General features: G+C 41.2%; 2 pseudogenes; one reads left to right on the top strand and one right to left on the bottom strand.

Annotated features, from left to right (window-relative positions):
* Gm2286 (predicted gene 2286) lies at positions 37,174-38,921 on the top strand (annotated as a pseudogene).
* Positions 49,210-51,105, bottom strand: Gm8303 (predicted gene 8303; annotated as a pseudogene).

Below are 72,089 nucleotides of genomic sequence, written 5' to 3'. Positions count from 1 at the left end.
TCTAATCCACACTTATATGCACCATAGCATGCCTTATCACAACTGACTCAATACCAAAAGAATCAATATATGGAAAAATATGTAGACCACCATAATTTATAACAGTAATCCCTCGTGTGTGAAGGCAGAGCTCAGAGAATACCAAGGATGTTGTAGTGGACAACTACCTTGGCCTGACTGCTAAGCCCCAAGTCCCTATGAGAGACTGATCTCAGCAGACATGAGGATGATTCCTGATGAAGAACTGCCAGAGGTACCAGTCAGCCTCCACATGGAAGTAGACAATCCTAACAGCACTACTACAAAACATGTGCAACTGTTCACCTAGTAACAGAAGCACACAGAGATGTAGCCACACCTTCACCATCATACACAGACACACACACAAGAGATTCTGGCAGAGAAGAAAAGAAAAATTAGGTTATTTGCAGTGAGCATGTAATTATTCCTTAACCTTTGGCTCTTGGATCATTTTAGACCTCAAACTGTTTGCTCGTGTTTCTCTAAGCGGCCAGTCAAAGGTACCTAGTAACTGATTTTATCTGTTGCTCAGGAATAGACTACCATGCATTTTATGGAAGGACAACATAGTGAACAACAAACCAGGTGTGGTGGCTGACACTAAAATCTTGCACTGGCAGCAGACCACAGCAATGTAAGACAAACAGGGACAGCCTGTGCTGTTGAAAGACCCCCGAAGGGAGACCCTCACTCAAGCACTCAAGCCCCGGGACAGCCGCGGACCCAAGAGGACACTGAGACCATACATAAAATGTAGAAGGTAAGATTTAATAAAGCAGCAACATGAAAGCACATAGACCAGAGCTCTGGGGTCGAAACTCATACACCTAGTGGTGTAGAGGAGAATCGACGACCAGCCAAATTTTTCACAGGCTTATATAGTAAAACTCAAGGGGGGAGAGCTGGGCAGGGAAAGTACAAGTTTACATCACTAGGGGGTTCTGCCAAGGGACAAGGGGTTCTGCCAAGGGAATCTACGTAACTAAGGGGTCATGTCCTATCATTTGGCATTGTACCCGGTTTATTTTGAGGTTGTTCCAGGAGGCCCTTATCTCAAGAATGTTCTTGGAACAGTCTTTAGTTGGGAGGGTTCGAACTCTAGGGTGAGGAGTTCAGGAATGCATTCTGGGGTGAAGAGTTCAGGAGTGTTACGGGAACAATCTCTAGATGGCAGGGGTCGGGCTCTGGGGTGAAGAAGAGTTCAGTAAAAATTTTTATTCTTCACTGTGTATCCAGAATCTGCCAACATATATAAAAACCACTCTAGGTCTTAACATGCTCAGAAGACAGGAAAGTTACTTTTTCATAGAGTGCTTGACTAGATTGCACCAAAGCACTAAATTGATACCCAGGGCAGCATCTGATTCAGATAGACTGTACCATCCTTGAATTCAAGTTATCCCATGCTTCAAGACCGAAAGGAAGATATCCTGCAGTGAGAACTTGTTAAAAAACAATACCATGGTAAGTAAAAAATTTTAATTTTACTTTAGCCACATGGCTTTGGAGACAAGATTACCTGCTATTTGTCAGACCCTAGTCAGACCTTCTTTTCTCATGCCTGTCCTGATTCTGTTTTCTCTAATATGAATCCTATATACCATTTCTTTTTTAATCTTGTTTTGTTTTAGGAGAAACGGTCTCTGTGTATGACATCTCAGTCTGGTCTCACATTTACAAACATGCGCTTGCCTCTGCCTCACCACTGCTAAGTCTCAAGTCATGTGCTACCATACCCTGCAACTTCTCCCCATTTCTTTCACTACTGTGTCTTCCTGTTTCCAGCTCCTGGTCTAACTGTATTCTTAATTCTGTGCTTCCAGTCACTTACTCCCTTCTAACAAGTGTAAAGACACTGCTGTTCCTGCAGCCTATTTAACTTGTTAAATATTTTATGCCATATTCACATTCATATGCTCACAAACAGACTCACACAGACACAAACACACCCAGATTCACAGTCACACACACTCATAGACACACACACACAGAATGCACAGACACACAGAAACACACACAAACACACACACACTTTCACTGTTTCTTTGTGTCCCCTTTTAATGCTAACAAAGTTCTGCTTAGTGGATTTCCAGGGAGCGTTCAAGGAGTGAAAGTTGGAAATGATTGTGCAGGGAGGGGAACCAGGATTAAGCTGTTGCTTGTGGGACAATTCAAGTCTATATCCAGGCAAGGGACTGTAAGACTCCAAAAATTGGGGAGACCTCAGCTCAAGTCCTGGGACAAGCTGGCTGTCATCCCAATGACTCATGAGAAAACCACACCTGATGCAAACTGCAAGAGGCTTTATTATCACCTAGCTGAGGACAAACTCATTTCTCTCCACAGGGAAAGGGATTTCGGCCAGATTGGTAACAGTAGTGGGCTTTTAAAAGATAGCTGAGGAATTGGGAGTAGTTGGGAGGAGTTGGGTTACCGCTCTTCTCTTTGTCCCTGGTAAAATTACAAGGAATGAGGAGTGGGGAGTGAGTTATAGCTCTTCTTTTTAAAATTTTATCTCTGTGTCCTTGGCACAGGGAGCCAGGCAACAGCCTGGCTATAGAGAAAAAAGAACTTCTTTCTGGCTGTATTTTTAAAGATCAGGCAAAACAAGCTTGGGGAACATCCAGGGGCTTTACCTTTCAGGGAGAAATGCTTTAAGTCTGTGTCTCTCATCCTCCACTCCTTCTAGTGCATAGTTCTAAATCTAGAAGTAGGAAAATTAAACCTCTGGCCCAGTTGTCAAAGAAAGCTAACGTGAGGTTGCAGCTTTAGGATTTGTAACTTTGAGAGCCTCAGTAGCCCCTGGAATGAGACTAAAGAGTCTCTCCCCAGTGGTAGGAGGGAGGGAGGAGTTTCCTGTGCCCACCCGGTGAGTGCAAGCAGGGCTGGGCTAGTGGGCTGTGGAGCAGATGGGATGGGGAGCCAGGAGCTTGCTGGAGGACTGGTGGGACTTGTCAGAAGCACCAGGTAGGGTCCTTTCCATCTTGGTTCAAGTTTGGCGGAGCAGTGGCACCGGACCAGGACAGGATACCCTATTTGAAATTTATGTGGCACCATTGCGGTTCCTGGATTGTACTTTTTTCCCTGCAATTCCCAAGTGTCTTTTCTGACCAGTTCTAGGGCAAGGTAGCAGGGGTTGGGAAAAAGGAACATCAGGGTCAAACATTTCCCCTGCTTCTGTTAAGAGGGGCAGTGTCCCATGGAGGAGTTCAAAAGGTGTAAGTTTAAATTTCAATAGGGTGTTCTGTATTCAGAACAAGGCCAAGGGAAGGAGAGCTCTCCACTCATTTCTGTAGGTCTCAAAATCAATTTAGTTAAGGTTTCTTTTAATGTTCTATTCACCTGCTCTACCTGTACTGAACACTGTGGTCTATAAGCATGATGTAACTTCTAATCGATCCCCAAATGTCTGGCTAAACCTTGGCTTACCTGGGCAACAAAGGAGGGGCCACTGTCCGACGAAAGTACCTTAGGGAGTTCAAATCTTGGGAAAATTTCTTCTAGTATCTTCTTTTCCACGACAGTGGCGGTCTCCTTCTCAGTGGGTAAGGCTTCAATCCACCCTGAAAAAGTGTCTACAAAAACTATTAGATAATTATTACGTTACTTGCCTGGTTTAACTCCAGTAAAATTTACTTCCCTATATGCCACTGGCTGGTCACCTCTTAGCCGCCTTCCAGGGGTGTTCTTGTGGTGCCCAGCATTTGTGAGGGCACATCTTGGCATTTATTTACAATCTCCTGGGAAATGTCAGGCAATTTTATAACATAGTAGTTTGAGCTCTTAACAGTTTCTTCGAGCTTTTTAGTTCCCAAGTACCTGAGCTGGTGTAGACTGGCTACATATTATTGCCCTAATTTAGTGGGCAGGACCGAGTGACCATCTTGGGTCTTAGCCACTCCCTGGGAAGTATACCCACATATCTCAGGTATTTTGTCTATTAGTTCCTGATCTTCTGGAGTGTACTCAATGCCTGCGTCTTTGAGTTCATAATGGTACTTAAGTTGTTTCTTTCTTTCTTTCTTTCTTTCTTTCTTTCTTTCTTTCTTTCTTTCTTTCTTTCTTTATTCCTTCCTCCCTCCCTCTCTCTCTCTCTCTCTCTCTCTCTCTCTCTCTCTCACTCTCTCTCTCTCTCTCTTTCTTTCTTTCTTTTTATCTAGCTATGAGGATCATAGCTCCGTGGGTCGCTTTCTGGTGACAGGGGTAATGTATGATGACCAAATTTTTCGCAAGTATATGGCTTCTAATAGGCTCAAGATTTCTTCTTTATTTTTAATATCTTCCCCAGCAGATGTGAGTAGCCCCCTTTGCCTATAGATCGCCCAATGTATGTGAGCGGTGGCAAAAGCATACCTTCTGTCTGTGTAGATATTGATGTTCTCCTCTTCAGCTAGCTGCAAGCTTGGTTGAGTATGATTAGCTCTGCTCTCTGGGCTGTCTTCCCTTCAGGCAAGCTGCTGGCCAAGATGGTTTGTTTTCCGTTGACCACTACTTTCCCCACTTTTCGCTTTCCTCTAACTAAAAAGCTGTTACCATCTGTGTCCCAGTTGGGGCAGCCTGGCCATGGCTGGTCAGTAAAGTCTTTCCTAGTTCTGGTTTCTTCTTCCAGGATGTCCATACACTGGTACACTGGTAGGGAGTCATGGGATTCCAAGAGCAAGATGGCAGGATTTAGGATAGTAGGGGGTGCAAACTTCAGTCTTTCAGTCAGTAAGAGGCTCTGATAATGGGTAATGTGAGCATTAGTCATCCAGCGATCAGGCGGTGGTTAAGGATGCTTTCTAAGCCATGGGGCACTACTACTATAGTTCTTTGACCTAGAGTCAGTTTTTTAGCATCTTTGAGAAGTAGCCCCACAGCAGTGATAGCTTTTAAGCAAGATGGCCATCCACTGGCCACTGGTTCTAATTTTTTGACAAGTAGGCCACAGGTGTTTTCTATGGCCCCAGAGCTTGGGTCAAAACCCCTCTCGCTATTCCTGTTCTTTCATCTACATAGAGAGTGAAAGGCTTGGTCAGGTCAGGCAGGCCTAGGCCATGTATACTGAGCAAGGCCTTTTTAATCTCTTTAAAGGCCTCCTGGTGTATGGGACACTTGAAAAAGTCCCAGTCTCTTTAGTAAGGTGGTAGAGTGGGGCTGCCAGGCTGGCAAAGCTTGGGATCCAGAGCCTACAAAACCCAGCCATGCCCAGAAATTCCCACACCTTCTTCGAGGTTGTTGGGGTTGGGATTTGAGTCGCAGTCTTTTTCTGCTTCTGGCAGCCACTATTTCCTTCCCCTGAGAGTATAACCCAAATAGGTTACTTCTGCCTGGCAAAGCTGGGCTTTCTTAGCGGATGCCTTGTATCCCAACTCGCTCAATTCTGCCAGTAATTTCTCAGTTCCCAGTCTGGCCTCTTGCTCAGTGGTGGCAGCAAGAAGCAGGTCATCAACATACTGAAGGAGAGAAATTTGGAGGTTTTCTGACCTGAACGGCGCCATGTCCCAGAGGAGGGCCTCATAAAAGAGAGTAGTAGAATTCTTGAATCGTGTAGGCAAAAGTGTCCAAGTTAGTTGTATAGCCTGGCCTGAATCTGGGTTTCTCCACTTGAAAGCAAAGATTACCTGACTCATGGGATGCAGTTTTAGGAAGAAGAATGAATAATTCAAGTCCATTACCATATACCATTGTCTGTCATGGGGGAGAGAAGTGAGTAGATTGTAGGTGTTAGGGACAGTAGGATGAATATCTTGTACTCTTTTGTATATTTCTCTTAAGACTTTGTACTGGCTGATTATCATTAGTGCCTGGCTTTTTAACTAGTAGCAACAGAGTATTCCAGGGAGACTGACAAGGGACCAAAACACCTAGTTCTAAGATCCTTTGAATGTGAGGTCTGATGCCCTCTCGGGCCTCTTTGTTCATGGGGTATTGTCATACACCAATAGGAGTCCCACCAGTTTTCAGCTTCACAATGATGGGGAGCAGCACTCTCTTTGTCTCTCCCATAAGCCGCAGTGTCTGCCCAGGCTTAAAGATATCTCTCTAACCGTGTCCCTTCTAGGACTTTTCTCAATGGGGTTACTACGGTTTTATTGTTTCTCAATTTCGCCATTTGCACTGTCAGGACTAAAAACTCTGCTCCAGTATCAACAACGAAATCTGTGGGGGTCCCCTCCACAGTTAGGGTTACCCTAGGCTCAGGGAGGGGGTCTGAGCCCCGTATCCCCTAGTGATCATCCTGTAGGGTAAGGACCTTGGGCAGTCTGTTATCTGTCATTTTTCTTGGGGCAATCTCTTGCACAGTGTCCCCTTTCTTTACAGTATGCACATTGGTCCTTATCTAGAGGTGGTCGTGAAGTTTCTCCAGAGTTTTGAGGTCTTCTCAGCCCTGTATTGCCCAGGTACCCTGCCTCCCTACTTCCTCCACCTTTTCTATCAACTTCCTTATCACCTGAGAATTTAGCCAAAATCCACCTTAAATTTCTTTCCTGCCTTCTATATCATCTACTTTCTCTTGCCTCCGCCTCTCTCTACACTCTTTCTCTTTTTACTTCTTCAGTCTCACTCTTATGGTACACTTTATCTGCCTCCTTAAACAGATCTTGCAAAGATAATGTTTGCAGACCCTCTAGATGTTGTACCCTTCTCCTAATGTCAGAAGCAGACTGCCAAATGAAAGCCATGGCAACCGCCACCTGCTGTCCCTCTGATGTAGGGTCAAAGGGAGTGTAATGCCTTTGTGCTTCTAAGAGGTGCTCTAAAAACACTGCTGGGGGTTCCTTTCCCTCTTGTAGGATCTCTCTTACCTTGGCCAAATTAGTGGGGCGCCTTCCAGCTCCTCTTAGTCCTGCTACCAGAGGCCAGTGGAAAACTGTCAACTGCTCCCTACCTTCAGGCCTGTTACGATCCCAGTCAGGACATGTCAGAGGGAAGCCTGCATCTATTTCATTTAGGAAATTGTGTCGGTAGTCCTTTGGCCCCCAGCACGTTCTTTCTTACCTCTAGCAGAATCCTCTAATTCTCCTCTGTGCTGAAAAGAACCTGTAAAAGCTGCTGACAGTCATCCCAATTGGGCTGATGAAAGAACATGAGAGAGTACATTAGATTAGTAAGGCTAGAGGGGTTTTCAGAGAAGAGGGCATGATTTGCCTTCCAATTATAGAAATCTGAGGAGGAAAAAGGCCAGTACTGAAGGGGCTGAGTTGTCTGGGGTCCACTGGAGGGTGTCCATAAGTATGTAAAGGCAGCTCGGTGATTGAGTCTGGTACCTCTGGGCTCTGAGCATACAGGCTTCAGGTCCTTGTGTCGCATCTCTAGCGGCACCCTGTTGAGGTATCTGGAAGGGAACTTGTTAGGGATATGGGGGTGGTGTGTTATGCCATTCTGGAGGTTCTTCTATCTCTGGATAGATCTTAGGAGGAGCCGAGGGTTGTTGTTCAGCTCCTGCTGTTTTTATCTTAGTTTGTTTTTCTCTGAGTAGCCGAGAGCTAAGACTCAGGGTCCTGGTTTGTTCTTCTGAATGCAAAGCTTCAAGCAGAATGGGGGATGGGGTTCCTGCGTTAAATTTTCCCAGATGAGAATGTAGGGCACTTGATCTTGTTGAGACCCTGGTCTCTTCTGCAAAAGAACATCTTTATCAGCAGAAATCACAATCAAATCGTGTGCCCTCTGCTGGCCAACCAACATAAAAAGCTGGCCATTCCATAGAGCAGAAAGTTCTCTAAAATCTCTTTCTGACATCTACAGACAGATTGTGAGCCCTAGTCTTAATTTCAGTCCAATGCTCGAGAGTCAGGCCAAGAGGAGTGCTACTAGTCTGTCCCATCTTCTGAGTCACATACGGGGAAACAAACAAGATATACACACACAAAAATTACAATAACCGAGACTAGGACCCAATCACATGGCCTAGTGAGCGCACTCTCACTTGGCACCCAGATGGGAGATCTCCAGGCGTCCCTGGAACTCCCTCAGACCTCCTGGGACATCTCCCAGGGTGGCAGCCAGTTACTTCTGACACGTCTGTCAGTAACCCTGCCCTCCATGCCAGACAGGGAGTTCATTGCTCTCACGAGTTCATAGGACTGCAGACCAAGAATACTGAATTCAAACACAGCTGGCAAACAAAGATATAGACATAGCCAGAGAACGATATTACCTCTAAGCATGGTCTCATAGACTGGTATAGGTCACAAATCCTGGAGGAGTCCATACATTTAAGACCCCAGAAACTGGGGAGACCTCAGCTCAAGTCCCGGTATGAGCTGCCCAGCACCCCAATGACTCGAGAGATAAACCACACCTGATGCAAACTGCAAGAGGTTTATTATCAGCTAACTGAGGATGAAGTCCTTTTACCCCATAGGGCAGGGGAGTTTGACCCTGAGCAGTAACAGTAGGGGGCTTTTAACAGCTAGCTGAGGAATTGGAGGGAGTTGGGAGGAGAGTGGAGAGGAGTTGGACTACAGCTCTTCTCTGGTGGGTGTCCTTGGTAAAATTACAAGGCACGCGGAGGAGAGTGGGGAGTGAGTTATAGCTCTTCTTTGTGAAAGTTTATCTCCATGTCCTTGGCACAGGGAGCCAGGCAACAGCCTGGGTATGGAGAACAAAGAGCTTCTTTCTGGCTGTATTTTTAGAGATCAGGGAAAACAAGCTTGGGGAATGACCAGGGGCTTTACCTTTCCGGGAGAAACACTTTAAAACAGGGTCTCACAGGACAATAGTGATTTACACAAACAATCAAGTAATCCAATCCAACCAATATTCATGCTCAATTTTTCTGGTGTTTTATATGAGGAACCCTAGAATGCTAGCCCTACATCCACGAATGAAGCCCACACCACACCCTCCCTGCCAACCTCACCAACTAAAAAAATTGTGTGGTATATCCTTCCGGCATTCTAATTCCCAGATTCCTAGAAGGCTATCCGTAGGCTACAGCTATGTGATCCTGGAGGTGGGAACTCAGCAAGCCCCTTGACCTCACTCGAAATTAGGGCCATTTTACTGTGGACAATTCCAATAACCATCGATCACCAGGATGTTTAAAGTTTCCCTTCCAGAATAGAGGGGTTGATGGGGTAGAGGAGCACTGCACCAGAAAGGCTAAAAGCCCCTCCTAGAATGAGGAAGACAGGAGAGACAGAGCCTGAGCCCTCTCTGGATATCTCCACACCTCCAGGCGCCATTTTGAGCCGCCTGGGTTATGCAGAGGTCTCCCAGTCAACATCCTTTTCTGACCAGTGGGAACCCTGAGCAGGGAGAGGGGTCATGCCTCTACTCTCAAAATAGAGAGTACTGGTTACCTTCAAGGATTGTCATCATGTTGCCACCTCCTGTGCAACTCCCAGACACCTCAAAGCACAGAGATACACTTGCTGAGGTGTGTCTTCCCCAGACCAGCCTGAGGCTCTCAATAATTCCAAAAAGGCGCCCTCTAATCACTGTGCATCCTGCACTGTTGTAGAGGCTCAGTGACAAGAGTACTACACAGCTGTTAAAAAGAATGAATTTATGAAATTCCTAGGCAAATGGATAGACTTGGAGGGCATCATCCTGAGTGAGGTAACCCAATCACAAAAGAATTCACATAATATGTACTCACCGATAAGTGGATATTAGCCCAGAAACTTAGGATACACAAGATATAAGATACAATTTGCTAAACACATGAAAGTCAAGACACTTTGCTCCTTCTTAGAATTGGGAACAAAACTCCCATGGATGGAGTTACAGAGACATCCTTTGGAGTGGAACGTCTCACTACAGTTGTTGTAGCACTGTGCAGAATTATTTTAAGATTTTTTAAATAGGAACAAAATTGTACTTTTTGTATCATGAGGTTCAACAATCCAATTGCTATATGTGCGTATGGATATTTTTGCATTTTATGCCTTTTCAAATTTCTCCAATGACGATGTATTAATTTTGTACCAGAAGAAATATTTTTGGGCTGAAGATGCAGCTCATTTGGTAGAAAGCTTAGTTGGCATGCATGATACTGTAGCACCTATAATCCCAGCTCTTGGAAGAAGGAGGTAGGAAGCCCAAAATTTCAAAGTTATCCTTGGTGTCATAGCAAAAAGGAGGCCAGCCTGGGATACGTGACACCCACGAAAGGATGGACTATACAGAGACTTCCCAACCCGGGGATCCATCCCATAATCAGTCACTAAACACAGACACTATTGAATATACCAGCAAGATTTTGCTGAAAGGAAACTGATATAGCTGTCTCATATGAGGCTATGCCAGTGCCTGGCAAATACAGAAGTGGATGCTCACAGTCTTCTATAGGATGGAACACATGGCCCCCAATGGAAGAGCTAGAGAAAGCACCAAAGGAGCTGAAGGGGTCTGCAACCCTATAGGTGGAACAACAATATGAACTAACCAGTACCCCCACAGCTCATGTCTCTAGCTGCATATGTAGCAGAAGATGGCCTAGACGGCCATCATTGGGAAGAGAGGCCTCTAGGTCTTGCAAACTTTATATGCCCCAGTACAGGGGAAACACCAGGGCCACAAAGTGGAAGTGGGTGTTTAGGGGAGCAGGGCAGGGGAGGGTATAGGGAAATTTCGGGATAACATTTGAAATAAAAATAAAGTAAATATCTAATAAAATAAAAAAACAAGAAAAGAGAGAAAGAAAGAGAGAGAGAGAGAGAGAGAGAGAGAGAGAGAATGAAATAGAGAAAGAGGGCGAAAACCCTATGTTCCTCCCTTTCTCAAGAGCAGAACAAATAAAAGAGAACACAATGAATGCAAAAAAATTAGAAAATACATAGAAATCTTTCACAATTCAAAATATTTTTTAAAAGGGAGAACAAACATTTGATCTCAAATTAACTGGCCATATAAATGATATTAGGGCAGGGCAGGACAGGGCAGGGCAGGGCAGGGCAGGGCAGAGCCAGGCAATCTATAATCCTTGGATCCGGGAGGCTGAGGCAGAATAAGCACAAATTTAAGGCCAACCTCATTTCTGTACATTATCTATGTAGTAAGGATTAGGTCTTTGCAATTAACATATAGCCAGTGCTTTAGACTTCAAATAAAATGAATGATCGCTTCATTTTTCAGTCCAATAATATAAATAATTGTAATCCACTGTTGTCAATTTTGTTAAGGAAACAGTGCCAATGTATAGACTTGAATTGGTCTTATGTCACCACACTGTATCTACTTTTCCACATAGAAACTACTCAATGTGAGAACAAGACTTCCTTTGTTATTCTTAAAAGTACTGGCCCTTTATTTACATTCATGTCACTGTGCTAAAAAAAGCCCAGATAAAGCTGAGCATGCTGGCTCATGCCTTTAATCTCAGGACTTGGGAGGCAGAGGCAGGCAGATTTCTGAGTTCAAGGTCAGCCTGGTCTACAGAGTGAGTTAAAGGACATCCAGGGCTATACAGAGAAACTCTGTCTTGAAAAAATAGACAAACAAAATAAAACAAACAAACAAAAACAAACAAACAACTCAGATAAAAGCAACTTAGGGAAGAAAGAAAGGGGTATTGTAGTTCACTTTTAAGGTTACAGAGTGTCAGGGTGATGAAATCAGAGCAATGGGAACTTAGGACAGGCATGAAAGCTTGTATTCATGCACTTTATCCTTTTCACACAGTAAAATCACAGCCCAGGGAATGATGCCACCCATACTGAGTAGCTCTTCCTACCTTAATGGACATACACAAGACCATCCTCGAGAAGCACATACCCTCTCCCAGTTGACTCTAGAGCTCATCAATAACTGAGATGAACCATCATACACACCTTCAAAAGAAATAAAATTACAGTGTCACTATTTGGAATGTATAACTGGGGGCTGAGGTCCAAATCATATTTTCATGATTCATCCATGGTAAGATTATTATTACTTTCTCCAAATATTTATAGTCAGGAAAGGAATGGCATTTGTATTTAAATGTTATTTGAGCTGGCAAGAGAGCACAATAGTAAAGAATTACCTGCCATGGTTAAGGCCCTGGTTCTTTATAAATTATATTTATTTTCTTTATTTTTTTTAAATTAGGTATTTTCTTCATTTACATTTCAAATGCTATTAGCTCAGTGGTAGAGTGCTTGCCTAGCAAGAGCAATGCCCTGGGTTCGGTCCTCAGCTCTGGAAACAAAAACAAAAACAAAATTTTAAAAATCCCCCCCCAAAAGCAAGGTAAATTACATTTTCTTTAGTGTTTATGGTGTGTGCACACATGTGTGTGTGTGTGTGTCTATACACATGAAGAATGTTAGAGGACAATTTGTAGGAACCAGTTCTCAGATTTGGTCAGGCTTGGTTTCAGCAGTGTTATCTCACTGCCCCACAGCCCTGCCTGGGCTCCTCCAGTCCTAGCACTGAAACAAAAATAAACAAATAACAATGCTCACAACTCTTTATTGACTTTCATGTGCATGCAAATCCAACAATAAAGGAAGTTACATGTAGAATTCTGACAAAAGTAAGAAAAAATTAAGTTGCTTTTCATGTTACAGTAAAATGGATAAGAAAAAAAAGCTTACTAGTGTAATACTCATACAGTTAAAGTCACTCACAAAGGTTGCTTTTGTGCATAAAACCTTATCACTTGTATGGGTTCCAGAGCTTAAGGATCATGGTAAATTAAACAGTTTCACTAACAGTGAAAAAAAACAAAAAACAAAACATGTGTTTCTGAAAATAGCTGATTTCTTAGAACAACCCCATTGAAACCAGCTTTCTTCTTGCTCATCTCCTTGTTTTTGTTTTTATTTTTAATGCAAACAGTGCTAAACACTTTTTCTTCAAATTGCTTAGTGTGAACAGAATCCTGACATTTAATCCTAAGAAAGTTCATTAACAAGAACAGTCAAAACTCCAACATTATATGAATGTACGTATGCTCTCAAGTGTGGTTCAGTGCAATTATCTAGTAGCCAACACTGGACAGGAAAAGGTAGTTTAGTTTTCAGGACTAGAGAGGGGGCTCAGGAGTTAGGACCTGAGGTTATTTCCAGGCGCTTACATTAGGTAGCTCACATGTGGCTGCAACTGCAGTTTCAGGGATCAGGAAGTCAAGATCAAACACACATGCTCACAGTGTGAGAGGGAGAATGATAGTGTAGATAGATGGATGGATAGACAGGTAGGTCGATATATAGACAGACAAACAAACTGACTGAGAAAGAAACAGAGACAGACTCAGAGATAGATGCACAAAGACAGAGAGGCAGACAAAGATAATCATAAATACACATAAAAGAGGTTGGCTTATTTTCTTTTCTGTCTCTCACAAAGGCAGAGAACAGGAAAAGATTCCATGTGTATTAAAGGGTTCTCATGTTTCCTATATGTAAAAGATAACTTTATTGATTTCAAGTTGACCTAAAATAAACACGGCTTCTTTAATATCTAGTGAGCAAGAAATTCTGCAATTTCATCATAAGTACATGGTTAGTCTGCGCTCCAATATCAAAGTTCAGTCTCACTCCTTTTGGGTGACATGTTAGAGTCTTAATTGTGGTGTATGTACCATCAACAAACTCAGCATCAATTTCAAGTCCCCAGCAACTGTCAATTATGGCACAATAATTAGTAAGTCACTATAGTGGCCTCCTATCAGATAAGCAACTTTGGGGCCTTCAACTTTGTGTCTTAAAGTCTCATTTCTAGAGGTCTAAAAGGAGAAGGTACAGTCAATTATCATCTCTCCTGCCTGTAGAACCCATATTCTGAGTCATGGAGTATGTCTGCAGGCTTTTCTCTGCTGTTGAGAAAACTCAGGCCTCCAATGAATTAACTGTGTGCTTTACCACTGAATTATACTCCTAACCCTAGGTATTATTATCAATTTACTTTACATCTTTAGGTGAGTTTTCACCTGTTAGATAGGAATCCAGTTCTACTCCTTTTTAAGTGTAGTATATTTTGGAACAAAAGTAATCAAAACGTCCATAGGAAGAAAATGGATTTGTGAGTGTCTTGGACTAGGATGCAGAGAACATGGGGCAAGAAAGGTCTGCGTGAGGAGTGTCTCAAAAGGAGCATGGCAATTTGGAGGCCAACAGTGAAAATGTTCAAAAATTACATCAGGATGAAGACTGCACATCTCATAATCTACTAAAAGCCACACAACTGAGTAGTCTAACTATATAATATAAAAATTGTCACTTAGTAAAATTCCTCAAAGCTGTGCCTATAATCTTAGTTCTTAGTAGATAGAGGCAGATTGATCAGGAGCTCATGAATATCCTTAGAAACAGTGTTTGAGGCTATTCTTGGGTATGAGACCCTCTAAAAACAAAACAAAACAAAAAACAAACAAAGAAACAATCATACCAAACAAAACCAAAGAAACAAAGCAGTTGCTTGCTGATATGTATGACTATACCTACCTACTTTTCTGTGTCCTAATGTCAAAAGAGTTAACATTTCCTTTCCTCATTATATTACTTTGTAAATAGTGGTTAAACTCCTAAGCCTGTTCTGACAGTCTGGCCATTCTTATTCTTTCTCTGCATAATTCCCACACAGCTGATAAGTATGTTTGCTTTCTTGGACCCTATGTTAAAAGACAGGAGGACTTCCTCTCTTTTGCTTCTCCATCTCCCTCCTCCCTGCAGCTGCTGATTTTTGCAACTCATCTGCCCTGTCTCTATGTCATTTTTCTAACTCATAAAATGATTCTCAAAGTTAAGCAAAAAGGAAGAAAATTACAAAAATGTTAGCCGTAGGTTTGAGAGTGCAAAGAAATGTTCGAACACTAGCTAGATTGAAACCGGAGTCCCATTCTTTTTATTTTTTTTTTTTTGAGTCCCATTCTTAACACCATAAATATTCCAATTAACATGGGACCAAAACGTCAAAGAGGGAGCATATATCTATAATTCCCTAAGCCTAGAGATTGAGGCATCTTATTATATCGAGACCTAGAGGTCTCTTACCCAATAAAAGACAATGGAAAACAATGTGGTTACACGTACCAAGAATTCCCCAAAACAAGATTTAGGTCAAGAGGATCTTAAATTTGAGGGCAGCCTGGTTATATAGGAATTAGTACAAAAGTCAGTTAGGCTTCCTTTGATATTTGTTGCAAAAGGCCTCATGTATGGCTGCTAGTGGCTCTGGGTTATGCATTCTTATAATAGGGCTTCATGTCAGTAATCAGTACAGAAAAAAAAATTAGACATTGTCTCATGTATCCAAGGCTGGCTTTAATCTCATTGTATACATGAAGATGGCTTTGAACTTTGGATACTCTTGCCTCTACCTCCTGAGTGCTGGGGTTGCAGACATAGACCAGTAAACCTGCTATTATGCATTTCTGGGTAATGAACTAAGAGATTCATACATGTTAGACAGTATAACAACTGGACTATATCACTAGTCTAAGAAGGAAGTTTTTATTGTGTAGGTAAAGAAATCTTAGGGACAAGGTTTATCATATACAGTTTCACTTTGCCATAAAACAACAAATGTCCAAAGGCTGTGTTGCTCTTTTGGTATAATAATTTGAGTTGCTGTAGTGAGTAGTTCTGCATAAGCAAGGTACGTTCTGTAACCACTTTCTGTCTTGTTATAAATACTGTTCCTTTTAGGCTTTGGGTGGACTAAAGAATGTTTGAGGAGGGGATAGGAGTTCAATGTTAGTTCAATGTTAGTAATATTTATCAATTAGATAAATATTACTTTCCTTCCTCCCCTTCCTTTTCCTCTCCCTCCATCCTTGCCTCCCTCCCTATTTTTTCAGTGCTAACCATGGAACTCAGAGCTAGAAAATTCTAGGCAAGCACTCTACTGATTACTTTCATATTAGTTTCCTTATAACAATTTCCCTTCCTTCCTTCCTTCCTTCCTTCCTTCCTTCCTTCCTTCCTTCCTTCCTTCCTTCCTTCCTTCAACAATATACCACCAAGTCGTACTGGTGGTGCATACCTTTAATCCCAGCACATGGGAGGCAGAGACAGGCAGATCTTTGAATTCATGGCCAGTCTGGCCCACAGAGTGGATTCCAGGACAGTCAAGCCTACATAGTGAAACCCTGTCTCAAAACAAAACAAAACAAAACAAAACAAAACAAAACAAAACAAAAAAAACAAAACAAAAAACAAATTAATAACCCACCAATATCTCCCCCCAAATCAAAAACCAAACAAAAACATTACACCAATATATACCTTGGTTAGCCTAATGCAATCAATAGGACAAAGATAGAAATGGAAGCCAGGAAGGACAGTAAGAGGGTTGCAATTTCAGCAGAAATATGTATGGGTTATTTTGAAGACAGAACTGGTGTCTTACAAGAGGGAGAGGGAGGTAGTTCAGGTTTATGTTTTAAGAGAATGGCTCTGACAAGCAGCAAGAAACAAGATTCTTCCAACAGCTAGAATGATGTAGGAAGTAGATACTTCCCCAGAACCTTCTAGCCAGAGGGCACTCCGGGCAAAACTACAATTTCAGGCATGTGGGTCTCTAGCAGATAAGAGCCACCAAACCTGAACATGCAACCTACCAAGCTGGGAGATGATGGATGGGTCCTGTACTAAGGTGTTAAGTGAGGTAATGGTAGATGCCAGGCAGGCATGTTTTGGGGCAAATTCTTATGTGTGGGGGTGGTGAGAGGACTAGTAATGTTTTAACTCTTTAAATAACCCTAGCTTTCAAATATGTTTGCTGACCTACTACTTGAGCTGAAGCCTTTAGAGAAATTTTTACTCTGTTACTCCTTTACTTCAGTTGAATCTGGGAACCCTTTTTATTATTGTACTAAATTCTCCATCTAGAGACATTTTAACAGCATTTTTGTTTTGTATTTTAACATATGATACATCATGATCTTTGAGCATGTGTTCTAATATGCTAGGCTCCAAAAGTCTGAGAATGTTTCTTCTGGAGACCAAGGACATCAGAAGAGATTTATATTTCCTGGTTTCTTAGTATCTCTTAGTCCTGCCTGGAAGCTCTGCAGGAAGAAATGACTTGAGAGTGTGAGGATGTGCCAGACACCTCATATTGGGTGCCCTACTGGACTGACAGTTGTGTTTCCCTCCCTATACCTCACACCAGCTTTTGTCCTAAGTTCTTAAACTAGTCCCCTGCCGCAGACCCTTTTTGTTCCCTGTCTGCATAGAATGGGTCTCTAGTTACGGGGTGACAAGGAGTCAGCGAATGACAGACAAAATCAACAGGAGAGGTTATGTAGAATCTGAATGTATTATCACAAAGTGACCACCAGTCTTATATAATATAGAAAACAAAGAGGTAGGATGTCACAGCAGGTAAAGTACATTGAAGTTACCTGACACAAAACAAAGGAATGACAGCAGGTAAAGTACATTGAAGTTACCTGACACAAAACAAAAGGATTTACAGGAACCATGTCATATTTCAGTAAAGATAAAACAGCTCTGCTTAGGGTCAGCTAATCACAGGTAAGGATTTTACACCCTAATTACAATTTGTGCTACTCCTTTGAGCCTTGTGAAAGCTAGCACCAGGGAGTTCTGCTCTAGCAGACCTTCTCATGAATAATGCAATACCACAAACATCCTATTTCCTAGGCCTTGATAAATTCTTGTATGAGTAAAATTGGATTTTCTCTTAAGTATATGTGGAGAATCTCCAGTTGTCAGAAGAATTCACCAACTTGCTTCTAATATGCAATGTTGCCTGTTATACCTGGCTGTAGTGAAGTTTCCTGTCTCAGTGGGATTCCCTAACTCTTACATGGTAAACCTACCTATTAGCTAGGCCATTGTACATTCCCTTATTTGGGTGAGACTGGCTACTGTCCTAAGTAATCACCCTGCAGACTATCCCTGAGCTATTCTAGCTCTGTTTTTTGTAATGCCTAATTAGTTTCACCATCTCTACTTGAAGTAAATTTGAATATTAATAAATAGATAATATTCTCACTGAATTCCTACTGAATTCCAAGTTTGTCAGCTTCAAGGATTTTCTGGGATGTTGGAACACTGGTGAAGGCTTAGCTATGTCAGAACTCAATCCTTAAAGGCACTTATGATAAAATAGTACTAAAAGAGAGCACATGGATCCATACACCAGACTAACTCCGGGATAGGGTATGAGTATACGGGCTATGAGAATGCCAAGGTTCCAGGAGGTTGAGTTTGCTTGAAACTCTTTGCCTCATGAGTGCTTCCAGTCCTCTCAGCCTGCCAAACAGACTTCACTGGAGTGTGCATAGCAGTCCCCAGAGTATCATTTCAGTGGTCCCCTGTCGCCAGAGACACATCCTTCCTCTGTAGGAACCATGCCTTCTTGTAAGTTGGCCACAATAAAATGCTTCATCCTAACCCTCCCCTGCCACCCCACGGCCCAGGAATTTCATTTTTCAAATCTGCAAGACAAGATCTAGAAATCAACTGTCTTTGGAAGATACTGAGTTTTCTTACCTGTCTAAAGCTGAGTTCACCAAGAACTGAGAAAGGCTGCACTCCCAAAGATACGACAAACATTTCCTCTATAACTTACCTGTCTGAATAATCAACCCCTTTCCACTCTTGCTCCCTGGTTGTGATTATCCTTTTCCTACTCACCAAGACTGAATCCACTGTCTACAGCTATAGAAACTGTTTAAGCAACAAAATGTACTGAGCATTCTAGTATTGTAAGAATCGTACCTTCTCTGTACTTGTAGTTACCCATATATATTTGTAGAAACACAAACTGTGTTTGAATATATCTTCAAGCTTTTATTAATTGTATGTTTTGGGTGAAGTTAAAAGCCAAAACAACACAAAAGAAAACACCCCCTTCCTCGGGTGGTGTAGAGCTCATGCACAGCTCCGTGATATATCATTTCACTCAGTGTGTGCACGTGATGCTACAATTCGTTCCCAGTAGTGCCAGAAACAAGCAACAACCAGCACCAGTTCCTCAGTTTCAATCTATCCTTCTGTAATATGGAAATGGTAGTATCTACCCACAAAGGAATTCTAAGGCTAGATTAAACCATGATATAAAAGTATTTAGAGCTTTCAATTAAATCACAAGTTACCTTTGGTTAGGTATATTTCAAAGGTAGTATAGAAACATATTTCTCATTCCCATTTTTATAAATTCTCCTGGTATCTTTGGTAGAATTTTATAGAGCCATCCCAAAATACCACCGTAGGAGGCCAAAATATACCATCCATAAACTCGCCTTTTATCCCATAACTGAGTTAATCCTTTTGAGAAACACAAGGCACAGGCAGTTGTAGAAACTAAATGAAAAGTAAAAGTCACACTTTTATGACAGCTAGTCACCATTTAGAAGGGTTTTTTTCTTCCTGTCCTATGAAAAGGCAGACAAGCAATAAAGGCAGCCCTTGTTTCCCCCTCTTTTCCTGACCATCTCCCTGAACAGGCCTTTCCCTACATCTTTGTTTGCTTCAGGGAGGGTGGTCTTTAATACAAAATATAATAGTGCATGTTCAACTCTGTTCTTATGGTCTACTTGTGCTGATGACCCTCAGTACCTGCCACCTGTACCTGCTTTTCAATAGCAGCACAGTGTTTTTACTTACTGAGTCTGCTCTCCAGCCTCTTCTAATGTTTCTTTTTCATTCTCCTCTTTTCTTCTCCTGTCCTCTACTATCTTCTCTGTCTGTCTCTGTCTCTGTCTGTCTGTCTCTCTCTCTCTCTCTCTCCCTCTCTCTCTCTACCTCTCTGTCTCTGTCTCCCTCTCTCTGTCTTCCTGTCTCTCTCTGTCTCTGTCTCTCTGTCTCTCTCTCTCTCTCTCTCTCTCTCTCTCTCTCTCTCTCTCTCTCTCTCTCTCTCTGAGATAGGGTTTCTCTGTGTAGCCCTGGCTCTTGTGGAACTCCCTCTGTAGACCAGGCTGGCCTTGATCTCAGAGATTTGCATGCTTCTGCCTCCTGAGATCTGGGATCAAAGTCATTGTGCCACTACCTTGCTTCTACTGAACTTCTTATTACCATTTACGTGATCAGTTCCTCTGAAACTAATTTGACATTTTAATGGTTTGCACCTCATTACAAGATTTCAATTTGCTATGGTGCCCAGATTTGTTTCAAAGTTAAGTGCTCAAATTATCCTTTTAACTTGACTTTCAGATATGGGGATTGCTGGGTGGAATTGATTTTTTTGTTTGTTTGTTTGTTTTGGTTCTGAGGAATCTAAGCTAGAACCTTGTACATGCTAGGAGAGCTCTTTATCACTAGGCTACAATTCTGGTTCTAGAATGCCCTGTATACATGTAAGGTAGCAGGTGAGCAATCTCATTAAATGAGCCTGAAAGCTCGTTCATAATAGGTGTGGTTTGATTCTCTCTTTAATCTCTGTGAGTTTTAATGTAATTTCTCATATCAGAATCGCCTGAGGAACTGTGCAGCTATGAATCATTTAGCACTTAGTTTTTCTATTGTCTAAAATCAGAATGTCGCTTGTGTGTTTATTTATATAGAATAGAACTAAATAAAATTTTAAAAAAGATACTGCATCATTAAAGTAGCAAAATGTTTTGTGTTTAATGTGAGATATCAATTCTGGTGATAGAAAGGTATGCAAAGCTGAAAGTGTTTGGACCACAAGGTTGTATTTCATTGCCATTAAGCTTGGGCAAATCACCACTTTTAGCAAGTGTCTCCATTTGACAAGGCCAAACCCCATTATTTACAGCTCCTCTTCTGTATCTCTCTACTTGTAACATCTTGCTTGCTTAAACTATTTTCACACAAACCTTGTTATCATATACATCACTGCCTATTTAAAATAAGGAGGGCTTGGGAGATGGCTAAGTTCATCAAGTGTCTGCGTACAAGCACAAGACCCTTGTTTTAGACCCTCGGTATGCATACAAAAGCCAGGTGTAATGGTCACTATCTCTAACTCTGACTCTGGGCACCTAAGGAAGTAAGAACAATTACAGGAGGTTAGTTAACTTGCTAAAATCACATTGCCATTTGTTGCACGATGTAGGGCATAAATCTTAACATTTCTATAAGTAACAACACCAGTGATTCCTATCTTTAAAAAAAATATATAGCTCTTTCCCCTGAAATAGTTACCTTATGCTATATACCCTAGGTCATGAACTGCTGTATATTGAAGTTATACTTCAGAAAGAACATAGTCTTCTCTACTATTTTCTAATCCAAACACAGGTCTACATTTTCTGAAGACTTTTGTTTGTTTGCTTTTCCTTTTAAAGGTGCTAATGAAAGATAGTGCTTGCTTATGAAGGCATGCCTGAAAGCAAGGTACAATTTTAATGGGTTAGCAGGGATGGCCAACCTTTTTCTTAAGAATCATATATAGACTTTTAGGAATATAGTTTCTGTGACATCCACTCTGCGTTTGTACAGGAGGAATGATAACAATATGTGAGCAAGTGAATAAACATGGCTATGTGTCACTACACCCTCACTTATCCAGCTATTGTATTTGACTGGGGAAATGGCTCAGTGGTAAGACACTTGCTAGCATTGATGAGGCTCTAGGGTTCAATCCTACGTACCATGAAGCAAAGAAAAACAAATAAAACATCTACTATCTACACAAAATCTAACCCCAAACAGACTGTTCAAATTCAAGTCATAGTTTCTGGCCTCTGGATGACAACAGCTAAAGTCTGTTGCAATGGTGTAATGTTGTAAGACCTAACCTACTTATGTTTGTGTCTGACTATGTAGTAGGGTCCTTATGTATGTGTGTGGGTATGTCTCTGTGTGTGCATTTGTGTACAGGTGTGAAGGCCAGAGTTCAATGTCAAGTGGCTCTCCTCATTCCTTTTGTATTATGCATTTAATTATTTTTAGTTTCTATTTTTATTTGTGTGTGTGCACCCACTTGAGAGTGCACATGCTCCTATGCCAAGGCAAGTATGTGGGAGTCAATTCTCCATTTCTACCATATGGGTCCTAAGGATGGAACTCTGGTTGTCAGGTTTGATGGAAGGTTCCTTCACCTGATGAGCTATCTTGATGGACTTCACTTTCCTTTTTGAGACAAGAGCTCTCTATAGACCACGGAGGTAGTCAATTTGTCTAATCTGGATAGCCAGCATCCTCTAGAGATTGTCCTTTTTCTACCTTAGTAACTCTGTGATGGGAGCCCTGCACAGTCATTCTTGGTTTTTCATGGGTATTGGGTATGGATTATTGTTTTCATGCTGGTCCAACAAGCATTTTATTTATTGAGCTATTTCCCCAGTTCTCATTGATAACGTCTTGCTAATATACTTTTTGATTGAATTTTTAAAAATTTATTCATTTTATATGTATGCATGTTTTATATATATATGAGTTAATGGAAGGGTGTGGAGCTCTATATGGATATCCTGGAAACTGAACCAATGTCCTAATGCAAGAGAAACAAGTGCTTTTAACTGATGAACCCTTTCTTCAGCTCCATGTTTTGTATTTTATGTAAATATATTATCATATCCCCCTCGGTCAAAAATATAAATACTCCTTATGAGAAAATATAAATTATTACTATAGGTAGAGAAAATTGAAGGAGAAAGAACTGGTTTTAGTTTTTTGTTCAGTTATTTTATTTGAGGCAAGATCTTCCTATATAGCCCTGGGTGGTCTGGTACTCACTACAGAGCACAGACTGTTCTTGACCCTACAGCAGTGTTCCTGCCTTAGACTGTCCAGTTCTTGAATTCAAAATGTGTATCATTATGTTAAGCTGATTTCAAAGTTTAATCTTTCAATTCATCTGCCACTTCCTGTCTGATCTTGATCTTTTTACATTAATCAATTGAGCATTAGTTTTTTGGTACCATTGAATGCACATGATAACATAATTTCTGTAAGGTTATTGTTATGATCTGTCTTCAATGTCCAGACCCCAGCTTTCATGTTGAAGCCTTGATCCTTAGCCAATGGCACTATTGGGAAGTGGTAGCAAGTATCTGAGGTGTGGCCTTTTTGGAGGAAGTAAATGAAATGTCCCAGTGATGGACATTCCTTTGAAGAGTACAGTAGGCCCCTATTCCGTCTTCTCCCCTTGTGCTTCCCAGCTGCAGTGATGTGGTGATGTGGGTAGCTTTACTAAAATATTTGGTCTCATCGCCGACCCAAATGATGAGTTTAAGTAAGAATGGAATGATACTTCTGAAATGTTGGGTTAAAATATCTGTTTCCTGCTTCTACATTGTTTCTCTCAGGCATTTTATCACTGCAGTGGGAAACCGATTAACATAAATTTATTTGAAACATACAATGAATCTTCATTCATTTCCAAAGCAACTGAATTGCTCATTTGCCCGATTCTTTTGATAATTGCATCATAATGAAAAAAAAAAAACAAAATCCCATAGTGCTCTTAGTGGTATTTACTCTGAAAATATCAGCTGTGCTCATTGAGGTATTTAATAAGGCATGCACATGAAGAAACATTCTTGGAGGGCTGGGTTGTAATTGAGTTCAAAACCTGTTTTCCTAGCAATCTCTAAGCCCTAGATTCCATCCCCAGCACCTCATAAAATGGGTATGATGATGCAGTCCTATAATTCCAGTACTCCAGATTTAACAGGTAGGAGGATCCGATGATCAAAGTCACTCTTGGCTACTGAGCAGGTTTGAGCCCAGCTTGGTCTACATGAAATCCTAGATAGATTATTGGTAGATAGATAGATAGATAGATAGATAGATAGATAGATAGATAGATAGATAGATATGCACTTATATAGGTAGGTAGGTAGGTAGGTAGGTAGGTAGGTAGGTAGGTAGATTAAAATAAAGGATTCTCAGAAGATACAAAGTTTGCCTGGAAACTCTATAGGAGGGCTTGCTTAGATTTTTTTAAATCAACTAGAATCTTCCATCACTATCTCTTAACACTTGAGCACTTCAAGGCATACCTGATTGTGATAGTAAATTATGTCTAATAACAAACAAGTACAAAATTCATTTTATCCTTTTTTTCCATTTTTTATTAGGTATTTAGCTCATTTACATTTCCAATGCTATACCAAAAGTCCCCCATACCCACCCACCCCCACTCCCCTACCCACCCACTCCCCCTTTTTGGCCCTGGTGTTCCCCTGTACTGGGGCATATAAAAGAACTTCACATAAAACCAGAGACACTGAAACTTATAGAGGAGAAAGTGGGGAAAAGCCTTGAAGATATGGGCACAGAGGAAAAATTCCTGAACAGAACAGCAATGGCTTGTACTGTAAGATCGAGAATTGACAAATGGGACCTAATGAAACTCCAAAGTTTCTGCAAGGCAAAAGACACCGTCAGTAAGACAAAAAGACTACCAACAGATTGGGAAAGGATCTTTACCTATCATAAACCAGATAGGGGACTAATATCCAACATATATAAAGAACTCAAGAAGGTGGACTTCAGAAAATCAAATAACCCCATTAAAAAATGGGGCTCAGAACTGAACAAAGAATTCTCACCTGAGGAATACCGAATGGCAGAGAAACGCCTGAAAAAATGTTCAACATCCTTAATCATGAGGGAAATGCAAATCAAAACAACCCTGAGATTCCACCTCACACCAGTCAGAATGGCTAAGATCCAAAATTCAGGTGACAGCAGATGCTGGCGTGGATGTGGAGAAAGAGGAAGACTCCTCCATTGTTGGTGGGATTGCAGGCTTGTACAACTACTCTGGAAATCAGTCTGGCGGTTCCTCAGAAAATTGGATATAGTACTACCGGAGGATCCAGCAATACCTCTCCTGGGCATATATCCAGAAGATGCCCCAACGGGTAAGAAGGACACATGCTCCACTATGTTCATAGCAGCCTTATTTATAATTCATTTTATCCTAACAGGGCAGCATCCTCAGCACTCCTTCCCTCTGGAAGGCTAGGAAGACCCAGAATATGAAGGCAAAATTCAGTGAGAGCCTTTTTACAGTATTCTCACACAGCAAAGGGGAGTTCATGCAAGATACATTGATGCCTGTGGATGCAAGAAGATTTTACCATATTCCCTAGAACTAGAGATACAGATGAGTGTGAAGCACCATCCTCTGCAAGTGTAACAAGTGCTCTTAAACTGTGGAGCCATCTTTCCAGCCTGCCTTCTTTTTTTAAATGCAAAACTCTCACTAAATAGAAAAGGCTAGTTTTGGACTGATAGCAATCCTCCTGCAACATGGTCCAAATTCTGGGGTTACTGGTGTACAATATTGTGTTCAATTAAATGTTTGCTATCTTAATTACTAAATCTGTTTCCTGTTGTACATAATTTGGAGTCAGAAAACATGAAAATATGAGAAGTATATAGTACTAAATAAGACTTCTAGAGTACAAACTACACTCACCAAATACTCTGATAATGTAACTGTTTGGCTGAGTCATTTGGCTGAGCAGGTTTGAGACCAGCTTGGGCTACATGAAATCCTAGATAGTTGATTAGATAGGGAGAGATTTACTTATGTAGGTAGGTAAGTAACTATATACTTCTTCTTTCATGGTGGAAGCACAGTCTCTGTGTCCTCTGTGGCTTGCTAGTAGGGATTATCCTGCCTGCGTTTCTTCCTCTTTTCTTTTCTCTTTTCTTTCTTTTTTTTTCCTTTCAACACTCTTCTCTCTTCTTTTTTTGTGAGGTTCAGTTAAAAGTGTCCATTGATTCAAATGTTTTGTTGTTGACTATTAGCAACAAGGAAGAAAACAGAAATGTGTATATATTTCAGTGTGTACTTTTGGTTACTTCAGGACACGATTTGTTCTTAGAATAGGATATTTATTTCAACCATTCTCTTCCAATTCCCTCCACAAAACTTGAGATCTTCACAGGTTTAAAGAGCAGAGTGTAAGAGATGTTAACTAGGAAGTTGACAGAGATGTGTTCATTTTCCTTTAACATATTCTCCTGGCCCAAAAAGGCAGGACTACTTATGTAACTAAATATTGCCCATGTTTCTTATTTTTCTCATTACTGTCCTTCATAGGCTGAAGCTTTGTCTTTGAAATTCACCTTACTTTCTACTATGAGAGATCCAAGGACAACCACACTGAAAAATCTGAGTTCAAAACCATGCATAAGGTAGCAATGTCTAACTGATCCTGTCAACCAGGAGCCTAACCTCCAGAAGCTGCCCATTGCTTGTCTTTTAGCTTTTAGCTTTTTCAAAAAAGTGCTGGGAAGGTAGCCATGGTCGTACAGAAACATCTTCTACTTCTTTGCCTTGCCCTTAGCCCTGTCTTCTTCCCTCAGCCTCCTGTACCCACAATCCAGGTGGGACAACTGTTAGAATGCTGGTAAATAGGAATTAGCCTAGAACTCTAAAGCAGTTAATTATAATACACAAAATTCTCTGCCATCCTAACTGATTGCCTTGTTGCAAATTCTTCGAAACTGCTCTTTATCCGGACCCTTGACCTACATAAGCTTACATAAGCTAGTCTGGAATCTTGTTTTTATCATTCTTCCTGTCATTTCAGTCATTTTCTCTTTCCACATCTTCTCATGATTTACACTGGACTTAGAATCATCTCCCATTGTGTATTATCTCTTCGTTGTATTTCATCTCCCGTGAGCCAGTATTTTTTAAAAAACATTATTTTAAGTTATGTATACATGTGTATACCTGCATGGGTTTATTGGTATCAGATGCATGCAGGTACCTACAGAATGCCGAAGAGGGCATCAAATCACTCAGAACTGGTGTTTTAGGCATGTGTGTGCTGTGTGATGTGGCTGCTGGTAAGTGAAAGGACTGTGTTGGTTTGACTAGTTATGATGCCCATAGATGAGTTATAGGTGCTTGTGAACTCTACAACTTGAGTTTTGGGAACCAAACCTGAGTCTTCTTAATTGCTGAGACTTCTAGCTAGAGCTAAAATTTATTTATTTATTTGTTTGTTTGTTTGTTTGTTTTTATGAGTCATTCTATTCGTTTACATCTCAAATGATATCCTGCTTCCCAGTTACCCACTCCACCAATCCCCCCATCCTACATCTGCCCTCCACCTACCTTTTGTCTGTATTAGAGTTCTCCCTTCATCTACCCACACTTTCCCGCTCCTCAGCTCCAACATCCCCCTATTCTGGAGCATCCAGCCTCCCTGGGTCCAAGGGCTTCCCCTCCCATTTCTGGCAAGGTCATTCTCTGCTACATATGTATCTGGAACCATGGATTCTTCCTGGTACCCTTCTTGGTTGGTGGTCTAGAATCTGGGATAACTGGGTAGTCAGGCCAGCCTCGGTTGTTCTTCTAATTTGGTTGCAATCTTCCTCTTCTTCTCCAGTCCTTCTGCCAGCTCCCCCATCAGGTTCTCTGAGTTTTTTTCTTGCATTTTCAATATAACACAAAATTGCATTTCATAGAACAGTGGATTGGGGTCATTGTTCATTTGGTAGGTGCCTCACTAGCATCGACAAAGTCCTGGGTTTGAAGTCTAGAACTGCATAAAACTGGATGTAGTAGTACATGCCTGTAATCCTAGCACTTGGGTAGAATTGGGAAGACCAGAAGTTCAAGGTCATCTTCTGATATGGAATTAGAGCACAGCTTCAGTTACAAGGCACTCTTCCTCTACATGTGTAACATAAGACATTTCTTATAATACAATGAAGCTATACAGACAATGAAGACTGTTTTGGAGAGGCAAGAGTCATTGCATTGTACTGTATATTGTAACTGGGGCATAAAAGAAACAAACTTCAAGTGTCTGAGGCTGCTATGCCTGCTTTAAAACCCTAAAAAGAGAAAAGGTGCTATTAGAGTGACTATCATCCATAAAAGTTTAGGTATACTTATTTACATATTTGTTTATTTATTGCAAGGGCCCTTATCTTCTGTGGTATGCTGAGGGAGGTCATAGGATAACTTACAGGAGTACTTCAACCATGTCCTCCTGCAGCAGACGGGAATAAATGAAAAGACCCATAGCCAGACGTTATACAGAGAGCGACACTGGAATTCTCAACCTTAAATGAAAGTTCTCTATCAAATCCCTCCCTTCATTGCTCAAGAAACCCCTTAGAAGAGGAGGGAGAAGATGTGGGTAAGCCAGAGTACTGGAGGACATGAGAACAAGGCCGTGTAAAACAATGGGTCTAAGCTCTTACACACTCACAGTGAAGGAAGTAGTAAGAAAAGGGCTTGCACAGCTCTGCACCAGGTCCTTGGAATATATATTATAGCTTTTAGCTTTAGAAGTTTATGAGACTTCTGAGTGTGAGAACAAGTGTCTTTTTTTAGGACTCATTTCCTCCTGTTGAGTTGCCATGTCCAAATTCAATATGATCATTTTTGTTTCTTGAAAATTTTATTTTGCTACAAATAAACTTAAAATGCTGAATTTTTATTTATTTATTTATTTATTTATTTATTTATTTATTTATTTATTTGTTTGTTGGGAAGGCATGTGCATTCCATGGTGAGTGGTATGCTTTGAGAGGTCAGAGGACAACTTGCAATCATCAGTATGATTTCAATATGTTGGTCCAGTGGATTAAAATCAATAAGTCAGGCTTGGTATTGGCAAGCATCTTTATCTCCTGTGCTGTTTCATTGGCTGAAATTCCTTTTCTTTTTGTTGTTGTTTGATTGTTTGCTCCTTGTTTTTTGAGACATGGTGTCAGTGTGTGTACCTCATTGTCATGGAACTCCCTTTGTAGACCAGATTGGCATTGAACTCACTGAAATTCACTTGCCTCTGCCTCTGCCTCAGCCTGGGAATAAAGGCATGGGCCAACATGACCCACCCAAATGCTTGTTTTTTGACGTACTGTTTAAATGAATATTAAAGTAATAAACTGTCAAGCGATGAACCAAGATCTTTATTTTATCTTGTTTGATAGTTTTTAAAGATATATCTGCTTTATTTTTATAGCCCTGGATGGATTTGAAATTATGACAATCTTGCTGCCTCAGCCTTTAGAGTGTTGGAATCAAAAGCTCCCATAGTGTGTGAAAATTTTATTCCTAAGTGAAATATATAGACACAGTTTATTGATAAATTATCACTTTCAATGTCTTTTGGAGAATTTAAGTAGCCAAAAATATGAGTAAACCACAGAGTAATGGAAACACAGTCTCCCAAGTTATGAGGTAAATACAAATGTCAATCTTATCTTGACACTTTCAGTATTCTCTGAGATACTGCCTGATAAGAATAACATTCTGTCACAATTGTTTGCTACACAGAAGCATCTTTGTTTTTTAAAAAATTATTATTCTTTTTATTTTTTTACAGTTCAGTCATTATCCCCCTTCTGGTCCACCCTCTGACTATCCCACATCCCATTCCTCCTCCCCCTCCCCACTTCTCCCTGTCTACAAGAGGATGTCCCCAGTCCCCCACCACTATTCCACCAGACCTCCCCACTTTCTGGGGCCTCCAGTCTCTTGAGGGTCAGATGCATCTTTTCTCACTGAGTACAGATGGGGCAGTCCTCTTCTGTATGTGTGTCAGGGGCCTTGGACCAGCCTGTGTATGCTTCCTGGTTGGTGGCTCATTGTCTGAGAGATGCTGGGGGTCCAGGTTATTTGATACTGAGAAGCATATTTGTTATCTTGTATCACATTCTATAGAAGTAGAGTCAGAGACAGGTATTTGGTTGCCTATGGAGGTAAGAGAAATAGAAATCAAAAGAATAAGGAAAATGTGCCATTTAGGAACATCTAGGCTTCTCTGATTCATGGAGGGACAGTTGTAGAGAACAAAGCACAAGGTAGAATTCTCCCCACTGGGGAAAGAAATCAGTTATGCTCCTACTCTTCCTGTTCCCCCTTCCTCTGTTAAGTTACTGTTGTATTGCTGTGAAAAGACAATATAACCAGTGAAACTTAGAAATCACTCAATTGGGGCTAGCTTACAGGTTTAGAGAGTTAGTCCAAGGCCATTCCACTGGAGAGTGGTAGCAGGCAGGCAGGGAGGGAGGCAGGCAGATGTGGCACTGGAGCAGTAGCTGAGAGCTTACATCTTGACAGCATAAAATAAGGAGAGAGAAGAAAGGCGGTGCTGGGTCTGCTGTAGGTTCTGAAATCTCAAAGACCACCGCCAGCACACCCCCTCCAAGGCCGTGCTTCTACTTCTTTTTAAACAGAACACCAACTGGGGAGGAAACATTCAAGTCTATACTTCTTTTTGTTTGTTTGTTTTTGGTTTTTTTTGTTTGTTTGTTTTTTGAGACAGGGTTTCTCTGTGTAGCCCTGGCTGTCCTGGAAATCACTCTGTAGACCAGGTTGGCCTCAAACTCAGAAATCTGCCTGCCTCTGCTTCCCAAGTGCTGCGATTAAAGGCATGCACCACCAATGCCCGGATCAAGTATATACTTCTATGGGGGTCATTTTCACTCAAACCATCACATTCTCCTCCTAAAGGTGGAGCAGGGTCTTACTTTGTAGCATTGACTAGAAGAGAACTTGTTACATTGTACTATCTAGGCAATTGTGAGGCTGGTTTGTCAGGAGATCAAGGTTATTTTCATCTATGTAGTCAGTCTATAGTATATGCGACACAATTTCAATGAACAATAATAACAGCAACAACAAACAAAACAAAACCTAATGGAGAGTTGGAGGAGTGGGGGAGATGGAGAGGGAGAAGGAAAGGGAGGAGAGGGGAGATTTGAGTTCTTGTTATGGGCTACTCCACATTGGAAGTGAACTTCCTGGTAGATGTGGTTTTGACAGCTGAGGGCAGTTCTTCAGCCAAAAGGGGGACAGCTGGAATGCTTTAGAAGCCAACTGCCTAGCAGCTGTAAGATGGACACTCTGCTGAGATGTGCATGGAATACTAATGGAGCTGTCTTTATCAGACCTTTTCAGTGCCACCCAGAAAGTCTGCTAAACAGATTTCAGAGTCTAGAGAAGGAGGAAGGGAGGGAGGGAGGGAGAGGGGGGAGGGAGGGAGGGAGAGAGGGGGATTGTTAGTTTAGGATTCCTTTGGCTCTCAGAGTCTAGAGAAAGAGGGAAGGAGGGAGGGAAGGAGGGAAGGAGGGAGGGAGGGAGGGAGGGAGGGAGGGAGGGAGGGAGGGAGGGAGGGAATGTTAGTTTAGTATTCCTTTGGCTCTTCTGCTGTGATGTATGAGAATCTATATTGGCCCCAAGTTTCAGGTTCTGCTGCTGCTGCTGCTAGCCCTAGTATTCCCATTTAAGGAGCACTGCTTTGCGCAGGCTGCCCACTCACAGTGGGTATCCAACCAATCCCCATGAACTGAATTGGATACCACATAGGCTTGTCTAATAAAATATAAGTGCTCATTAAATTTGAAGTACATGTAAATGGTGAATAATTTTAGTACAAATATATCCTATATATTGTCTGAGACAAAAATTTGTTGATGTGAAATCTACATTTAAATCTAAATATATCTGCTATATGAGATGGCTCTGATTCACCTTCGGCATCTGTATGAATGTAATGAAAACATTGCCAGTTTTACAAGATGAAAATTACAGTGAGAAAAAAAGGCATGGGAACATTCGTCTTTAATGCCAGCAGCACTAAGGTGGCAGAGGAAAGGGGACACCTGAGTTCAAGGTCACATAGCAAATTCCAGGTCAGTTGCAGATAGATCGTATGACCCTGTCAGAAAAAAAAAAAGAAAAAAAAGTAAAAACAAACTGGAAAAATTGAAAAAAAACTGAAAGTGGTGAGAAATGATCAGGGAGAAGAGATGGAATTTACTTGAGGAAATGGATCCCTTTTGACGTGAGACTGGGAGTCCTGCTTCAGTGTTATGGGCCTGTTAGTACAAAACTAACTTCAGGTGGTTCGTGCTTGCTTACCAACTCAGAACCTAATCCTGGTATAAATGCTCTGAATGAGACTCTGGTTTCCAGAAATAAGTGACTTGGGAGTTGACATTTTATCTTAATGAGTACAAAGCTGATTAAAATGAAATGCCTGCTATTATCTTTAGATCCCAAAGAGTAGAACGCACCAGGCAAATGGCTACTTCTGAAAGGTACAGACTGTATAGAGAATCTCCACTTGCCAGAGCAGAAACCAATAATTAGGAACCTCTGTGGGAAAATGTATGGGTTTAGAAGTACCTGTCCACTCTCATTGATGTACTGAGGGAGGAATCAGGGTGTCGGGTACTGAGGGAAGGATCAGGATGTCGGAATCTGAGAGTTGAACACTCTCACATGATTTGGGCATTGTCCCAAGCTGGGCATCCTAGAACTTGGGGAAGGTTAAGTAGGTGGAACCCTTGAGCCCAGGAATTGGATACCTGGCTAAAGAACAAAGCAAAACCTCATTGCCTCAAAACAAATTCTCCTGGTGGGGACCTACCTTCGGAGAGGGCACAGTTATGTGAATTTTTCCTATAGGAGCTTCATCTGTTTCTTTGTAGTGACTATGGGGTTGAGGGTAGGGTGGGGGTGGGAGGAAGTTCCCTTGAAATTCTAAGGGAGGAAAAACAAAAGAAACAGCATGACCCTTCATTTAACTCCACAACCAGTACAATCTTCTGGAGCTTTATCAGAGCCTGGTTGACCTGAGACAAGGGACATATACAACACCATGTCCCTGTAGCCATCCTCAGCACCCACTTCTAGAGGAGGTTCAGGTGAGTTAGGAAGCACAGCTAGAGCTAAAGCCTAAAAAAGAGCATTCCTTCCTCGAGCATATTGCCACTGCTTTAGAAAAGGTTTTGTCTCAGAAGTTTTGCTTTGTTTTGTTTTTTTGCTGTTGTTTGTTTTTGTATTGGTTTTAATTCAGTAAGCAATGTTTATCTCAAAAAAAAAATTACAAGGCACAGAAAATCAGTATATAGACACAATATTTTATCCAGGAAATGATGTGTGCCTCCAAGAAAAACAATACAAGGCATGAAAAAGCAGCATATAGAGACAATGCAGTATTTGCCATAGTTCTAATAGAACTGAACATTTTTAATGGCTGGGGTTGTCATTTAGTGGTAGAATATTTGATTAGCATGTTTCATGTCCTTGGTTTAATCTTCCATACAACAACAAAAAATAAATAAATAAAACAAAGCAAAAACAACTGAATAACAGCAAAACCAACAAAAGCCCCCATCATCAGACAACATGAAGAAAATGTAAGTGGACATCACATGCTTATGACAGATTTTAAAAGCTGATCTGAGAAAGCTACATAAAATGATTTCAGTCATGGAGTATACTGGAAAAGATAAAACTATGGATCAATATAGGATCAGAACTGAGGAGAACACAACATCAGCCCCAACACTGGGAATAACTGGGACCAGTGGGACTCAGGAATTCAGGAACTCCACCAGACCAGCAGCACAGGTTCCTTCTAGTCTGTCTGGACCGGTGCCCTAAGCAGACCTTGGGTACAAACTCCAAAGCCAGCCTAACACCCAAAGGCAGCTCCACTTGAAGGGGCTCTAACACACCCAGAATCAAAGGATTCCAGTATCCCAGGACCTTGGTCACCACCAGGACTTCAGGGTCCAATAGGCAGATTGAGTCCCAGAAACTTAGATACACCCAGGGTCTCAGGATCACAGGATCCCAGAAACAGCTTGACTATGAGGAGTTCTTACACAACCAGGATCACAGGAAGGATAGGCTCGACTCAGACATAGCCAGGTAAGGTAGCACTAGAGATAACCAGATGGTGGCAGGCAATAGTAAAACCATAAGCAATAGAAAACAAGATTACTTGCCATAATCAGAACCCAATTCTTCCACCATAGCAAGTCCTGGATACCCCACTACACCGGAAAAGCAAGAGTCACATCTAAAATCACTTCTCATGATGATGATAGAGGACTATAAGAAGGACATAAATAACTCCCTTAAAGAAATACAAGAGAATACAGGTAAACAGCTAGAAACACTTAAAGAGGAATCACAAAAATCTTTTAAAGAGTTACAGGAAAATACAATCAAACAGGTGAAGAAAATGACCAAAACAATCCAGGATGTAAAAACAGAACAAGAAACAATAAAGAAATCACAAAGGGAGACAATCTTGGAGTTAGAAAACCTAGGAAAGAGATCATGAGTCATAGATGCAAGCATCATCAACAGAATACAAAAGATAGAAGAAAGAATCACAGGTGCAGAAGATACCACAAAATCCATTGACACAACAGTCAAAGAAAACGCAAGAAGCAAAAGGCTCCTAACGCAAAACACCCAGGAAATCCATGATACAAGGAGAAGACGAAAGCTAAGTATAATAGGTATACAAGACAGCAAAGATTCCAACTTAAAGGGCCGGTAAATATCTTCCACAAAATTATAGAAGAAAACTTCCCTAACCTAAAGAAAGAGATGCCCATGTACATATAAGAAGTTTACAGAATTCCAAATAGACTGGACCAGAAAAGAAATTCCTGCCATTACATTATAATCAAAACACCAAATGCACTAAACAACAAAAGAATTTTAAAAGCAGTAAGGGAAAAAGGTCAAGTAACATATAAAGGCAGACCTATCAGAATTACACCAGACTTCTCACCCGAGACTATGAAAGCCAGAAGATCCTGGGCAGATGTCATATAGACCCTAAGAGACCACAAGTACCAGCCCAGACAACTATACCCAGAAAAACTCTTAAATATCATAGAAGGAGAAAACAAGATATTCCATGACAAAACCAAATTTACACAATATCTTTCCACAATTCCAGCCCTACAAAGGATAATAGATGGAAAACACCAACACAAGGAGTGAATGTACACCCTAGAATAAGTAAGAAAATAATCTTTCAACAAACTCACACAGACATAGTGCCACCTCTAACAACAAACATAATAGGAAGTAACAATCACTTTTCCTTAATATCTCTTAATATGAAAATTAATATTACCAACATATCCTAATCAATTGAAATTCAAAAATATGTGGAATTAGAAATTAGTTGGATATCACCCAGTGGTTTCTCTAATTTGGTAAATGGAGAAATAGGTCCAATACTGTACAATCCATACACTTTCTGCTTGTTTGTAAGTGACAGTATCTTTCTGTGTGCTACATAATGGTCTTGAAATCATGCTTCTCCTATCTCAGCCTCTTTATTAGTAGCATTTTTATTTGAGGTTTTCCCACTATACTATGGTTTTCAGAACAGATTACTTATTTCAAACTTATTCACACAGCCAAAAGAAACAGACAATTAATTTGGAAGGGGGCTTGTAAGAGAAAAGCAAAGAGTGAGACATGATTTGCTTGATATTTATAATTATTGTATCAATTTTGAAGAAGAGGACTTTATAAGTTACTCTTATTCTGAAATGAATGCTTTTCAAAATCATCACAGCCAATGAACCAGAATCTTACCCTCACCTAACCTGTGTGTCACTCTCCAAGCAGAACATTGTTCATTGAAACAGTTAATGGATGACTTCATACATAGACCATCTTAATACACATGCCATTTCTTAAATGAATGTAACCTATTCTCTGTGGGCTGAGAATAACAAAAATCATTCAAGTCAAATAGCCTTGACCATAGCAGAAAATCTATCCCAAAATCAGCCTACAATTCATTCCTCGGCACAGCAGAAGTCTCAGCTCTTAGCTTAGCTGCTATGGAGGTAAAATCCTTTGGTGATATGAGGGACATTCAGGTACAGCCTATTACAATGAACTCTAATGTCCAAAAATTGTTCTTATTTTGGGTTTGAACCACAATAAGAGCAAAGATTTTAAGCTCTACTAAAAACAAAATAAAACAAACAAAAAAACTTTATCTATGTATGTTCATTAAAAATTGTGATGTATTATTTTAAAATATCATACAGTTAATATATTTGACATTATTTAAAATTTATATTGAGAAAATATGTATTTTAAGTATTTTTGTAGACAAGCATCTACAAAAGACTGTTCAATTGATTGTTTTATATGAAATAAATTTTATAATACTCATTTTTATTGTCCTAATACTTTATAAATTTTAAAGAATATGATAAAAAATGAAAGGTATAGCAGGTATTGAATGGGCAGTCCCTGGGAGGAGTTGGGGTCCAAAAGGGAAAAAAGAATGTGATATAAGTCTATTTACTCAAACTATGTTTTTAAATGTTAACAAATTCAGATGAATTGAAATTATGTATGTTTTCTCGTTACAAATCAATAAAAGTTAAATTTAAAAAGAATCTCTTTCCTTTATACTTTCTTTAATACACTCTCACCAAGCAGTACATTCAGCCTTTCTTATGTCTCTATAGAATAATTTTCTGAGTACAAATACAAGCATGTATTTTTAGTGTACCCTGTACACATAGTCCTAAAATAAGGGCAGTTTTGAAATCTCTTGGCTTTGTAAGATGAAAGTAAGATAAGGTTGCCCATGTCCTAAAACGTCAGACCTTAGTGTTTAGGAAATACAATAGCAGAGAAGGGGAAACTTAGAGTTGTGGTAGAAATCTGCCACATTGATTTACCTATATGAACCAGGATGCCATGTAGTTGACATACTGGATGATCTTGAAGTTTTCTAAGATTTTCAATGCATTTTGTCCTTTAGGTGATAGGTTTCACAATAAAATAAAATGTCATCTTTAAAAAAAACAAAACAAAACAAAAAACAACTATGAATCAAAGAACAATGGTTGTCAGTGTTCAGGAAGAGAGAGGTGTAGAGCTCAGAGGAATTTTAGAACAGTATAATTGTTTTAGATGAATTTATAATGGTGGTTACATCTCATAACACTTTTATCAAAAGCCATAGAATGTATAATGAGAAGCACCCCTATTTTTGATTCAAAGTTTTGGGTGACGATGGTCTGTCAGTGTCTGGTCTCAGATTTGGAGAGTGGGGAAGACTGCATATGGAACATTGGGCTTTATGGGAAATGTTGGTAGCTGAGAACTTAAAACTATTGTCAAAACCAAATGTTTTATGCTGACTCCAGGGACGGACTGGCTCAGGGCAGTGAGGGAATGAAGTCAAGAAAAACGGCAACAGAAAGCTGCAATGGAACAGTCTGCCTCTCTACCTGGGAAACCACAGTTCCCTGCGAGCGCAACACGTTTATTATATGGTCTCCAGAAGCCATTTCCCTGTCAAAGCCACAGAGAAGCCATTTCTCCCAAATCCATCAGATGCTGTGAAGCCTATATGGCCACATTTACCCCCCAGAGAAGTAGCTGGAGGCACCTAGAGAGACACTGTGGAGTTCAAAGGTCATGCTTCCGGTGCTTCCGGTCCCCATAGTACAAAGTGGCCGCATATCCTTGCCCCCCCCCCAAGTAGCTGGAGGCACCTAGAGACACTGTCAAGTCCAAAGGTCACGCTTCCTGGTGCTTCCGGTCCCCACAGTACACAGTGGCCACATGTTCCCCTAGAAGTAGCTGGAGGCACCTAGAGACAGTGTAGAGTTCACAGGTCACACTTCCGCTGCTTCCGGTCCCCACAGTACTTAAAGGCCCATCACTGGCAGGTGGCATCACTCGTATCCTGAGCCTTGAAGGTGAAATGGCGGCGGCAGGTGGAGGCGTCAAGTCTGTGGCTGGTGAGGACTTGGCTGTGCCTTTCGACCCTGAGGGTAGCAGGGGCCCAGACATAGAACTTGGACATGGTAGACCCATGACGAGAAGCCAGAGAGGAGTCAGCCAGACCCCGAAAGGCCGGAAAGGGGGCCAAGGTGGCCAAGGCGGGAAAGGCAACAAAGGCCACAGCGGGCCCCCGCCTCCTCAAACCCAGAGCAGTAGCAAGGGGAAGCAGCCCAGCCAAAACCTAAGGGCAGAGCATGCAGGCGGGCCCCCGCTTCCAGGAGCCCGAGCAGCGCCTACTCGGTCTCAGCCCCAGCCATCGTCCTCTCGGAGCTCTGGGCTGAGCAGCAGCCACCATTTTGAACGATCTGTGGGGAACCTAGAAGCCCCGGAGAGCACCCTCATTAGCACCACCGCCACTGCTGCCGCCACCTCGCTGGGCTTTGTGGCTTTCCACCAAGCCCTTCGCACTGGCGCTGGTCCTCGCAGCCATGTCCCCGGGTCCAGCCATGCTGGGAGGGACCCGTCCACCCCTGCTGGCCAAGAATGGCCACAGGCCAGGGCGCACGAAGAAGACGATGACAGTGATGGCGATGACAGTGAAGACCCCAGAGGTAGCAGCAGCACCGAAGGCCTGGTTCTCCGCTCCTGAGTCGTCCCTCATCCAAGCAGTGCAGCAGAGGTGGTCTTCCTCGAAGCTTGCCCTGAAACCCAGCGTGCTAGCTGGAATTTACATCCTAGGCCCACTGCACGGGTTCCTGTTGCTCACAGCAGTAGCACAAGGTCCAGGTCCCAGAGAGGCAGCAGCCATGCCACCCCGAGCCAAGGCCGAAGCACAAGGTCCAGTTCCCAGAGAGGCAGCAGCAGTGCCACCCTGAGCCGAGGCCGAAGCACGAGCTCCAGTTCTCAGAGAGGCAGCAGCCCTGCCACCCCGAGCCGAGGCCGAAGCACAAGGTCCAGTTCCCAGAGAGGCAGCAGCCATGCCACCCCGAGCCGAGGCCGAAGCACAAGGTCCAGTTCCCAGAGAGGCAGCAGCCATGCCACCCCGAGCCGAGGCCGAAGCACAAGGTCCAGTTCCCAGAGAGGTAGCAGCCATGCCACCCTGAGCCGAGGCCGAAACACGAGCTCCAGTTCTCAAAGAGGCAGCAGCCGTATCACCCCGAGCCGAGGCCGAAGCACGAGGTCCAGTTTCCAGATCAGGTCCAGCCTGATCCGAGTGAGCCAGTCCTCCTGCAATAGGCCTGCAGTTCCAAGGAGAGCCTCCTGAGCAACCAGTCTCTCCTCCTCCAAGGCGCCCAGTTCATATGGGAGCCTCTTCCTCTTTCCCTTCTTGTAGTCTAGATCCCTTCCCTGGGCAGTATTATAAAGGTGCCAGTTCTTCCTCCTCACAGTTCTCCTGTGTTTCAAGTTCCTATTCATTCCCAAATAAGTCACAAGATCGAGGATCCTCACCTGCATTAAGCTCTGTCTTGGGTCCTAGTCCTAACACCCTTTGGCAGGCCTTGATACCTGACCTGGATTACCTTGATTCTTCCTCTTCTGGAGAGTCAGAGGAAGAAATATAGGATGTTCCTCACTCTCTTACAGAGGAGGACATGTAGAGGATATCCCCTTATTCCCATACTCCGCCCTGGCTGTAATTCATTGTGAGGGTTCACACAGTCTCGTAAAAGGAATTGGCACTTACCCACTATTGGCTGTGCAATTATCTGGGAGGTTTCTAGAGTTTCTACCTATTCACCAGTAGTCTGAGCAGTTTTGAAGTCCCCTGTTATTCTCACCCCAACTATCTAGCACTTATAAGACTTTGATTCGCTTCAGTACCCCCTTTTATCTTTAAAACAGCCTGGGTTGTTTGTTTGTTTTTTGGTTTGGGTGGCTTTTTTATTCCAAGTTGCTTTTCTGTAATTAAGTACTTTAATAAAATAAGTTCTATTTTAAAACAAAACAAAACATGTTTATTATATAGATTTGAACAAGGAGGCAGAAATATTATATACAGATAAACAAGAAGACAGGATTTATAGGTTCAAGGAGATAGGTTTAGCTAAGGTAGGTAGGAGCTGTCTCTATAGGGGAGCTACATCTGGAGAGCTATGATGGACATATTTTGCATATGTTATCAACATTCATTCTCAGCCCCTTAATGCATTCCAGATAAGCTACATCTTCAGCCCAATGTGAGTCCAAGTTAATGTGTTACCTTTCTTTTCACTCTCGCTTTTTTTAAAACAGTATTTGATATACTACTTAGTTATAATACATAATGTATGGCAGGATATTATTTACAGATTTAATATGTTTGTTCTTTCCTCCATGCTGGAACACATATTCTGTGGAGCCAAGATCTTTATTTTGTTGATTGATGTAGGCGAAGTGGTCAGTACAGCCATAGACACATGCAAAGCATTTAGTACATATTTTTTGGATGGGTGGATGGATGGATGGATGGGTGGGTGGGTGTGTGGATGGGTGGGTGGATAGATGGGTAGGTGGGTGGATGGGTGGGTAAGTGAACACATGGCAAACAGTGGCTTGTCTTTGGGTTAATGGTTAAGTCCACAACGAAATGGAGAGAGCTGGTGGTGAGTAGCTGACAGAGGAGCCACATTTGTCTGAAACCCTAGGTCTATCAGAGAACACAAGGGCTGAATTTGAAGAGGGGTTCATTTACCCCAACAGGATTTCTATACATTCAAATCTGACCTGTGTAGAAAAAAATATGTCTCATATGAAGGAGGGAAGGGGCCTGCTGGTCTTTTGAGCTGACAGTAATAGTCCTCTACAAACATATCTCTAGTAGATGGTGCTTGATCAAGATGGCAATGCTGTCCCCACTTGTGCAAATGCAATGGAACCTGGGCCTTCTCTGAATGCCAGGGTATTGAGGTAGGATAGGGGGAAGGAGGATGGGATGGGGGGGGTCTGAAGGGGAAAGCAGGAAAGCAGATAACATTTGAAATGTAAGTTAAAAAAATATCCAATTGTGGGAACTAAAAAAGGGGGCCCTGGGGAAGAGGAGGAAGGGGGGAAGGCCCACTATCTGCCAGAGTTCCACCTATGCTCTGGACAGACATGTGTGGGAAGGCTGCCTGACTATTTCCACTCAGCCCCTGGTGGGCATACAAGCCTCTGACCCATTTTCGGGAGGTGGTCAAGGGGCAGCTCAACCTAGGAGCCCCTGGGCTACTTTCCTAAAGCCTCGGGGTTATGGGAGAGAGGGATGAGGGAAGAGAGGTTCTCACACCCATGAGAGTTAGCACAGCGAATTTTGACTCGAGCACATGAAGGCCTTCCATCGAAAAATTAGAAATGGCTCATTAGGAGACCAGTAGTAGATGCTCACAGTCATCTATGGAATGGAACACAGGGCCCCCAATGGAGGAACTAGAGAAAGTACCCAAGGAGCTGAAGGGGTCTGCAACCCTATAGGTGGAATAACAATATGAACTATCCAGTACCCCCAGAGCTTGTATCTCTAGCTGCATATGTAACCAGAAGATGGCCTAGTCATCCATCATTGGGAGGAGAGGCCCCTTGGTATTGCAAAACTTATATGCCCCAGTACAGGGGAATGCCAGGGCCAAGAAGTGGGAGTGGGTGGGTAGGGGAACAGGGCAGAGGAAGGGTATAGGGGAATTTTGGGATAGCATTTGAAATGTAAATGAAGAAACTATCTAATAAAAAAGAGGATTAGATAGAGAACACAAAGTAAGGATAACCCTCTTCCAGTTCTAAAGAGAAGAAAAAGTAGATACATTTAAATGTTCTTTGGAATGATTCAAAGCTCAGATATTTTCTTACCTAAATTTCACATCAACTAAACTTATAGCCGCTTTGATGACTATAGAAGTATGCTTTCCACTTTCAGTATTTACGAATCAGAAAGCAAGCAAATAGACTTTATTGTCAATCACCAAAGAGAAACTTTACTACTCTGCCAAACCCATATTTCAAAAAAAAAAAAAAAGATTTTTGCTGCTGGTTCTATCCAAACCTGAATTGTCCTTTAGACAGGTGAAGTAATTTTCTAATAAATATATTGCCTCAAAAAAAAAAAGAAAAAAAAGGAGAAAGCCTATCCCATCCTCCTATCCTCCAAGTGCAGTGGGCCTTGATGAGCAGAGACATTCTATGGTTTTAGAGTTTTGTTAGAAAAATACAGGGAGAGAGAGAGAGAGAGAGAGAGAGAGAGAGAGAGAGAGAGAGAGAGAGAGAGAGAAGGGAATAAGAGGGAGAGAGGAGAGGAGGGGGGAAGGGGAGGGGGGACGGCGAGGGGAGGGGGAAGGGGAGGGGAGGGGGGAAGGGGAGAGGAGAGGAGAGGAGAGGAGAGGAGAGGAGAGGAGAGGAGAGGAGACATGAGAGGAGAGGAGAGGAGAGGAGAGAAGAAGACAGAGGAGAGAGGAGTGAGAGGGTGAGAGTGAGAAGTAAGAGAGAGGTGAGTAAGAGAGCAAGGAGTGGCTGAACAGCCCCTTTTATTGTCTTTACTTTTGCTAGGTAATTGGGGAGGAGTTTAGCCTGAATGTCAGAAGCTTGGGCCATTGCCTACATGACTTCTAGCCATGCTTCTCTTGTGGGGGCTGTGGTGGGCAGTAACTTAGGCAGGGGCAGGAGTTCCAGGAACATGAGGGAATGCCTACCTTGTCATGTAGATGAATTATCATGCTTCTAGGATTCAGACCTCAGTTCAACTGGAGACAAACCTGTCTGTGCATAGCCTAATGCACCACATCCAATAAAAACTAAAAAAAAATAAAAGAAAAATCAGCAAATGCTCTTAACTGCAGAAACATTTCTCAAGCTAGCCCCCCCCCCCAACATTATATTTAAAAAACATACTTTGTAGAACAAATTTTCACCCTGGTAAAATTCCTGCTATCCATTTAAAAGGCACAAGAACAACTTTGGAATACTTTTTAAAAAGGGAGGAATGGTTTATTTGGTAACAAGGAATACAAAGAAATTTTTTTTTGAGGTTTCCCATCACATATGGTTTATTTAGTCAATTTTTCCATTTTTATTAGATATTTAGCTCATTTACATTTCCAATGCTAAACCAAACGTCCCCCATACCCACCCACCCCCACTCCCCTAACCACCCACTCCCCCTTTTTGGCCCTGGCGTTCCCCTGTACTGGGGCATATAATGTTTGATAGTCCAGTGGGCCTCTCTTTGCAGTGATGGCCGACTAGGCCATCTTTTGATACATATGCAGCTAGAGACAAGAGCTCCGGGGTACTGCTTAGTTCATATTGTTGTTCCACCTATAGGGTTGCAGATCCCTTTAGCTCCTTGGGTACTTTCTCTAATTCTTCCATTGGGGGCCCTGTGGTCCATTCAATAGCTGACTGTGAGCATCCACTTGTGTGTTTGCTAGGCCCGGGCATAGTCTCACAAGAGACAGCTATATCTGGGTCTTTTCAGCAAAATCTTGCTAGTGTATGCAATGGTGTCAGCGTTTGGAAGCTGATCATGGGATGGATCTCTGGATATGGCAATCACTTGATGGTCCATCCTTTTGTCACACTTCCAAATTTTGTCTCTGTAACTCCTTCCATGGGTGTTTTGTTTCCTATTCCAAGAAGGGGCAAAGTGTCCACACTTTGGTCTTCATTCTCTTGAATTTAATGTGTATAGCAAATTATATCTTATATCTTGGGTATCCTAAGTTTCTGGGCTAATATCCACTTATCAGTGAGTACATATTGTGAGAGTTCCTTTGTGATTGGGTTACCTCACTCACGATGATGCCCTCCAGGTCCATCCATTTGGCTAGGAATTTCATAAATTCATTATTTTAATAGCTGAGTAGTACTCCATTGTATAAATGTACCACATTTTCTGTATCCATTCCTCTGTTGAGGGGCATCTGGGTTATTTCCAGCATCTGGCTATTATAAATAAGGCTGCGATGAACATAGTGGAGCATGTGTCCTTCTTACCGGTTGGGGCATCTTCTGTATATATGCCCAGAAGCGGTATTGCTGGATCTTCCGGTAGTACTATGTCCAATTTTCTGAGGAACCGCCAAACTGATTTCCTGAGTGATTGTACAAGTTTGCAATCCCACCAACAATGGAGGAGAGTTCCTCTTTCTGCACATCCTAGCCAGCATCTACTGTCACCTGAATTTTTCATCTTAGCCATTCTGACTGGTGTGAGGTGGAATCTCAGGGTTGTTTTGATTTGCATTTCCCTGATGATTAAGGATGTTGAACATTTTTTCAGTTGCTTCTCTGCCATTCGGTATTCCTCGGGTGAGAAATCTTTGTTCAGTTCTGAGCCCCATTTTTTAATGGGGTTATGGAGTCTACCTTCTTGAGTTCTATATATATTGGATATTAGTCCCCTGTCCGATTTGGGATAGGTAAAGATCCTTTCCCAATCTGTTGGTGGTCTTTTTGTCTTATTGACAGTGTCTTTTGCCTTGTAGAAGCTTTGCAATTTTATGAGGTCCCATTTATCGATTCTCGATCTTACAGCACAAGCTGTTGCTGTTCTATTCAGGAATTTTTCCCCTGTACCCATATCTTCGAGGCTTTTCCCCACTTTCTCCTCTATAAGTTTCAGTGTCTCTGTTTTTATGTGGAGTTCCTTAATCCACTTAGATTTGACCTTAGTACAAGGAGATAGTAATGGATCAATTCGCAATCTTCTACATGATAACAGCCATTTGTGCCTGCACCATTTGTTGAAAATGCTGTCTTTTTTCCACTGGATGGTTTTAGCTTTCTTGTCAAAGATCAAGTGACCATAGGTGTGTGGGTTCATCTCTGGGACTTCAATTCTGTTCCATTGGTCTACTTGTCTGTCGCTATACCAGAACCATGCAGTTTTTATCACAAATGTTCTGTAGTACATCTTTAGGTCGGGCATGGTGATTGCACCAGAGGTTCTTTTATCCTTGAGAATAGTTTTTGCTATCCTAGGTTTTTTGTTATTCCAGATGAATCTGCCAATTGCCCTTTCTAATTCGTTGAAGAATTGAGTTGGAATTTTGATGGGGATTGCATTGAATCTGTAGATTGCTTTTGGCAATATAGCCATTTTTACTATATTGATCCTGCCGATCCAGGAGCATTGGAGATCTTTCAATCTTCTGAGATCTTCTTTAATTTCTTTCTTCAGAGACATGAAGTTCTTGACATACAGATCTTTCACTTCCTTAGTTAGAGTCACGACTAGGTATTTTATATTATTTGTGGCTATTGAGAAGGGTGTTGTTTCCTTAATTTCTTTCTCAGCCTGTTTGTCCTTTGTGTACAGAAAGGCCATTGACTTGTTTGAGTTAATTTTATATCCAGCTACTTCATTGAAGCTGTTTATCAGGCTTAGGAGTTCTCTGGTGGAATTTTTAGGGTCACGTATATATACTATCATATCATCTGCAAAAAGTGATATTTTGACTTCTTCCTTTCCAATTTTTATCCCCTTGATCTCCTTTTGTTGTCTAATTGCTCTGTCTAGGACTTTAAGTACAATGTTGAATAGGTAGGGAGAGAGTGGACAGTCTTGTCTAGTCCCTGATTTTAGTGGGATTGCTTCAAGCTTCTCACCATTTACTTTGATGCTGGCTACTGGTTTGCTGTAGATTGCTTTTATCATGTTTAGGTATGGGCCTTGAATTCCTTATCTTTCCAAGACTTTTATCATGAATGGGTGTTGGATTTTGTCAAATGCTTTCTCAGCATCTAATGAGATGATCATGTGGTTTTTGTCTTTGAGTTTGTTTATATACTGGATTACGTTGATGGGTTTCCGTATATTGAACTATCCCTGCATCCCTGGGATGAAACCTACTTGGTCAGGATGGATGATTGTTTTGATGTGTTCTTGGATTCGGTTAGCAAGAACTTTATTGAGGATTTTTGCATCAATATTCATAAGGGATATTGGTCTGAAGTTCTCTATCTTTGTGGGGTCTTTTTGTGGTTTAGGTATCAGAGTAATTGTGGCTTTACAGAATGAGTTGGGTAGAGGTCCTTCTGTTTCTATTTTGTGGAATAGTTTGTGAAGAACTGGGATTAGATCTTCTTTGAAGGTCTGATAGAACTCTGCACTAAAACCATCTGGTCCTGGGCTTTTTTTGGTTGGGAGATTATTAATGACTGCTTCTATTTCTTTGGGGGATATCGGGCTGTTTAGATCATTAACCTGATCTTGATTCAACTTTGGTACCTCGTATCTGTCTAGAAACTTCTCCATTTCATCCAGGTTCTCCAGTTTTGTTGAGTATAGCCTTTTGTAGAAGGATCTGATGGTGTTTTGGATTTCTTCAGGATCTGTTGTTATGTCTCCCTTTTCATTTCTGATTTTGTTAATTAGAATGCTTTCCCTGTGCCCTCTAGTGAGTCTGGCTAAGGGTGTGTCTATCCTGTTGATTTTCTCAAAGAACCAGCTCCTCTTTTGCTTGATTCTCTGAATAGTTCTTCTTGTTTCCACTTGGTTGATTTCGCCCCTGAGTTTGATTAATTCCTGCCGTCTACTCCTTTTGGATGAATTTGCTTCCTTTTGTTCTAGAGCTTTTAGGTGTGTTGTCAAGCTGCTAGTGTATGCTCTCTCTAGTTTCTTTTTGGAGGCACTCAGAGCTATGAGTTTTCCTCTTAGAAATGCTTTCATTGTGTCCCATAAGTTTGGGTATGAGGTGGCTTCATTTTCATTGAACTCTAAGAAGTCCTTAATTTCTTTCTTTATTCCTTCCTTGACCAAGGTATCATTGAGAAGAGTGTTGTTCTGTTTCCACGTGAAAGTTGGCTTTCTATTATTTATTTTGTTATTGAAGATCAGCCTTAGTGCATGGTGATCTGATAGGATGCATGGGACAATTTCAATATTTTTGTATCTGTTGAGGCCTGTTTTGTGACCTATTATGTGGTCAATTTTGGAGAAGGTACCATGAGGTGCTGAGAAGAAGCTATATCCTTTTGTTTTAGGATAAAATGTTCTGTAGATATCTGTCAGATCCATTTGTTTCATAACTTCTGTTAGTTTCACTGTGTTCCTGTTTAGTTTCTGTTTCCATGATCTGTTCTTGGTGAAAGTGCTGTGTTGAAGTCTCCCATTATCATTGTGTGATGTGCAATGTGTGCTTTGAGATTTACTAAAGTTTCTTTAATGAATGTGGCTGCCCTTGTATTTGGATCATAGATATTCAGAATTGATAGTTCCTCTTGGAGGGTTTTTCCTTTGATGACAATGAAGTGCCCCTCCTTGTCTTTTCTGATGACTTTGGGTTGGAAGTCAATCTTACCAGATATTAGGATGGCTACTCCATCTTGTTTCTTCAGACCATTTGCTTGGAAAATTGTTTTCCAGCCCTTCATTCTGAGGTAGTGTCTATCTTTTTCTCTGAGATGAGTTTCCTGTAAGCCGCAAAATTGGGTCTTATTTGTGCAGCCAGTTTGTTAGTCTATGTCTTTTTATTGGGGAGCTGAGACCATTGATATTAAGAGATATTAAGGAAAAGTAGTTGTTGCTTCCTGTTATTTTTGTTGTTAAAGTTGGCATTCTGTTCTTGTGGATGTCTTCTTTTAGGTTTGTTGATGGATTACCTTCTTGTTTTTTTCTAGGGTGTTGTTCCCGTCCTTGTATTGGTTTTTTTCTGTTATTATCCTTTGAAGGGCTGGATTCGTGGAGAGATAATGAGTGAATTTGGTTTTGTCGTGGAATACTTTGGTTTCTCCATCTATGGTAATTGAGAGTTTGGCTGGGTATAGTAGCCTGGGCTGGAATTTGTGTTCTCTTAGTGTCTGTATAACATCTCTCCAGGCTCTTCTGGCTTTCATAGTCTCTGGTGAAAAATCTGGTATAATTCTGATAGGCTTGCCTTTATATGTTACTTGACCTTTTCCCTTACTGCTTTTAGTATTCTGTCTTTATTTAGTGCATTTGTTGTTCTGATTATTATGTGTCGGGAGGAATTTCTTTTCTGGCCCAGTCTATTTGGAGTTCTGTAGGCTTCTTGTATGTTCATGGGCATCTCTTTCTTTAGATTTGGGAAGTTTTCTTCAATAATTTTGTTGAAGATGTTTGCTGGTCCTTTGAGTTGAAAATCTTCATTCTCATCCACTCCTATTATCCGTAGGTTTGGTCTTCTCATTGTGTCCTGGATTTCCTGGATGTTTTGAGTTAGGAGCTTTTTGCATTTTCCATTTTCTTTGATTGTTGTGCCGATGTTCTCTATGGAATCTTCTGCACATGATATTCTGTCTTCCATCTCTTGTATTCTGTTGCTGACGCTCGAATCTATGGTTCCAGATTTCTTTCCTAGGGTTTCTATCTCCAGTGTTGCCCCACTTTGTGTTTTCTTTATTGTGTCTACTTCCCTTTTTAGGTCTAGTATGTTTTTGTTCATTTCCATCACCTGTTTGGATGTTTTTTCCTCTTTTTATGTAAGGACTTCTACTTGTTTGATTGTGTTTTCCTGTTTTTCTCTAAGGACTTGTAAATCTTTAGCAGTGTTCTCCTGTATTTCTTTAAGTGAGTTATTAAATTCCTTCTTGATGTCCTCTACGATCATCATGAGATATGTTTTTAAATCCGGGTCTAGCTTTTCGGGTGTGTTGGGGTGCCCTGGAATGGGCGAAGTGGGAGTGCTGGATTCTGATGATGGTGAGTGGTCTTGTTTCCTGTTAGTAAGATTCCTACCTTTACCTTTCGCCATCTGGTAATCTCTGGATTTAGTTGTTATAGTTGACTCTCTTTAGAGATTGTTCTTCTGGTGATTCTGTTACTGTCTATCAGCAGACCCGGGAGACAGACTCTCTCCTCTGAGTTTCAGTGCTCAGAGCACTCTCTGCTGGCAAGCTCTCTTACAGGGAAGGTGCACAGATATCTTGTGTTTGGACCACCTCCTGGCCGAAGAAGAAGGCCCAAAACAGGACCTTTCCCAGAAGCTGTGTTGCTTTGGCAGTTCCCAGAAGCTGTCAGCTTCTGTGGTGCAGACTCTCACCTGTGCAGACTAATTTCCTAAGTTTGGCAGAGTCCCAGAACCAAGGTGGCGCCTGCAGCTCCTGAGGCTGAGGCCTTCTGATCCAGGTGGACACCTGTCCTCTGGTCGGGAAGGTGGCCGACTGTCTGCGGCCTGAAAAGGGTGCTACCTCAGCGGCTCTGTGGCTCTGCCTGTCCCAAAAGCTGTCCGGTTCTGTGGTGTACCCTCTCACCTGTTCAGACTAATTTCCTAAGTTCGGCGGAGTCCCGGAACCAAGGTGGCGCCCGCTGCCTAGTCAATTTTTTAATTAGATATTTTCTTTATTTACATTACAAATATTATCCCCTTTCGTAGTTCCCCCTCCGAAAATCCCCTATCCTCTCCCCCCTCTCCCTGCTCCCCAACCCACCCACTCCTGCTTCCTCCCCAGGTATTCCCCTTTACTGGGGAATAGAACCTTCAAGGGCCAAGGGCCTCTCTTCCCATTGATGACTGACTAGGCCACACTCTTCTACATATGCAGCTAGAGGCACAAGTGCCTCCTTGTGTTTTCTTTGATTCATGGTTTAGTCCCTGGGAGCTCTGGGGTTGCTGGTTAGTTCATATTGTTGTTTCTCCTAGGGGGCTGAATACCCCTTCAGCTCCTAGGTTATTTTCTCTAGCTCCTTCATTGGGGATCCTGTGCTCAGTCTAATGGATGACTATGAGCATCCACTTTTGTATTAGTCAGGCACTGGCATAGCCTCTCAGGAGACAGCTATATCAGGCTCCTGTCAGCAAGCTCTTGGCATCTGCAATAGTGTCTGGGTTTTGTGGTTTTTTACAGTATGGATCCCCAGGTGGGGCAGTCTCTGGATGGTCATTTCTTCAGTCTCTGGTTCATACTTTGTCTCTGTAACACCTTCCATGGGTATTTTGACCCCCCTTCTAAGAAGGATCAGAGTATCCACACTTTGGTCTTCTCTCTTGTGGTGGTTGGACTGCAGGGGCCAGATGGATGGTTCCACTCAGGAATCACTCCCTCAGACCAGATCTTCTGAGATTCAGATGCCATAGTTGCATGTATCTTCTAGACAGAGGGGCTGGCCTCTGTGCTTTCTGGGGTACCAGTTGCTGTTGCAGTTTCCTTCTTGTCTTTAGGCTGCATGGTAGGAAACAGAAATACTCCCTTGATTTTGATGGAATCTGTGAGAAACAGGGTGAGTCGACCCATACCCATGCCCCAGCCAGCCGTTGGGGGCAACCCATATTCCAGGGCAGCACAGAAGTTTTCATCTATGAACATGGAATCATCATCACCAGCAGCCTGGGTCTTGGATTGCTCTTCAAACTATAATTTCTGCCATATGGGATCGTTCAGCTTAGTGTAGGCATCACATACATCCTTCTCAGGACAAACAGCTCAAAATGCTCAGTTAAATCCTCTTTGGAGTGGTGCCATTTGGTCTAAGGACTCATAATCTGTGGGTGATCACAGAAGAATGTAGGACTGATGCATGTCACTTCGAGGAATGTTCCAACAAGCTTATCAAGGAGCTTGGCTGTGGTCCTAGGTGGGGGGCATTCAACAGCTTTTGCAACAGAAATATCAAGAATTTTTCAAGTTTCTTCTATTTCAAAGAGACTGGTTTCTGGCAGCTTCATACCTAGGGCTTTCTCAAACACTTCTACCATGCTGATTCTCCTGAAGGGTGGAGTGAAGTAAGTTTCACAGGCTTGGACTTCTGGCCTGTCTGGGCGGCAGGTGATCTTGTAACTGCTGGTAATGCTTTCTACCATCCCTGACAGCATCTTCTCTGTGATTTCCATGAGGTCATGACTGTCTGCATAGACCATGTAGAACTCACAGGTGGTGAATTCAGAATGTGAGTCAAATCAATCCCTTCACTCCAGAACTGGTGCCCAATTTCATAAACCCTGTCAATGGCACCAACAGCCAGCATCTTATGGTAGGGTTCTGGAGCAATTCTCATACATAAGTTCATTTTCCTGCTCATTGTGATAGGTGATGAAAGGCTTGGCTGAAGCTCCCCCAGGGATGATGCTCATCATGGGAGTTCCAAAGTCCAGGGATCCCAGCTCATCTAAGAAACTTCTTATATCTGTGATTATCTTTAGAGAAGATGACAAATTTCTATCTCACAAACTCCTTCAGTATCAAGCCCAAATATCTCTGAAGAGACCTTATTTCCTTGTCTTTGAAGGCCAAAATGAAGCTGAGGCACATGTGCAAGCAGAGGGACAGAAGTGTGATCTCCTGGGGGATGGTGCTCAGCTTGTCCTTCTTGGTTTTCCCTGGATTACCCTCAACTCTAATTATATCTCCCTGATGCAGTTTTTATTGAGATGCACACATTCTTCCTCTGATTTATAATTCCTGGAGTTGGCCATGACTTGTAACTTGACCTCCTCTCCTCAAAGGTCATAGAAGATGAATTTTCCCCAGACACTCTCTTGGATGTGACCTGCCACTTATGTTGTTAGTCAGGTGATCCCCAGGCTGCAGGTGACTGTATTCTTGAATGAACCGAGTGAATGAGATGTCCACATGGTACTTGGGTGGGTATGAGTCCTCTGTACTGAACTTCAGCTGCTGGACTTTGGATCCTGTAATATTGATTTGGGTCCAGAGTCTCCTCCTCAGCACCCACACCAATGTCAGCAGTGGGGTTGGTGGTGACAGCAGCAGTAGTCTTGTTTAGCTGTTTCTCATTGAGCTCTTTCCACTTGGCCTTTCTCTTCCAGTTTCTTCTCAGCTTTCAGGTGCCTCTTCAGCTCATTTTTGCTTAATTTCAACTCAACATCCACTTTGACTTTACTCTCCTGCAGTGTGGCCATTTCCCCCACTCTGTATTCTCACTTTTGAAAGTCTTTTTATTGCCTCCTAGTCTTTGCCATAATTGCATGTAAAAACTTATGTTGTGAAAATGTTTATTTCCTATTACTGTTATGCCCTGAGACTATCACCTGACTGTTTTCATTGTAGCCATCATAACACAATTATTTCAACTACAATGATTCTGTTACAAAACCTTATACTTACTAAAAAGACAGTATCTTTTGGGAACATATTTTTAAACGAGAAAAGGGAATTTTATTGACAAAATGAACTCATATATCTGCATGTCATGTATTGTTCAAATGAAATCATACTCTGCATTTTTAGTAAACTTTAGTGTGAAGTAATACAGTTCATATAAAATACTAGAAGGGAATGAAAGGAATTCATTTTAAACAATATCAGTGAGAATTTCCTAAATTATAGAGCAATGATTACATAATTATCTAACATAAAACTTATAGTTATATGATATGAGGTAACAAATGAAAGTTTAGTCCCATCATTATTTTATTAAATCCAATGCAATAGAAACTATCTGTATTTACCAAAAGTCAGCATAATTAGCATAATAAATTTTTCTTAATATCTGCACCAGATTTCATATGATCCCTTGTTTTCTGCCCAGGAGGTCTGCAATCTCAATTAAACTTTGAGATGAGTTGACATGTCTATTTTGTAAGGTGGGAAAAGCAGAAGTATAAAAGTAGTACTATCAGATATGGTTTGATATAGATCAAGTTTAAGAAAAACTTGAAAAAAATGAAAAGTCAATCAAAAAGAGACAGAACAAAGGCTGGGGATGTACTCTGTTGATAGAGTGCTCCCCTCTTGGTATCCTTCCTGGCCCTGCATCATGGATGTGGTGGTGTATTTTTGTATTCTCAGCAGTTGTGAGGTAGAATAGGATGATTAGAGTTCAAAGATATCCTCTGTTGCATAGTGAGTCAAATGTAAAGGGCAGGCACTGCATGTTAATCATCTCCATGTCTTCATGATATATATATATATTAAGTTTTCAAGACAAGGTTTTCTGTGTTTCCCTGGCTGCCCTGAAACTCATTCTGTATACTAGGCTGGCTTCAAACTTACAGAGATCCACCTGCATCTGTGTCCTGAGTGCTTGGCTTAAAGGCATGTGTCACCCCAACCCAACAAATACTATAATATTTTGAACATAGTAGTTGTTCAACATAGGGTGTGTTTTTGCTTTTAAGTGCTGAGGATGGAAATCAGGACCTTGAGCATGCCAGGCAAATATTTTTCAACTGTGTCCTATCTGCAGTCCACCAAATAGGTTTTAAATGACTAAAGGCTGAATCTCTAGGAAGAAAGTGTATGTCAGGCTTAGAGAAACCTTAAGTATCCCCTCTCCTTTGAGGTCATGGATCATTCATTCCAAATAATTTGACAACAAGGCTTTTAAAAAGTAAGGACTCTGGAGCCTTATAAAAACAGTGCATATAGTGTCCTGTGTATGGAACTAGACTCAATAGAACTCCTGAGTCTACTAGCCACTAGAGTATACACTGCAAAGCAGTCAATAGCAGGGATATGAAGACATTAGGAAAATGAGATCATTTTAAAACTAAAGAGAATAGAATCTGGCTGCTATAGAGACCAAACAGTGGTCACAATGGTTGACTCTAGGGGACAATAGAACAAGAGGAAGATAAAATGAGCAATAAAAGGCCATTGAAGGCACACCTGTTCTATTGGGAGACAGGCCTCGGGCAGGATCTGGTTACATGCCTAGAACAATTTCCCTCTTATTTATTTATTTTAAACTCTGAGTAATCTAGGGATAAATTTGGTCTTGGGTGAGGGATTGTTTTAATGTTCCCTACAGGCAACATTCTTTCTTTGTATTGTTAAGCAAAAGAAACACACACACACACACACACACACACACACACACACACACACACACTCACTCACATTCCAAGACAGGTCACAGTCAATTAGCCTTTTAAAACACAGTGACAATGTAAATAATATAAGAAAAAGAAAAATAATTTTGACACTAGACATTCAACTCAATTTAAACCCTTCTCTCTCTCTCTCTCTCTCTCTCTCTCTCTCTCTCTCTCTCTCTCTCTCTCTCTCTCTCTCTCTTCATCTCTCTGTTTTCCTCTCCAGTCCCCCTTGGATTTTGCAGATAAGTTCTCAAGTGTATCAGGTTGGCTTCCACCTCCCTATGTAGACAAGGCTGCCATTGGCTGCATACTTTCCACCTCACAAGTGTTAAAATACAGGTGTTCATCAATAGGCACATCTTACATGGTATTCTCCACTGCTAATCATTTTCTTTCTTTTTAAAAGTGTTTGTTTTATATGTATGAATTTTTCTCAAATGTATGCTTGTGTACTATGTATGTACCTGTTGTCCATGAAGAAGAGGGAATGGGGATTCCCCTGGAACTGGAGTTACAGATGATTGTGAACCATATGGATACTGGTAATTGAATCTGGATCTTTTTCATGAGCAACAAGTTTTATTAACCCGTGTTCCATCTTTCCAGCCCCTGCATAATTTTATTATTACATTCTCTGCCTAGAAGACATATTGCTATATGAAATTGATACCTAGGAGATAAACATGGCAGGCAAAAGCATTAGGTTCAAAATAAAGATGTGTGAAAGTGTCATTTCCACTTGATTGAGATTGAAAACACATTTGAAAACATATTTTTAAATATTTTACTGATAACGTATGCATTCCTAGTAGGAAGAAGATCTCCTTTTATAGGGATTTTAAACTTGTTTATTTATTTTTGAGATTATAATAAGATTACATCAGCTTTTCCTTCCCTTTTCTCCCTTTATATTTTTCCCTATAAGCCTACTTGCTCTTCTTCAAATCCATGGCCTCTATTATTCATTAATTGTTGTTACACACATTTATGTATATGCATATATTCCTCAATACATGTTTGGCTTCTTTTTCATACAGTTGCTCTTATATGGACCAAAGAATTTCCTTGTTTAGTTAGTCTCATTTATAGTTTACGTTCGTATCTATAATAGAGTCTCACCCTACCAGATGTGCACTGGTGATGGTACCCAGGACCTTACACATTCTAGATTCTAGGTAAGCCTTTTATCCTCTGATCTCTGTCTTCTGCATTATAGAGGCATATACTATTTCAGTTGAGTATTAAACTATTAGTGGCGGTAGACAGTATGGAAGGATGTTTGGTAGCATGCTCAGAGAACCTGAGATGGTAAAGAGTCCTTGATAGAGGAGGTTCTGGAAAGGAGCTAGAATTATAGAAGTCCAAGGGGTACAGACAACAGTTTTAGCTTGAAGTGACTCACTTTCCTTACGTTTGTGATAAAGAAGTCAATAAAAATATCTCAGAAAAGGAAGAGTTACTTTGGTTTATAGTGTGAGATTATAGAACAGTCGTTCTCAACCTCTGGGTTGCGATCCCTTTGGCAGTGTGTATAAGGACTCTTTCACAGGGGTCACCTATGATCACCTATGATCACCTGAAAACACAGATATTTACATTATAATTCAGAATAATAGCAAATTACACCTCAAGGAGTTGCAGCATTTGAATGGTTCAGAACTGGGATAGATGTTTTTATGACATTGACAATATGATGTGACTGGTCACATTGAATCCATAACTCCTAAGTGAACAGTGATGAAGGCAGGAACCCAGATCACATTCTCCTTTTTATTCAGCAGAAGGCTCCAGTCCATGGAATCCTGCCTCTCACATTTGGGGTGGCTATTCTCTGTTCACCTAAACATTTCTAGAAGTTTCCTCACATCCTCACATATATGCCCAGAGGTGTGTCTCCTAGATGACTCTAGATCCTGTCATGTTTTCAGTTTCAACCAACGTAGGCTTTTTTTCTTATAAAGCAATAAGAAAACACTGCATAGTTTTCATGTGCAAAAAATGACAAATAACCTTCAGTTCCAACTGGATTATGGGACTGAGGAAGGATCATCTAGAGGCAGTGATGCTTCTTGCCTTGCTCCAGAGTCCTAGCAATAGATGAGGAGAGAAATAAATACCTGGACTTGATGGAAGTATGATAGATGAATTAGACAGATTTACTGGTAAACTGATGTCAGTAAACGATCTTCAACACTGAGGAGAGTTTCTGCTTCCCTTGTTTGATCCACTGACCAGAGTATGGCACCTTTGCCTGAATGTACATCACCTAAGGATAATGAGGAACTTAGGGATGCTGCTACATATCTTGAACCCACTCTGTTGTCCTGGATATTGGTATCAGGAGATATACATAGCAGTCAAGGGTTGGGTTCAGAATAGTGATGTATGGAAGTGTCATTGCCACTTGATTATATAGGGATTGATGAAATAAGCTAAGGTGTATATGCTATACCCTGAGGAACACCAACACTCCATGTTTGCTCAAAGATGGAGAAACTGAAATATGGTCTTATGGCCAAAAACTGTAATCACAGAACTTGGGAGGTGGATGTGGCAATATCAGACAGGCATTCAAGACCACACTTAGATACCTATCAGACTGAGTCTAGCCTGTACTACATGAGACTTTGTCTCAAAAAAAAGCAAAATGAAAAACATGAAAATGGAGAAATAAACCAGATGAATGCAGGGAGGGAAAATTTCTCAGAATCAAGATTCAGTTTTTAAAAGGGGAAAACCAAAAATGGCCACCATTCTAGAATGCAAGCGTACACGGTTTCAGAAAAGGGGTAATGACCTTGTAAGGTCAACTCATCATCCCATCGTACCTCTGACTTCCCTCCTGAGTAATATGCAATGAACCCAAGAGCGAGGTGGTTTGTTTTAATATATATAACTGGGGCCCATGGAAAATATTATCCTCCCTTTTAATATAATATAGCTTATTGAGAAATATGCTGGGTGTTTTTCCACAGGCATATGCACAAGCTATCTTATTTTCTTTGTCTGGGGAATCAAGCTTCCTATTTCTGATTTATTATTACACCAATGGGCCAAACACACTAGAATTCACCAAATAAGGAATCAGATTCCTTTAAACGGGGAGAAATCCTACAATTAATTTAAGGGGGAAATGTCCACAGGGATACCAATATTACTTCTGTGTTTGTCAAGCATACACAGGAGGATGATCAAAGGGTAGAACACATTGTAAAAATGTACCCTGTGCTAAAACTGGTTGAAGTCTGTGAGTTTCTGGAAACACAAAGCCCTTTGAACAAAGAGCAGTAACTGTACACAACCTTTGGGTTCACTTAGGGTCAGATATCAAAGATGATCTTACTTACTTTAAGTAATAGAACTGGACACTGGCTGGAAAAGCTTAAGCTAAAAACAGCCCAGAACTGCTGTGACTAACAGGAAGTTTCCAGAAGGAATGAAAGAAAAATGTAAAAGAGGGTGAATGGTTACAAGTTGCTGCTTACTTTGCCTAAAATTTATCCCAACAGTGAATTCAAATAGTGAAGATATTATCTCAGAAAACCAAGTTTCATTTAAGAAAAATTATAAACTTTATAATTTTCTAAGTTCATGATATTAATAAATCTTGGGAATCAGAGAAAAGGAACGGGGAGAATGAGAAACAGAGAGTCTAAGAAATGAACTCTGTGTCTGCCTGACAGCCACTGGATGAAATCAGAAAGAAAACACTGGAAAGAGATCAGGCCTCCTGTAACCCATTAAATATAAAGAAGGAGGAAACAGAGTTAATGTTGGTTATGGCTCCACTTGCTAGATCCAGAGCTGAGCCGAGCTGTTTAAGGCTGAGCAGATCCAGCAATAAAATTTCATAATAAGCATCCATAAAATAACAAGAACAGAAGTTTGCTGGGTTACAGATCAACTACTGCTGCTACCCCAGAGTCTAGCATATACCAGGCAAACACTCTACCCCCACCATCATGCAAGCTGCAGCCTCAGCCTCCATGTGCCAGCCTTAACCAGAAACAAAAATGTTGATGGAACTTTTGAGCTATCTTTTAGTTGTAACTTTAAGTTTTTCAAACGTTACTTTTAATGATGGTTCCTACATGCTTTAATCTCCCTTGTAGCCCACCACCCACCAGAGGTAGTGGAAAAGAAAGGATACAAGGCAGGTGTACCTGTTTAGAAACGGTCTTTGGAGCAACTCCCACTTATGTTGTCTGGAAATCAGGCAGTTCTTTTTGCAGGTTAGGAGGCAGCTGCAGCTTGATCTATCACAAACATGTCATGGATACAAGAGCAGTTCAGACTGGTAGAGTTGGGTTAGCCACAGTGGTGATGTGACCAAGCAGAGACAGCCCAGCCTCAGACTTGGCTCAAGTCAGCAGAAGGGACACAGAGGGATGCCAGGAGAAGTTCTTGGCTGTGCCTCTCTCAGGGAAGCCAAGATCAGTTGAGAATCTAGACCCACAAGCATTGCACAGCTATCTGTACCAGCAAGCCAAGCTCTGTCTCTGTCACTCTGTGGAGTCCTTTTTATACCCTCCAAACATCAGTTGTCCTTCACATGCCTTGACTCAGCATGGGTCTTGCTTCAGCACATGTCTTGTCTTAGCGTGGCTCTTGCCTCAGTATGTGCATCCAATGAGCCAGAGTCCATGGAAGTGGCAAGAAACTGCACCATACCACCAGAAGTTTTTTGGTACTTTAGTTTCTATGGAGTCCTGTCAAATGCAGCTCACCTATGAAATGTAAGACACACCAATACATACAGGTTGTTAGCAGGAATCCTTCATCATGAGTCCTTTCACATGCTTACTTTAGCAGAACATCCTCTTTCCTGTATCTGCTTCAGCAAAATGTTCCTTCACAAGTCTTCCTTAACCTTTCACCCTTTTCTACTTTAATGAGATGTTCCTTTATGTATTTGCGCCAACAAAACACCATCCAACCAACTTTCCAAAAAACCCTTAAGTTTCAATTTCACTAAGGTTTTTTTTTTTTTTTTTTGGTTTTTTTTTTGTTTGTTTGTTTTTTTTTTTGTTTTGTTTTTTGTTTTGTTTTGTTTTTTGGTTTTTTTTTTGTCTCTAAAAACAAGATAGTTTTCATAATGCCTCCAGGAACTACTAGTCATTGTGGCAGTCTTAGAAGGTGTTCTCAGAAGAAAGTGGGATCTTTCAAGCCATTTAAACACAGAATTAGAATTCAAATTTTCACTAGCCTATTATGGTGGTTCAAGTGAAAATAGCCTCCACAGGCCTTTAGGCAATGGCACAATTAGAAGGTGTGGCTTTGTTGGACTAGGTGTGTTCTTGTTGGATAAAATGGGGCACAGCTGGGTGGGCCTTCAATCTTTCTCAGATGCTTTTGACAGACCCAGTGTGACAGTCTGTTTCTGCTACCTGTGGATCCAGATGTAGAATTTTCAGCTCCTTCTGAGCACCATATTTACCTGCATGCTACCATGCTTCCTGCTATGATGATAATGTACTAAACCTCTGAAATGTAAGCCAGTTCAAATGAAATGTTTCCTTTATAAGAATTGGTCATAGTGTCTCTTCTGAGAGATAATATCCTAAGTAAGATCCCTACAGTATGAGATCGTTGCACTGGCAGTCATGTCCTTCTGCCTGGAACTCAGTTGGTGGAGAGGTAGATAGTTGGTATAACCTATAACAGCAAAAGATTCAGAGAATAGATAGAGGTTGGACAGGCAAGTTGCTGAACAGAAGTAAGCTAATAGGATGAACAGAGTCTTGAGTAATCTAGAAAAATGGCTTATGATGTTTTAAAAAACATTTTAGTGATTCTCTGAGCCTTTTATATCTTTTATATATTTTGATCATATTCATGCCCAATCCCCAACTTTGACCAAGCCCCACCCCCATACCCTACTCTCCTAACTTCATAGAATCTCTTTATTTTTACTTTTTGATTAAGTCCAATTTGTATTGCCCACGTCCAGTCAGTGGATTGTGGTTGACCTAGTAGTGATTATATATTTAGAGAAAAATAACTCTTCCTCTCCAGTAGCCATCAACTCTCTATGATTCCTCAGCAAGGGGTGGGGTCCATGTTCTAATGTTGACTGGCCTATTTTAAAATGTTCGAGTGAAGAGTCAGGTTCTGTTTTATTGTATAAAATTATATACTGGTTGGTGTTTATTTATTAATATGTTCTTTTATCTGTTTCCTCCTCAACATACATGGCTGAAAGAACAAAAGAGATAAATATTTACTCATCGGAACTGAAGCATCACATGCCAGTTCTCAACAGAATATTAAGCAATGCATAGAATTTGTGGGGGTTCGCTTTAAAAAATGCAATCCTATCTATGCATTGCTTCACAAACTGATAAATAAAACAGCTCCAACGTCTAGGACAGCTCCCTAGTAATGCATTTTCTCATCTTTTTGATGTCTAATCTACATGCAATAAAATTCATCTTTTTTTTCTGCTTTGTTTTATTTTGTTTTCAGATAGGGTCTCGTGTAAACCAGACTGGCCTCAAGCTTCCTATGAAGCCATGGTTGCCCTTCATTTTTTCATCCTATTGCTATAATCCCCCAAGTGTTGAGATTGTAGGTCTGTGCCACTATGCTCACTCTACTGGCTAGTTTTGTGTCAACTTGACACAACTGGAGCTATCACAGAGAAAGGAGCTTCAGTTGAGGAAATGCCTCCATGAGATCCAACTGTATGTCACTTTCTCAATTAGTGATCAAGGGGAAAGGCCCCTTGTGGGTGGGACCATCTCTGGGCTGGTAGTCTTGGGTTCTAGAAGAAAACAGGCTGAGAAGCTGTGGAAGCCAGCCAGTAAGAATATCCCTCCATGGCTTCTGCATCATCTCCTGCTTCCTGACTTGCTTGAGTTCCAGTGCTGACTTCCTTTGGTGATGAACAGCAGTATGGAAGTGTAAGCTGAAAAACCCTTTCCTCCCCAACTTGCTTTTTGGTCATGATGTTTGTGCAGGAATAGAAACCCTGACTAAGACACTCACTTTAAAATTTGCTTTTAATTCAATGGTACATGCAAACTGTTAGGTAGCACTGTTTCATTTTTGCAGCAATTTTCTTCAACTGGCCTGAGTAAAGCCACTTTACTTCCATTACCAGACACTCTACCTCTTCTCTTTCCGCTCAGTGCCTCCCAAGCACTATGAGCCTTCTGGCTCTGTGGATATATCTATTGAGTACAACTGGATGCCTATTATACCTGGTCTTTTAAAATTGGCTACTTTCATTTAGCATGTTTCAAAGGTCAGTCCATGTAATAGAGTATACAGCTATCCCATTCCTTTTCATAACTAAACCTCATCCTATAGTTTATGAATTCATCAGTGGAGAGTAGACATTTGTCTGTCATGAGTATGCTCTTATAAACTCCTATTCACAGATTTCTGAGTCTCTGTGATTTTAATTCACTTGCTTCCATACTCAGTGCTTAACATGTGTGATGGGGATTGAACTCAGGTCCTTATACTTGCATAAGAAGCACTACTCATTGAATGATCTCCCTGTCCCCAAACTGAATTTCAAAGCAGCTGAACCCTTATCATTTCTATCAGCAAAATTTGAATGGTTCAGTTGAAGTGGAAACTTCTAGTTCTGAACATATATGTCTTAGTTAGGGTTTTACTGTGGTGAACAGACACCATGACCAAGGCAAGTCTTATAAAAACAGCATTTAATTGGGGCTGGCTTACACGTTCAGAGGTTCAGTACATTATTATCAAGGTGGGAGCATAGCAGTATCCAGGCAGGCATGGCGCAGGAGGAGCTGAGAGTTCTATGTCTTCATCCAAAGGCTGCTAGTAGAAGACTGACTTCCAGGCAACTAGGCTGAGGACCTTATACCCACACCCACAGTGACACACCCATTCCAACCAGGTCACACCTATTCCAACAAGGCCAAACCTTGAGGTGGTGCCACTTCCTGGTCCAAGGATATACAAACCATCACAATATACTAATAACTTTTTGGGCTCTTTCTCTAGCAATGCTGTAAATTCAGTTGAGACTGTTTTATAATTAATTAGTTATTTAATTAATCAATGAATGAATGAATACGTAATTAATAAAAGGTCTTACTATGGAGTCTGGGTTTTAGAAGCACTAAAAACTTTTCCACTACCTCTTCTGGATGGTGGGCTAGAGGATAGGTTGAATCCAAGTAGGTTGCAAAGAATATATGCCTACATTCAGTTTCTTCACTTCCTCATTAACATCCGTTATTCTCTCTTCCAATTATAGGTACGTTAGTGCACGTGAAGCAGCCATGTCAGGTAGTGTCCTCATGCATATAATATACAATACAGAAATTCTCTTTCATTAAGGACATGTCTTAATGCTATCTATTTGTTATGGTTAAGGAGACAATATTGACATGTCATTATTGATCCAAGTGCATAAGTCACATAAGCGGTCACACTGGATGTTGGACATTCCCTGAGACATTGTATTTAGCTTTCTTTAGCCATTGTTATTTTTTGTGATGGGATCACATGATGCAGTCCAGGCTTATCTTGAATTCTCAACATTTTTGATTCAGTCTTTAAGCCCAGGTATTGAAAGTACATACCACTATATCTTTATTTTTTAAATTAGGTTAGTTTTATTTTTTTAATTGATCTGTGAATTTTTCTTATAATTTATAAATACATTTTTTTTTATTTTTGGCGTTTTGAGACAGGTCTTTCTATGTGTAACCTTGGCTGGATTAGAATTTGCTTTGAGGACCAGGCTGGCCTCGAATTCACATAGATCTGACTGTCTCTGCCTCCCCAGTCCTGTGATAAGGACATATGCAAGTATGTCTTTCTCACAGATATCTCCTTAGATATAGGTATTGCAATATTTTCTCATACAGTATATATTAGCATTGTACATTTTGTGCGACTGAGATAGCTACATGCCTGCCTTGTACTTCCTTGCATTTTTGTGGTGTCTTTCTTTGGAGTAATGAATTACTTGAATATATGAGGTTCAAGGATAAAGTTTGAGCATGTTGGTATATGGCTATAAATCTGCTGCTCAGGAAGCAGGATAGAAGGATTGTAAGTTTGAGAACCAATGGATAAAGTTGAGGTGCTTGGGGTGTAGCCATGTGGTACAGCACTGATCTATCATGCTCAAGGCCTTGGACTCTAACAATGCTGTAAACACAGTTGAGATTGTTCAATCAATCAATCAATCAATCAATCAATCAATCAATTCCTAATTAAAGGTCTTACTATGAAGTCCTAGTTTTGGAAACACTGTGTAGGCCAAACTAGCCTTTATCTTTTGGCAATCCTCATTCCTTATCCTCTGGAGTTCTGGGATTACAGACATGTGACATCATGCCAGCAAAGACTGATCTAGTTAAACACATTAAAGCCATTTATATAATATAATGATGTTGTCCATACCCAGTATACTGCCTGGGATCACATTGATTCTAAATACAATACTGCTGTCTACATTTTTTTTTTTGTTTTTCAAGACAGGGTTTCTTTGTATAACCCTGGCTGTCCTGGAACTCTCTTTGTAGACCAGGCTGCGCTCGAACTCAGAAATCTGCTTGCCTTTGCCTCCCAAGTGCTGAGATTAAAGGCGTGCACCACCACACCTGGTCTTACATTCTTTACCAAGAGCTAAGTAAGAGTCCAGGAGCACTGCTCTAGAGTGTCCCAGAGTCAGACTATAGTGTATTTCAGAATCACTAGGAGCTCTCTCTCCTTAAGCACGCAAATTGTACCCCACATTCATCAGACTTTCATATTTAGTAGGTGTGAAGTAGAGAGTAATATCTGTCCTAAATTTTCTCAGAATCCTCAGAGGAATAACTGATGCTGACAAGTACTGAGCCCCAGGGTGAGAACCAGGCACACAGCTACCTTTCCCATTGTGCCTGTGGTTTGCAAAGCTGTTGAATGGTGAAAGGATTTTACCAATTTTCCAAGTACCTCCTCCAAGCTTTTAATCCACAAGTGTGAATTTCTATGTCCTAAGGTGATACATGTTGTGCTGTCACCAAATTTTTGAATGTGGTATGAGTCTTAGAACCCCTTCATTATATTATTGGTATGGTTGCATTGTATGACTGAAGATATATTATTTGTGTCTTATTGTGTAACAAAGCTGTCCCCCCACCATGTAAAGTTAGCACCAATAAATGCAATATATCTGAAATTATGATCACTTTGTTCTTCAGTTGACACTGTCCTACAAACCAAACCTTTTCTCCACTCTCAGTTATTTTCAGTGGCAAGACTATTAATTATGTTGACCTAAAACTAGAGCTGAATGTAAGCAAGTTACCCAAATTATGTAATGGTTTTGAAACCATAACCTTTAGGCATGCCAGTATCTGTACTATCTTGAAATCAAAGCAACTGTGGTTTTTCCAAAACAAGATGCTTCAGAAACATTATCCCTTACTTTAATGTTTCATGGCTTTTTTTCTTTACAAACTACTTGCCCAAGCCATTCATTCATTCGTGGGTAAAAAAACTTTTGCATGCTAAGTCAATCACTGAGCATTTCCAACTTTACTTTTCCGTTTAAAAAGTGAAATCTGCTCTCTCTGACACAGCAGGAATTAAGCACATAAGAATTCACAATGACTGGCAATATGCACAGGGCCTGCACAGGTTCAAGCTAGATCAAGTCCCAGCACTGAATCTGATAAATGGACAGAGACTTCCACTGTTAACCAAGAAGCTACGTGTAATTGCTATCCACTTCAAAGGCAAAATCCGTTTTCTATAACAGAAACTCAATAAATTCATTAACCACAGATCAGGGCATGTCCCAAACACTGAAGTAGATTACTAACTCAAAGTGAATAAAATAAAGTGAAATCTGTTGTTAAAGAAGAATGTTTTGGGGATGGAGCATGTAGATTAGTTGGTAGAGTTCATGCCTAGCCAACATCAAGCCCTGGTTTGATCCTAAACACTGCATAAACTAGCTGTGCCTAGAACCCTGTTCCTGGTAAGTGGAGGCTATCTTGTGATATTGAGACTGTCTACAGAAAAAGTTAATGGCATTATCTTCACTATTACAGTATGTGGGGGACACGGATGAATGCCTGTGCTGTAACCAACACCCCTTCATTTTATCACATGAAGCCCAATTTTGGCTCCACTAGTTTTGCTTTTGTGACATGTTTTAGTCACTATATTACCTACTAAGTAAATCCTTATTTATCTGAGTACATCCTAATCTTTGTGTTGTTGGAAATATGACCATGGCCTTCAACTTTCATTTACTATGAAAATGCCAAGTTTTTTTTTTTCTAAAACAATTTTTCTGATCTGTGAATAGCATTCACAAGATGCTATGGTCTCTTCTTCACTGGCTGTGGCTACATATAGATGTAATGGATCAGGCTGCAGTAATTACCTTGAGGTCATGAGAAAGAAAACCCTGAGGACAAAACTGATAACACAAGCAGAGCAGACACATTGAAAAGACCTTGTACTTGCTTTATTCTCTGAGACACTACAACATATCAAAACCAAAAACTCCAAAGTGTGTCCTGCCTTTAGGAGTTGTAGGGACAAAGATGGATCAGAGACAAAGGAAATAGCTGACCAATGACCAGCCCAAATTGAGACTCAACCCATGAACAAGAACCAATCCCTGAAACTATTAATGATACTATGTTATGCATGTAGGCAGGGGCATAGCATAACTGTCCTCTGAGAGTCTCCACCCAGCAGCTGACTGAAACAGATACAAAGACCCAAAGCCAAACATTAAACAAGAGCTCTGAAAATCTTGTGGGAGAGTTGAGAGAAGAACTGTGGGACTCAAACAGGATAGGGACTCCACAAGAAGAAACAATAGAGTCAACTAATCTGGACACTTGGGTGCCTCCAGAGACTAAATAGCCAACTAAAGAGCATACATGGGCTGGTCTGAGGCCCCCTGCATATATGTAGGAGCTGTGCAGCTTGGTCTTCTTGAGTCTCCCCAACAATTGGAGTGGGGCCTTATCCTGACTCTATTGCTTGGTTATGGAGAGGCCTCAGTGAGAAATAACTAGTTCTGCAGAAACATGATGTATGAGGGTGGATTGGTACCCAAGGGGGCCTCCCACTTCTTAGAGTATAAGAGGAGGTGTGATAGGGGAGGGCTGTATGAGGAGGTACTGGGAGAAGGGGTCTATGATCTGGATGCAAAATGAATAAATAAAAAAATTCCTGGGAAGAAAAGATTCTCATGACACTACCCCTTATATGGATTAATTTGTTCTTGAATAAGAAGTCTACTATAAAATCTTGTTTTCTTAGGTCTCATATGATCTTTTAGACACTCATCGGGCTGTCTTGGAGGTCTTCTAGCTTGAATGCCATAACCTCTCAGCCTGAAGGAACAAACCTACAATATTAACTACCCAGGAGACTCAGGCAGGAGGATTAAAAGTTCAAGGACTATCTGGACCATGTAGTGAGTCCAACTGAAAATGAAACAACACGTTTTTCTGTAACAAATGAAAAAGTGAAGAAGGTTGAAAAAACCTGGGGCTATAGGTGAAACCAGAGAACTTGCCTGTCAATTGCATGGGCCTAGCTTCACTATCCAGCATGGCAAAAGTCCAGAATTAATTAATTAATGAAGAGCCAAACTGAACATCTTGTCTTTTTTTAAATTAGATATTTTCTTTTTTTACATTTCAAATACAATACCCTTTCCTAGTTTCCTCTCTGAAAATAAACTACCCCCACTCTCCTCCCCCTGCTCCCCAAACCACCCACTTCTTCTTCCTGGCCCTGGCATTCCCCTATACTGGGGCATAGAATCTTTACAAGACCTAGGGCTTACCCTCTCATTGATGGCCAACTAGGTCATCCACTGCTACATATGCAGTTAGAGACATGAGTCCCACCATGTGTTTTCTTTGATTGGTGATTTAGTCCCAGGGAGCTCTGGGGGTACCCTGATATGCCACCTCACACCAGTCAGAATGGCTGAGATCCAAAATTCAGATGACAGAAGATGCTGGCCAGGATGTGGAGAAAGAAGAACATTCCTACATTGCTGGTGGGATTGTAAACTGATACAACCGCTCTGAAAATCAGTTTGGTGGATGCTCAGAAAATTGGACATAGTACTACTGGAGGATCCAGAAATACCAGTCCTAGGCATATATTCACAAGATGCTCCAACTTGTAATGAGGATGCCTGTTCCACAATGTTCATAGCAACCTTATTTATAGCAGCCTGAAGCTGGAAAGAACCCAGATGTCCCTCAACAGAGGAATGGATACAGAAAATGTGACCCTGTACTTACACAATGGATTACTACTCAGCTATAAGAAACAATGAATTTATGAAATTCTGAGACAAATGGGTGGATCTGGAGGATATCATCCTGTGTGAGGTAACCCAATCACAAAAGATCACACATGATATGCACTCACTGATAAGTGGATATTATCCCAGAAGCCAGAATACCCAAAATACAATTTGCAAAATATATGAATCTGTCTTTTAATGTACCCAGTATTTATGTTATTGTGTTAACTATCAACACAAAATAGGGATGGCCCTAAAACACATGAATGCAGCACAACCCTAAGTCAGATACCTAAGGCCAAAAATTAAGCCCCCCAAAAAATTAGTAATAGAAAATAAAGACGAAGATTTGATATTAACTGGCACGCATTGAGATTTGCATGCTGATAACTGTGGAGGCTGAATAATGACTATACCAAAGTTCATCATCGTTATATTCTCTACATTCACATTTGTGCAAATGGTTGTATCAGGAGGATATCATCCTGAGTGAAGTAACCGAATCACAAAAGACTTCACTTGATATGCACTCACTGATAAGTGGATATAAGCCCAGAGACTTAGAATCCCAAGATACAATTTGCAAACACAAGAAAATCAAGAAGAAGGAAGGCCAATGTGTGGATACTTCATTCTTCCTTAGAACAAAATACCCATGGAAAGAGTTAAAGTGACAAAGTTTAGAGCTAAAATGAAAGGATGTACCATCCAGAGACTATCCCCCCCCCCGCCCCGGATCCATCCCATAATCAGTCACCAAACACAGATACTATTGCATATGCCAGCAAGATTTTGTTGACAGGACCCTGATATACCTGTTTCTTATGAGGCTATGCCAATGCCTGGCAAACACAGAAGTGGAGGCTCACAGTCAGCTATGGGTTTGAACACAAGGCCCCCAATGGAGGAGCTAGAGAAAATACCCAAGAAGCTAAAGGCATCTGCAACACTATAGGTGGAACAACAATAGGAATTATCGAGTATCCCCAGAGCTTGTGTCTCTAGCTGCATATGTAGCAGAAGATGGCCTATTCAGCTATCATTAGAAAGAGAGGCCCCCTGGTCTTGTGAACTTTAGATGCCCCCATACAGGTAAATGCCAAGGTCAAGAAGTGGCAATGGGTGCATATGGGAGAAAGGCAGGGGGAGGGTATAGGGGACTTTTGGGATAGCATTTGAAATGTAAATGTAGAAAATATCTAATAAAACCTAGAAAAATACATTATGAAAAAAAGAAAATCTATACAAAATTCTGAGATAGGTATTAGTAGTTGTTGATGACTAATTGTAATTGCAGTGAAAATTCCCTGTCATTGGTTCCTACCAGTGTGAAAGGAGTAAAGTTTACATTAAAAAGCACAGCATTCACAGTCCTCCTGGGAAACTCACTCCTCTTTTATGTTTTTGTTCTTTTTTTCTTTTTAAATGAAAGGGGCACCCTCCATAAGATATTATAAAGAAGAACTTCCCACCCCAATTGAGGCTCTCTGATTTCTGTGAGTTCCCATGAGTCCCAATCAGTTGATTCAGTGATATCCCAGAGACTACTTGTTCTTCTGATCCTTTCTCCCACACCTCTACAGGACTCCCAGAGCCTATTATTTGGCTGTGGAACTCTACATCTGCTCCATTTGGTTGTTGGGCAGAGTCTCTTCAGTCTGTCTGATGATGGTTATGCTAGACTCCAGTGGTCCCAGAATACTCTTCAAGCAGTAAAACTGTAAGTCAAAGGTTTTGTGTCTGGGTAAAATATCGTCTCTCATTAAAACCCAGGCTGGCCCAGAACTCACTATTTTGCCTCAGCAGGACTCAAAGTCTAAGTGACCTTCCTGCTTGGTTTCCCAAATATCGGAAATTGAGTGGGGGTTTCCCCACTAGGTTCTATCAGGATATGACTCAGGGGTTCCTAAAGGAGTATAGAGTGCAGACTATGGTTTTATAATTGGAAAGGGTAATTAAGACCAAATCCTAAAGTATTTTTAAACTTAAATGTACTTCCCATTCAAATTGGAAGGAAATTATACATTTGAAATACATGTTTTATCTACATTTCTGATATATTCCTGTCTGGTCATGAACTTGTGCTGTAGCTGAAGAGTCCATGCAAATAACTCTTATCTTCTTGACCTAGCCTCATTTCATTTGCTCACCTACACATATTGGAGGATATTATTATGTTTCCAGTCCATTATCCTGGGCATCAAACTCAGATTCTCATTCTTGCAAGCATGCTCTATGTCCCAGAACTCAGCCTAGCCAGCAGCCATTTAATGTTCCAGTGTATTACATGAGCCTGGTATTGAAATTTTTAAAAACAGTTTGTCTATTTTGAAAAATACTCCAGGTAGGATTGTGTCTATGCAAAATGCCAGCACTGTTAAAAGCCAAAGAATGGGGAAATTATTGTCATCCTAAACCATAATGTGTATCTACAGCCAGCCGTCTTCAAAGGAAAAACTTTCTTTTTTTAAAAATATTTTTAATTAGGAAGTTTCCTCATTTATATTTCCAATGCTATCCCAAAAGTCCCCCATTTCCCACCCCACTCCCCTACCCACCCACTCCCCCTTTTTGGTCCTGGTTTTCCACTGTAGAGGGGCATATAAAATTTGCATGGCTAATGGGCCTCTCTTTCCAGTGATGTCCAAGTAGGCTATTTTTTGATATATATGCAGCTAGAGACAAGAGCTCCAGAGTACTGGTTAGTTCATATTGTTGTTCCACCTAGAGGGTTGCAGTTCCCTTTGGTTCCTTGGGTACTTTCTCTAGCTCCTCCATTGGGGGCCCTGTGATCCATCCAATAGCTGACTGTGAGTATCCACTTCAGTGTTTGCTAGGCACTAGCATAGTCTCACAAGAGACAGCTATATCAGGGTCCTTTAAGCAAAATCTTGCTAGTGTATGCAATGGTGTCAGCGTTTGGAGGCTGATTATGGGATGGATGCCTGGATATGGCAGTCTCTATATAGTACATCCTTTTTTCTCAGCTCCAAACTTTGTCTCTGTAATTCTTTCCATGGGTGTTTTGTTCCTAATTTTAAGAAGGGGCAAAGTGTCCACACATTGGTCTTCATTCTTCTTTAGTTTCATGTGTTTCCTGAATTGTATCTTATATCTTGTGTATTCTAAGTTTCTGGGCTAATATCCACTTATCAGTGAGAACATATCAATTGAGTTCTTTTGTGATTGGGTTACCACACTCAGGATAAAACCAAACCAAATAAACGAAATTATCACATCCATGAATGAGCATTACCTGACAGATTATATCTACAATTTCTTGTCTAAAACTGCAAAAGCAGAAATTGCATTGTAATCCAGGCTCAGTGAATATTGGATTTTAGGGCACTCTTTGACAACAGTATTGTTTCAGGACAGGCTGCCCCTACACTGTGAAGTTTCACATAAAAAACAAGAGGTAAATAAATAAAGTAATGAATTCACAAACACATAAACAAATGCAGCACAATTTCAAATGAAAGGTCAGAAAATTGTAATAGGATGTTTTCTTTGCTCCCAAACTCTAAATGTACCGATGAACGATGCATTAATTACTTGAAATATATAACCTGAAAATAAGACTGCTTTTCCCCACAACAACTGGTTCCTTGATTTTCTGTGTACGGAGCTTAATATCTTGCTGGCTGAATTAGAAATCAGAATGGGAATTATTTTCCTTTCCTTTTTTTTCTTTTAAAACACAAGAGACATATTGCACTGGGTAAATTCTTTCCATGGATGCCTTAGGACCTGAATTAGATCTCCAGATTCCCTGCAGAAACCACACACTCAAGGGCCAGTGAAATGGCTCAGTGAATCACTGTAGTTGCTGTCTTTCTGGACTACCTAAGTTGGATCCAAGGGAATGGCATGGTGAAAAGAATGAACGAACTCCTGCACCTTATGCTCTAATCCACACATATATGCACCATAGCATGCCACATGACATCTGACTCCATACCAAAAGAAACAATATATGGAAATAATATGTGGAGCACCATGATTTATAACAGTAATATATCTGGAAATAATATGTGGAAAGCCATGATTTATAACAGTAATCCCTCATGTGTGAAGGCAGAGCTCAGAGAATCCCTGGGATGTTGTAGTGGACACCTACCCAGGCCTGACTCCTAAGCCCCAGGTCCCTATGAGAGACTGGTCTCAGCAGACATGAGGAGAATTCCTGATGAACAAGAGTCAGAGGTAACAGTGAGCATATACATGGAGGTAGACAAACCTAACAGCACAACTACACACACATGTGCACCTGTTCGCATACTAACAGAAGCACACAGAGATGTAGCCACATCTTCATCATCATGCACACACACACAAGAGATTCTGGCAGAGAAGAAAAGAAAAAGTCCAGAGAATTACTTTTTCTTTGAGTGCTTGACTAGATTGAACAAAGCACTGAATTTGATACCCAGGGCAGCATCTGATCCAGAAAGATTGTGCCAGTCTTGAATTAGGGGCATCCTATTCTTCATGACCCAAGGGATGATGACCTGTAGTGAGACATTGTTTAAAAATGATACTATGGTAACTAAAAAATTTAAAATTTTACTTCAGGCACATGGCTTTTCAGAGAAGATTTCCTGCTGTTTGTCAGACTCTAGCCAGACCTTGTTTTCTCATGCCTCTCCTGGTTCTGTATTCTATAATCTGAATCCTCTATACCTTTTCTTTTCTAATCATTGTTTTTGTTTTAGTAGAAAGGGTCTCTGTGTATGATAGCTCAGTCTGGTCTCACATTTACAACCATGTACTTGCCTCTGCCTCACCACTGCTAAGATTCAAGTCATGTGTTACCATGCCCTACAACTTCTCCCCATTTCTTTCACTCCTGTGTTTTCCTGTTTCCAGCTCCTGGTCTAACTCTATTCTTAATTCTGTGCTTCCAGTCACTTACTCCCTTCTCACCAGTGTGCAGACCCTCCTGTTCCTGCAGCCTATGTAACTTGTTAAACATTTTATGCCATATTCACATTCATACTCCCACAGACAGACTCACACAGACACAAACACACCCAAATACACAGTCGCACACATTCACAGAAACATACACACACAGAATACAGAGACACTCAGACACACACACACACACACACACACACACACACACAGAGGCACACACAGATACACACACAGACACACACAGACACACACAGACACACACGCACAACCACTTTCGCTTTTCTTTGTGGCCCTTGTTAATGCTAACAATGTGCTGCTTAGTGGATTGCCAGGGAATGTTCAAGGAGTGAAAGACAGAAATGATTGTGCAGGGAGAGGAAGCAGGATTAAGCTATCACTTGTGGGACAATTCAAGTCTGTATCCAGTCATGGGACTCTAAGACTCCAAAAACTGGGGAGACCTCAGATCAAGTCCTGGGATGAGCTGGCTGGCACTCCAATGACTCGAGAGAAAACCACACCTGATGCAAACTGCAAGAAGCTCTATTATCAGCTAGCTGAGGACAGACTCTTTTCCCTGCACAGGGAATGGGAGTTCGGCCCAATCGGTAAGAGTAGTGGGCTAATAACAGCTAGCTGAGGAATTGGGAGGAGTTGGGAGTAGATGGGAGGAGTTGGGTTACAGCTCTTCTCTGGTGGTTGTCCTTGGTAAAATTTCAAGACATGAGGAGTGGGGAGTGAGTTATAGCTCTTCTTTGTGAAATTTTATCTCTGTGTCCTCGGCACAGGGAGCCAGGCAACAGCCTGGCTATAGAGTACAATGAGCTTCTTTCTGGCTGTATTTTTAGAGATCAGGGAAAACAAGCTTGGGGAATGTCCAGGGG

Source organism: Mus musculus, chromosome X (genome assembly GCF_000001635.26).
Source record: "Mus musculus strain C57BL/6J chromosome X, GRCm38.p6 C57BL/6J".
Classification (NCBI taxonomy): domain Eukaryota; kingdom Metazoa; phylum Chordata; class Mammalia; order Rodentia; family Muridae; genus Mus; species Mus musculus.
This window is presented reverse-complemented; position numbering and strand designations above follow the sequence as displayed.